Source organism: Triticum urartu, chromosome 7A, assembly GCF_056163025.1.
Source record: "Triticum urartu cultivar PI428250 chromosome 7A, HENAU_Tu73, whole genome shotgun sequence".
Lineage (NCBI taxonomy): Eukaryota > Viridiplantae > Streptophyta > Magnoliopsida > Poales > Poaceae > Triticum > Triticum urartu.
In genome coordinates this window covers 326,420,324-326,492,412 of record NC_141879.1, presented here as the reverse complement: position 1 = coordinate 326,492,412, position 72,089 = coordinate 326,420,324, and positions in this window count along the sequence as shown.

Here is a 72,089-nt window from a genome sequence, read left to right as displayed (position 1 = left end):
ACCTCCGAAACCAGGGACGGCAATGGCAAGCCACGACGCGACAAGCATAAGCGTCCAAACAATAATGAAGGAACGCAAGACACGGCAGTTAACGCCGGATTCAGCGGCTCCAAACCCGGTCAACGGAAAAAATCATTCAAGGAAAACAGAGATGGTGCATCCAGTCTAGACAGAATACTCGATCGGCCTTGCCAGATCCATGGTACCCCCGATAAACCCGCCAATCATACCAACAGAAATTGTTTGGTCTTCAAACAAGTCGGCAAGCTTAACACGGAACATAAGGGAAAAGCGACGACGATGACCAAGAGCCCGTCAACCGAACACAGGGGAACAGAAGCAATTTCCCCTGAGGTAAAAACAATGAATATGATATATGTCACACATATCCCTAGGAGTGAGCGCAAACGCGCACTACGGGACGTCTATGCCATTGAGCCGGTTGCCCCCAAATTTAACCCATGCTCGGCTTGTCCGATCACCTTCGATTGAAAGGACCACCCAACCAGTATCCGTCACAGAGGTTCGACAACTTTGGTCCTCGATCCAATCATCGGCGGACTCCATCTTACGCGAGTCCTCATGGATGGCGGCTGTAGTCTCAATTTACTTTATCAAGACACTGCCGCAAAATGGGCATTGATCCGTCAAGAATAAGGCCCACTAGAACTACCTTCAAAGGAGTAATACCTGGTAAAGAGGCCCGTTGTACGGTCTCAATCACACTGGAAGTAGTCTTCGGCTCGTCGGGCAACTTCCGAAGTGATGACTTGATCTTCAAGATCGTTCCCTTCCGCAGCGGCTATCACACACTGCTCGGACGAACCGCTTTTGCCCGCTTCAATGCGGTCCCGCATTACGCCTATTTGAAGCTCAAGATGCCCGGTCCACATGGCGTTATTACAATCAATGGAAACATGGAGCGCTCCCTCCATAATGAGGAGCACATAGTGGCCATTGTGGCCGAAATACAAAGTGGCCCTATCAAGCCGCATAGCCCCTTGGCTATTAGGCCATCGGACTTCTCCACACAGGACCGGTCAGTTCTACATACCGGCAGTCTGGCAACTTCAGGGCTGGATTAGCAGCCTAGCCTCCGTCGACCGCCACGTACATCAGCGGAACTCGTACCGCGCATGCACAATTATGCACTCAAAATACCTTGGGCATCGGCGGAGGCAATATATGGACAGGCCTATACAAAGGTTCGACCTTATACGGCCTTGCCCTTTCTTTAATCATCCTTTCCTTTTTACCACAGGTGAATCAAAACCTACTCATTCTTCGAACCCACGAGGACTCTTTCCGAGCCCGGTTCCGTATACATGGCCGAAGACCATTCCTTTAAAGAAATCTATCTTATTTGGACGAAAAGTGGCGCAGATGTGCGACAGGAAGACCACAACTTCGCTCAGGAACCTGTATAGAGCTTTTCCCTTAGCCCTAGACCCTCGGCATGTAAAATGGCCTTGGTGATTATGGTACCTTCTATAAGATTATGTTTTGACGTATCAATTAGATTTCAGTAAACTAAAATTCTTATTCGCTATCGTTTTTTATTCCACCTGTTAAGGGGTCCCACGTACACACCTCGGCACAAAAAATTGCCAGGGGCTCTATAAGGCAACATATGTGTTGCCAAACAAAAGTCTGAACAGCTTTACAGCACAATTCGGCGTCCCGAGTTTGGCATTATATGCATCGGCTCCGAATCATGTCTTTGGTCAATAGTTGGGTTGCCCGGCTCTTGTGCTTGCTACCTTACGTTCCATCTGATCGGCTAGGGTAGTAAAGGGAGAACTAATGCGATTGTGTTTCTGGTTCATCCGGTTAAGCACCTCAGTAGAGAGAGCCGAAAACTGACTGTCATGATGCGGCGAGAGCTGGTCATCCACTCGGCGATTTTTCCGTATTACACGAAGGACCATTTCCCGGTCACATATGTTACGCATCTGCATCAGGGTAGCCGCGTACATACTAGGGGCTACCTAATAGACCCATTGTCAAACTCCTATAGCTAAGTGTGAATAATAAAACCGAATAGTCTGATTGCCTGGTTCACCGCATTGACACCTCCTTCAAGGACCAAGACTATGGGTTAAGTGTAGTTATGTGCAATTCTGAACACCCTAGTAGCAACTACATGGGGGCTGAAGCCGACGACTGGGAACTCTCATATACAATAAACAGTCGCATAAGAGGATAAAACCTTTCATTAAGGAATGAATATTTACAAAACACATATTTTATAACATCCACGGACTGTTCAGACTCTTTTACTGGAACACTACGTCCTTAGAGCACTAGCCCTCTATAAGGCGGGCACCTTTTAGCACGTCCTCAAAATAGCGCTCTGGTGTGCGGTGGGCCTTGCTTTCGGGAGGTCCCTCGACCGCCACCTTTTCGGCATTCATTTTCACCCAGTGCATCTTGACACGGGCGAAAGCCATACGTGCTCCTTCCATGTAGGACCACCTCTTGACAATGTCAATCCTGGGCAGCGCATCGATCAGACGCCGCACGAGGCCGAAGTAGCTGCCCGAAACAGCTTCAGCAGGCCACAACTGGACTATGACGTCCTTCATGGCCGCGCTGGACATCTTATGCAGCTCCGCCCATTGTGCCATCTAGTCATTTAGCAGTAGGGGACACTCCTGCTCCACAAACTGCGACCAGAAGAGCTTCTCCAACTCATACCCCTCCTAGGCCTGGAAGAATTGGACGGCATCCATAGCACTCGTTGGCAGATCCGCATATGCGTCTGGAGAACTCCATATTCGATTAAGCAAGGCATACTTCCGGGCCCCAAATTTAGCCTATAAAAGAAAAGGCTTACCAGCCGCTATCTGACCGGTTTGACGGATTTCCTGGTGCGCTGCGCGGGATTCGGATCGTGCCTCCGAAGCATCTTGAAGGGCCTTGGCGAGTTCGGTCACCTTCGCTTTGTTTTCTGTTTCTAGGGACTCGCACTTGGCGGCAGTCTCCTTGAGCTTTTGCTCCATCTCTGTCACCCGTTCCTCCAAACGGCGCCGAGTGGCTTGTTCGGCCGTTAAGTCCACAGTCACCTTGTCAGCAGCCGCCTGGCTTACCCTTGCCTGCTCCTTGGCTTGAGCAAGCTCACCTCTAAGGGTCTCCACCGCAGCGGCACCATCTGTACAACCATGCGTAGTAAAGCTCTTCAACTTCCACAAAAGCATGGAAATAAATAGGCATACAACAAGATGTATCTTATACCTTGCGCTTGGTCGAGCCGCGTGTTAACAAGGACTAGATCCTCATCGGCTCGCTCCAGTTTCCGTTTGAGTTCAAAAATCTCCGCTGATTGGGCAGTCGCCGCTAACAGACAGGCCTATTTTGAAATTCAAATAAAATAGCATGTTACCACCTGACAACTGATTATTGATCCTCTGCTCGTTTTTCTTTTAGAAAACCGAACAGAGTCTCAGGGGCTACTATCTATATATGGGCATATTTCTCATAAAAAAGATCAAAAACATTACATTGCGTACCTCAAATACTGCTAGCAGGCTGGAGAAGGTTACGTTCAGTCTGCTCTTTGCGAACTGAATCTTCTCAGACACCACACCCATCAGGATGCGGTGCTCGTCCAGGACAGATGCACTTTCAAGAGCGTTCGTCGTGGTATTCGGCACCTCCGGATTAGCAGAGGTCGCCGCTCCCTTTTCTCCCGCAGGGGGTCGTTCACTAGACTTCAGGGTCGTATTGGTCTCCGGAGCAGTCTACGGCTGGGGATGGATTGACCGGGGCCCTCGTCACTGGTCTCCATGAGGACCGTCCTCCCCGGCCCTCCGGCAGCCGAGGTATCACCCTCTGGCGCCATTAGACCCCCCCCCCCCCCCGCGTCTCTTCAAGGCTTGGGAAGGGCCTATGAGACGACACCTCGGCATCATCCGCCTTAGCGGTGGGGAGGCTAATGGAGGCGACCCGCTCTCCATCATCTCCGGTGGCAGATCCCCCGAGGACGAAGATAGTGGAGGGAGATTGGGGGCCGGACTAAAAGATAGAACTTAGAGTTATTATCACAATGTATTGATTGAATAAGTGCGAAAAATCCTGGACCACTTACGAGTCGGCTTGGGGCTTAGTCCGGTGCTAGTGCTTTGGGACAACCTCGGCGTTTGACTCCGAGTCATCGGGGAGGGTAATTTTGTCCCTCTTGGACACTTCGGCTTCCAGGTCTTCGAAGGTCGCCCTCTTTTTACCCTTGCGGGGAGGATCTTCTTCTTCCTCCTCCTCCTCGTCGTCGTCACCTTGAGAGGACTGGGCATCAGCGTCTCCGGACATTGCGTCTGAAGTGCTCTCCTCCCTTTTCTTCTTCTTGTCCTTCTTTGCTAGCGCCTGGTATGGCGCCGGGACCAGCATCCTCATTAGAAGAGGATTGGATGGGTCTTCGGGGAGCAGAGCCGGACACCAGATCTGCTCCGCCTTCTTGATCCATACCTGTTTGGGGATGGATTACTTAACACCTCTCCCTCGAGTCGTTGAAGCCTATTGGTGTTCGGAGTGTTTAGAATTTACCTCGGAGGACGGATGGTTGCAGTCGAGGCCGGTGTCGTTTGAGGACCTTGGCCATGATTTCTGCTTCTTAAAAAGCAGCTTCCAGATCCCCTTATGCGTTGTGTCGTAGATCCATTGTAGGGTCCGCAGATCTTCCAGATTGAACTCCCACATCTTGAGGGGCCGCCTCTGGCAGGGAAGTGCTCGGCGGATCAATATCACTTGGTTTACGTCGGCAAGGGTAACGTCCTTCGCTATCATGCTCTTGATGCGTTTCTGTAGCCGCAGCACCTCAGAGACCGACCCCCAGTCCGGGCCCTTGTCAGTCTAGGATGTAAGCCTCAGCGAGGGTCCGGATCTAAAGGCTGGAACAGTTGCCCACTTGGAGCCGCGGGGTTCTGTGATATAGAACCATTCCTGTTGCCATATTTTGGCGGTGTCCTTAAAGACTCCCTTTGGCCAATTGACTATGGGGAGCTTGCTCACCATGGCGCCAACACAGTCCGCGTGTTTCCCATTGACGACCTTCGGTTTCACATTAAAGATCTTGAGCCATAAGTCGAAGTGTGGAGGGACACGGAGGAAGGCTTCACACACGACGATGAACGCGGAGATGTGAAGGAATGAATTTGGGGCCAGATCGTGAAAATCCAGCCCGTAGTAGAACATGAGACCCCTTACAAAGGGGTGAAGGGCGAATCTGAGTCCATGGAGGAAGTGGGGGATAAACACCACCCTCTCACCAGGCCCCGGAGTGGGGATGACATGCGCTGGATCATGAAGCCTATGCTTGATTTCCGCGGTCAAATACCGCGCTTCCCGCAGCTCCTTGATGTTCTCCTCCGTGACGGAGGAGGGCACCCACTTGCCTTGAGAGCCGGCCATGGTCAGAGGAACTGTCAGGGAGAGAAAAGCTTGGAGTTTGGGTGCTGGAGCTCGGGGACGGAGAGGCAGAGAGAATGACGTGGAACAGATAGGTTCTATCCACTTATATGGACTGCGAATATCAAGCGTCCCCTCGCTCGAGCCTTAAAACTTGCCTGTTCCCAAGGGGTCACGCGAACCGCACAATTAAGTTACCAAAACTCATATTTATGAAAATCCCGTAATAAGGGGGCACGATCTCTGCTTTGACAAGACATGTCGCTGGAGGTTGCGTCTCGAAGCGTGAAACGGGAGGCCGAAAAACAGTTCGAAATAATAAAACGGCTAGATGTAAAGTCTCATCTGTGAAATCATCAGAAGACATAATTTATTTGTATTTTACCTTTATGTTTGAGGATTGTGACTATTTTACGGAGCCGGATATAGTGCTGGTGGTCAATTACTTTGAAGAATTCAAAGGAGGACCGCCTTGCAATGTCGAAGACAATCTGCGCGTCGGACACATCGTCATTGAAGACTGGTTCAAGGGCTACTGATGGAGTCTAGGATTACAGGGTCCTTGGGCGTCCGGGCTATGCAACATGGGCCAGACTAATGGGCTGTGAAGATACAAGATAGGAGACTTTCCCCCATGTCTGGATGGACTCTCCTTTGCGTGGAAGGCAAGCTTGGCGTGCGGATATGAATATTCCTTTCTTTGTAAACCGACTCCATAGAACCCTAGCCCCCTCCGGTGTCTATATAAACCGGAGGGTTTAGTCGGTAGAGACAATCATAATCATATAGGCTAGACAGTTAGGTTTAGCCATTATGATATTGTGGTAGATCAGCTCTTGTAACCCCTATATTCATCAAAGTCAATCAAGCAAGATGTAGGGTATTACCTCCATCAAGAGGGCCCGAACCTGGTTAAACATCGTGTCCCCTGTCTCCAATTACCATCGATCCTTAGACGCACAGTTCGGGACTGCCTACCCGAGATCTGCCGGTTTTGACACCGACATTGAGACATCGAAATGACCATTGCCTCTAGAGTATCGGCGTAAATGATATTAAGCCCGTTGCCACCGTCCATGAGGACCTTACGCAGTCGGACCCCTCCAACAGCCGGATAAACCACCAAAGCCTACTGCCCAGGGATCGGTATGTGGGCCGAGTGATTTGACTGGTTGAACGTTACGGGCGTTTTAGCCCAGTCGAGGTATTTGGTGACAGTCGAAACTACCATGTTGACCTCTCGGTTTATGACCTTGAGGCGGCTCTTGCTTTCGACGTCGACGAAAATCATCAATACTATTTCGATGTTGGGGTACCTAGAAGTACCCTTGCCTCCATCGTCGTCATCATCCTCGTCCTTGTCCCTCGAGGGATCTTGCCGCATCTCTTGCTTAAGGAGCCGGCACCCCCGAGTGGTATGCTTGGGCAAAATCAAATTTCCCTCCCCATCTTTCTTCATGTGGATTTGGCAGGGCTGATCGAGGATGTCACTCTTCTGTGCGACTTGCTTCTTTACTTTCCAATCAGTCTTATGCTTCTGCGAGCCTTTGCCTTTGCCTTGGCCGGCTGATACGTCTCCAACGTATCTATAATTTTTTATTGTTCCATGCTATTATATTATCTTTCTTTGATGTTTTATATGCATTAATATGATATTTTATATGATTTTTGGGACTAAACTATTAACCTAGAGCCAAGTGCCAGTTTCTGTTTTTTCCTTGTTTTTGAGTTTCACAGAAAAGGAATACCAAACGGAATAAAACTTTCGCGATGATTTTTCTTGGACCAGAAGACACCCGGGAGACTTGGAGTGCAAGTCAGAAGAGCCACGAGGCGGCCACAAGGGTGGAGGGCGCGCCCCCCAACCTTGTGGGCCCCTTGGTGACCTCCTGGCCTAGATCTTCCTCCTATATATACTCATATACCCTGAAAACTTCCAAGGGAGCCACGAAACCACTTTTCCACCGCCGCAACCTTCTGTACCCATGAGATCCCATCTTGGGGCCTTTTCCGGCATCCTGCCGAAGGGGGATTCGATCACGGAGGGCTTCAACATCAATACCATTGCCTCTCCGATGAAGTGTGAGTAGTTTACTTTAGACCTACGGGTCCATAGCTAGTAGCTAGATGGCTTATTCTCTCTCTTTGATTCTCAATACCATGTTCTCCTCGATGTTCTTGGAGATCTATTCGATGTAATACTCTTTTGCGGTGTGTTTGCTGAGATCCGATGAATTGTGGATTTATGATCAGCTTATCTATGAATATTATTTGAATCTCCTCTGAATTCTTATATGCATGATTTGATATCTTTGCAAGTCTCTTCGAACTATCGATTTGGTTTGGCCAACTAGATTGGTTTTCTTGCAATGGGAGAAGTGCTTAGCTTTGGGTTCAATCTTGCGGTGCTCGATCCTAGTGATAGAAGGGGAACCGACACGTATTGTATTGTTTCCATCGAGGATAACAAGATGGGGTTTTCGTCATATTGCTTGAGTTAATCCCGCTATATCATATCATCTTACTTAATGCATTACTCTGTTCTTATGAACTTAATACTCTAGATGCAGGCAGGAGCCGGTCAATTTGTGGAGTAATAGTAGTAGATGCAAAATTGTTTCGGTCTACTTGACACGGACGTGATGCCTATATTCATGATCATTGCCTTAGATATCGTCATAACTTTGCGCTTTTCTATCAATTGCTCGGCAGTAATTTGTTCACCCACCGTATTAATTTCAATCTTGAGAGAAGCCTCTAGTGAAACCTATGGCCCCGGGTCTATTTTCCATATTATAAGTTTCCGATCTACAATTTTAGTTTCCGTTTTACTTTCTTTGCAATCTTTTATTTTCCGTTCTATAAACCAAAAATATTACTTTACCGTTTATCCATCTCTATCAGATCTCACTTTGCAAATAACCGTGAAGGGATTGACAGCCCCTTATTGCGTTGGGTGCAAGTTGGTGTTTGTTTGTGCAGGTATTCAGTGGCTTGTCGAGTTGTCTCCTAGTGGATTGATACCTTGGTTCTCAAAACTGAGGGGAAATACTTGCTCTACTTTGCTACATCACCCTTTCCTCTTCAAGGGAAAAACCAATGCAAGCTCAAGAGGTAGCAGGAAGGATTTCTGATACGTCTCCAACGTATCTATAATTTTTTATTGCTCCATGCTATATTATCTTCTATTTTGGACATTATTGGGATTTATTATTCACTTTTATATTATTTTTGGGACTAACCTATTAACTGGAGGCCCAGCCCAGAATTGTTGTTTTTTTTTCCTATTTCAGAGTTTCGCAGAAAAAGAATATCAAACGAAGTCCAAACGGAATGAAACCTTCGGGAACGTGATTTTTGGAACGAACAAGATCTAGGAGACTTGGACCCTACGTCAAGCAACCAACAGGGAAGCCACAAGGTAGGGGGCGCGCATACCCCCCCTAGGCGCGCCCTCCACCCTCGTGGGCCCCATGTTGCTCCACCGACGTACTCCTTCCTCCTATATATACCTACGTTCCCCCAAACGATCAGATACGGAGCCAAAACCCTAATTCCACCGCCGTAACTTTCTGTATCCTCGATATCCCATCTTGGGGCCTGTTCCGGAGCTCCGCCGGAGGAGGCATCAATCACGGAGGGCTTCTACATCAACACCATAGCCCTTCTGATGAAGTGTGAGTAGTTTACTTCAGACCTTCGGGTCCATAGTTATTAGCTAGATGGCTTCTTCTCTCTTTTTGGATCTCAATACAATGCTCTCCCCCTCTCTTGTGGAGATCTATTCGATGTAATCTTATTTTGCAGTGTGTTTGTTGAGACCGATGAATTGTGGGTTTATGATCAAGTTTATCTATGAACAATATTTGAATCTTCTCTGAATTCTTTTATGTATGATTGGTTATCTTTGCAAGTCTCTTCGAATTATCAGTTTGGTTTGGCCTACTAGATTGATCTTTCTTGCAATGAGAGAAGTGCTTAGCTTTGGGTTCAATCTTGCAGTGTCCTTTCCCAGTGACAGTAGGGGCAGCAAGGCACGTATTGTATTGTTGCCATCGAGGATAACAAGATGGGTTTTTTTATCATATTGCATGAATTTATCCCTCTACATCATGTCGCTTAAGGCGTTACTCTGTTCTTATGAACTTAATACTCTAGATGCATGCTGGATAGCGGTTGATGTGCGGAGTAATAGTAGTAGATGCAGGCAGGAGTCGGTCTACTTGTCTCGGACGTGATGCCTATATACATGATCATACCTAGATATTCTCAAAACTATGCTCAATTCTGTCAATTGCTCAACAGTAATTTGTTCACCCACCATAAAATACTTATGCTCTTGAGAGAAGCCACTAGTGAAACCTATGGCTCCCGGGTCTATCTCCATCATATTAATCTCCAAAACACTTAGTTATTTCCTTTGCTTTTTACTTTGCTTTTATTTTACTTTGCATCTTTATCATAAAAATATGAAAAATATTATATTATCATAACTATCAGATCTCACTCTCGTAAGTGACCGTGTAGGGATTGACAACCCCTTATCACGTTGGTTGCAAGGATTTATTTGTTTTTTGTAGGTGCGAGGGACTGGCGCGTAGCCTCCTACTGGATTGCTACATTGGTTCTCGAAAACTGAGGGAAATACTTACGCTACTTTGCTACATCACCCTTTCCTCTTCAAGGGAAAACCAATGCAGTGCTCAAGAGGTAGCAATTTCTAGCGCCGTTGCTGGGGAGATCTACGCCAAGCCGAGACATACCAAGTAGCCATCATAAACTCTCATCCCTCGCATTACATTATTCGCCATTCACCTCTCGTTTTCCTCTCCCCCACTTCTAAAACGTTTTTCGAAAAGATTCATTTTTCTTCGCCCTTCTTCCATTCGCCTTCTTCGCTTGCTTTTTGTGTGCTCGTGTGTTTGATTTCTTGCTTTGCCACGATGGCTCAAGATAATACAAAATTCTGTGACTTTTCCAATACCAACAACGATGATTTTATTAGTACTCCGATTGCTCCTGGTGCTAATGCGGAATCTTGCGAAATTAAAACCGGTTTCCTGTATCTTGTCATGAAAGATCAATTTCCCGGCGTTCCCAATGAAGATGTTGCATCTCATCTTAATAATTTCATTGATTTCTGTGATATGCAAAAGAAAAAAGATGTGGATAATGATATTGTTAAATTGAAGCTATTTCCGTTCTCGCTTAGGGATCATGCTAAAACTTGGTTTTCATCTTTTTCTAAAAATAGTATTGATTCATGGAACAAGTGTAAAGATGCTTTTAATTACAAGTATTTTCCTCCCACTAAGATCATCTCCCTTAGGAACGATATTATGAATTTTAAGAAACTTGATCATGAACATGTTGCACAATCTTGGGAGAGGATGAAATTGATGATTAGAAATTTCCCTACTCATGGTTTGAATTTGTGGATGATTATACAAAAAATTTATGCCGGATTGAATTTTGCTTCTAGAAATCTTTTAGATTCGGCCGCGGGAGGCACTTTTATGGAAATTACTTTAGGAGAAGCTACTAAACTCCTAGATGATATTATGGTTAATTATTCTCAATGGCATACCGAAAGATCTTCCACTAGTAAAAAAAAGTGCATGCTATTGAAGAAATAAATGTTTTGAGTGGAAAGATGGATGAGCTTATGAAATTATTTTGCTATTAAGAGTGCTCCTATTGATCCTAATTATATGCCTTTGTCTACTTTGATTGAAAACAATAATGAATTTATGGATGTGAATTTTGTTGGTAGGAACAATTTTGGTAATAACACGTATAGAGGTAATTTTAATCCTAGCCCGTTTCCTAGTAATTCCTCTAATAATTATGGTAATTCCTACAACAATTCTTATGGAAATTAGAATAAGGTGCCCTTTGATTTTGAGAATAGCATTAAAGAATTTATTATTTCAAAAAAGAATTTCATTGCTTTGATTGAAGAAAAATTGCTTAAGATTGATGATTTGGCTAGGAACGTGGATAGAATTTATCTTGATGTTGATTCTTTCAAACTTAGATCTATTCCACCTAAGCATGATATCAATGAGTCTCTCAAATCCATGAGAATTTCCATTGATGAGTGCAAAGAAAGAACCACTAAGATGCGTGCTAAGAAAGATTGGTTTATAAAAGCGTGTTCTTCTAGTTTCCGTGAAAATAATGATGAAGATCTTAAAGTGATTGATGTGACTCCTATTCAATTTTTGTTTTCCAATGTAAATGTTGATAAATATGGGATTGGAGATGATTCAACTTTAGTTACAGACGTCCCAATGATTCGGAGTTTTTAGATCTTGATGCAAAAATTGATAAAAGTGGGATTGGAGAGGTCAAAACTTTAAGTAGCAATGAACCCAATCTTTTGGATTTCAAGGAATTTAATTATGATAATTGTTCTTTAATAGATTGTATTTCCTTGTTGCAATCCATGTTGAATTCTCCTCATGCTTATGATCAAAACAAAGCTTTTACTAAACATATCGTTGATGATATGATGCAATCTTTTGAAGAAAAGCTTGAATTGGAAAGTTTATATCCATAGAAAACTTTATGATGAGTGGGAACCTACTATTAAGATTAATATTAAAGATCATGAATGCTATTCTTTGTGTGATTTGGGTGCTAGTGTTTCCACGATTCCGAAAACTCTATGTGATATGTTAGGTTTCCGTGAATTTGATGATTGTTCCTTAAATTTGCATCTTGCGGATTCCACTATTAAGAAACCTATGGGAAGAATTAATTATATTCTTATTGTTGCAAATAGGAATTATGTGCCTGTAGAATTCATTGTTCTTGATATAGATTGGAATCCTACATGTCCTATTATTCTTGGTAGGCCTTTCCTTAGAACGATTGGTGCAATAATTGATATGAAAGAAGGAAACATTAGATTTCAATTTCCGTTAAGGGAAGGCATGAAACACTTACCAAGAGAGAAAATTAAATTGCCTTATGAGTCTATTATGAGAGCCACTTATGGATTGCATGCCAAAGATGATAACACTTAGATCTATTCGTGTTTTTATGCCTAGCTAGGGGCGTTAAACAATAACGCTTGTTGGGAGGCAACCCAATTTTATTTTTGTTTTTTATTTTTAGGTTCTGTTTTGCACTAAATATTTCATATAGCCTCTGGTTAGATGTGGTTCTATGTTTTAATTAGTGTTTGTGCCAAGTAAGACCTTTGGGATAGCTTACGGTGAAAGTTGATTTGAACCTGCTGAAAAACAGAAACTTTCTACGCCCAGGAGATTAGTTCTCATTTTTAACAGAAGCACTATAAAATATTGATTCTTTTTGCAGAGGATTTATAAAAAAATTTAATAGGACTTCCTAATTTCTCAGGATTTGTGCAGTTACAGAAGTCTTCGAAATCTCCATATTGCTACAGACTGTTCTGTTTTTGACAGATTCTGTTTTTCGTGTGTTGTTTGCTTATTTTGATGAATCTATGGCTCCTATCGGGGGGTATGAACCATGGAAAAGTTGGAATACAGTATATATTACACGAATATAAATAAAGAATGAATTCCCAACAGTACCAAAAGTGGTGATTTATTTTCTTATACTAATGGAGCTTACGAGATTTTCTGTTGAAGTTTTGCGTTGTGAAGTTTGCAAGTTTTGGGTAAGGATTTGTTGGACTATGTAATAAGGAGTGGCAAGAGCCTAAGCTTGGGGATGACCAAGGAACCCCAAGGTAATATTCAAGGAGGCCAAAAAGCCTAAGCTTGGGGATGCCCCGGGAAGGCATCCCCTCTTTCGTCTTTGTTTATCGGTAACTTTACTTGAGCTATATTTTTATTCACCACATGATATGTGTTTTGTTTGGAGCGCCTTGTATGATTTGAGTCTTTGCTTTTTAGTTTGCCACAATCATCCTTTTTGTACTCACATTTTGTGAGAGACACACATGAATCATGATTTATTAAAATGCTCTATGTACTTCACTTATATCTTTTGAGCTAGGCAAAATTGCTCTAGTGCTTCACTTATATCTTTTTAGAGCACGGTGGTGGTTTTATTTTATATAAATTGATGAACTCTCGTACTTCACTTATATTATTTTTAGAGTCTTTAGAATAGCATGGTAATTTTCTTTGGTTATATAAAATTAGTCCTAATATGATAGGCATCCAAGAGGGATATAATAAAAACTTCCATATAAAGTGCATTGAATACTATGAGAAGTTTGATTCCTTATGATTGTTTTGAGATAGGAAGATGGTGATATTAGAGTCATGCTAGTGAGTAATTGTGAATTTGAGAAATACTTGAGTTAAAGTCTGTGAGTCCTGTACCATGCACGTATGGTGAACCGTTATGTGATGAAGTCGGAGCATGATTTATGTATTGATTGTATTCCTTATGAGTAGTGGTCGGGGACGAGCGATGGTCTTTTCCTACCAATCTATCCCCCTAGGAGCATGCACGTTGTACTTTGTTTCGATGACTAATAGATTTTTGCAATAAGTATGTGAGTTCTTTATGACTAATGTTGAGTCCATGGATTATACGCACTCTCACCTTTCCGCCATTGCTAGCCTCTCTAGTATCGTGCAACTTTCGCCGGTACCATAAACCCGCCACATATCCTTCCTCAAAACAGTCACCATACCTACCTTTTATGGCATTTCCATAGCCATTCCGAGATATATTGCCATGCAACTTATCACTGTTCCGTTTATTATGACATGCTCCATCATTGTCATATTGCTTTGCATGATCATGTAGTTGACATCGTATTTGTGGCAAAGCCACTGTTCATCATTTTTTATACATGTCGCTCTTGATTCATTGCACATCCCGGTAAACCGCCGGAGGCATTCACATGGAGTCATATTTTGTTCTAAGTATCGAGTTGTAATTTTTGAGTTGTAAGTAAATAAAAGTGTGATGAGCTTCATTATTAGAGCATTGTCCCATGTGAGGAAAGGATGATGGAGACTATGATTCCCCCACAAGTCGGGATGAGACTCCGAACGAAAAATAAAAATAAAATAAAATAAAAGAGGCCAAAAAATGAGAGAAGGACCAACAAAAAAAGAGAGAAAAGAGATAGGGGACAGTGTTACTATCCTATTACCACACTTGTGCTTCAAAGTAGCACCATGATCTTCATGATAGAGAGTCTCCTATGAGCCCTAGGTCTTCGTGAGCAAGCGAGTTGGATGCACACCCACTTAGTTTCTTTTTGAGCTTTCATAAACTTATAGCTCTAGTGCACCCGTTGCATGGAAATCCCTACTCACTCACATTGATATCTATTAATGGGCATCTCCATAGCCCGTTGATACGCCTAGTTGATGTGAGACTATCTCCTTCTTTTTGTCTTCTCCACAACCACCATCTATTCCACCCATAGTGCTATATCCATGGCTCACGCTCATGTATTGCGTGAAAGTTAAAAAAGTTTGAGAACATCAAAAGAATGAAACAATTGCTTGGCTTGTCATCGGGGTTGTGCATGATTTGAATATTTTGTCTGATGAAGATGGAGCATAGCCAGACTATATGATTTTGTAGGGATAAGCTTGCTTTGGCCATGTTATTTTGAGAAGACATAATTATTTATTAGTATGCTTGAAGTATTATTGTTTTTATGTCAATATTAAACTTTTGTTTTGAATTTTACGGGTCTAAACATTCATGCCACAATAAAGAAATTACATGGATAAATATGTTAGGTAGCATTCCACATCAAAAATTCTGTTTTTATCACTTACCTACTCGAGGACGAGCAAGAATTAAGCTTGGGGATGCTTGATACGTCTCCAACGTATCTATAATTTTTGATTGTTCCATGCTATTATATTATCTGCTTTGGATGTTTTATATGCATCAATATGTTATTTTATATGATTTTTGGGACTAACCTATTAACCTAGAGCCTAGTGCCAGTTTCTGTTTTTCCTTGTTTTAGAGTTTCACAAAAAAGGAATACCAAATGGAGTCCAAACAGAATAAAACTTTCGCGATGATTTTTCTTGGACCAGAAGACACCCGGGAGACTTGGAGTTCAAGTCAGTAGAGCCGCGAGCCGGCCACAAGGGTCGAGGGCGCGCCCAGGGGGTAGGGCACGCCCCCAACCTCGTGGGCCCCTCGGTGACCTCCTGACCTAGATCTTCCTCCTATGTATACTCATATACCCTGAAAACTTCCAGGGGAGCCACGAAACCACTTTTCCACCGCCGCAACCTTCTATACCCGTGAGATCCCATATTGGGGCTTTTTCCGGCATCCCGCCGGAGGGGGATTCGATCACGGAGGGCTTCTACATCAACACCATTGCCTCTCTGATGAAGGGTGAGTAGTTTACCTCAAACCTGCGGGCCCATAGCTAGTAGCTAGATGGATTCTTCTCTCTCTTTGATTCTCAACACCATGTTCTCCTCGATGTTCTTGGAGATCTATTCGATGTAATATTCTTTTGCGGTGTGTTTGCCGAGATCCAATGAATTGTGGATTTATGATCAGCTTATCTATGAATATTATTTGAATCTCCTCTAAATTCTTATATGCATGATTTCATATCTTTGCAAGTCTCTTCGAACTATCGATTTGGTATGGCCAACTAGATTGGTTTTTCTTGCAATGGAGAAGTGCTTAGCTTTGGGTTCAATCTTGCGGTACTTGATCCTAGTGACAGAAGGGGAACCGACACGTATTGTACTGTTGCCATGGAGGATAACAAGATGGGGTTTTCTTCATATTGCTTGAGTTAATCCCGCTACATCATGTCATCTTACTTAATGCATTACTCTGTTCTTATGAACTTAATACTCTAGATGCAGGCATGAGTTGGTCGATGTGTGGAGTAATAGTAGTAGTTGCAGAATCATTTCGGTCTACTTGACATGAACGTGATGCCTATATTCATGATCATTGCCTTAGATACCATCATAACTTTGCGATTTTCTATCAATTGCTCGGCAGTAATTTGTTCACCCATCGTATTAATTTCTGTCTTGAGAGAAGCCTCTAGTGAAACCTATGGCCCCCGGGTCTATTTCCCATCTTATAAGTTTTTGATCTACAATTTTAGTTTTCGATTACTTTCTTTGCAATCTTTTACTTTCCGTTCTATAAACCAAAAATATTACTTTACCATTTATCCATCTCTATCAGATCTCACTTTGTAAATAACCGTGAAGGTATTGACAACCCCTTATCGCGTTGGGTGGAAGTTGGTATTTTGTGCAGGTATTCGGTGGCTTGTCGCGTTGTCTCCTACTGGATTGATACCTTGGTTCTCAAAACTGAAGGAAATACTTACTCTACTTTGCTGATCACCCTTTCCTCTTCAAGGGAAAAACCAATGCAAGCTCAAGAGGTAGCACCGGCCAGAACCGCGGCCTTAGCATTTCCCGCCGCTTTAGCTTTCCGCTTGTGCTTCTTGTCCTTATTGTTATCCGACTGATCAGCGTCGCCCGCTCGGTTCTTGTCGCTTCCCAGTCGCCCTTCTTCCTTGTCGTTGGCGTACTAACTGGCTATATCCATAGCCCGACTGAGAGTCGGGATCTCAGTTCGGCTGAACTTCAGGTTCAACTCTCAGTATCTGGCTCCGGCTTTGAAAGCGCAAATTGCCTGGTGCTCGGTGACGTTATCCACCGTATTGTGTAGAGTGGTCCACCGCTGAATGCACTCTCAGAGAGTCTCGTTTTGCCCCTGCACGTAATGCTGCAACTCGACCAAAGCACCTGGTCGCTTATACGTGCTCTCAAAGGTCTTGACAAACACTTGCGCTAGATCGTCCCAATAGAATATGCTACCTGGCGGGAGCTGACTGAGCCATGCCCGAGCAGAGCCTTCAAGCATCAGCGATGGATGCTTCATGGCCATGTTGTCATTGTCGCCGCCAATCTAAATGGCCACTCAGTAATCTTCCAACCAGATTTCCGGCTTAGACCCATCGGTGAACTTGCTGATCCCCATGGTTAATCTGAAGTTGTTGGGAATCTCTATAGCCTGAATGTACTGACTGAAACACTTGGGTCCTGAGGGTGCGGAACCATTCGGCCCGTCGGCATCCAAACCTTCTCTCAATGCCCGACCCGTATCGACCAGGTTCTGAGCAAGAACGGATCTCGCTTTTGAACTACGGGTCTTGGGTGTCCCTTGTATGACGAGGAGGACTCGGCCTTCGATCGCCACCAAGCGTCTGCCTGTCGCCATAGGGCTGGCGATCGTATGCGTTGTCTCATGGTGGAAGTATCAGAGCGCGATCGTAATCGTCATGTCACCGAGGTGACACTACCTGATCACGCCTTAGATCTTTGTAATGATCTCTCAAGGAGGATGAGGCTCGGCATCTTTCGGAGCCAAGTGGAGTGTGAGCCGACTGAACGGACTCCGCCCGCACTGACGCGTTGTGGATGCGATCCCTGGACTGGAACACCATAGCATTTTGCGATAGCGCCATCTTCAGGAGCACTTGGATATGCTGAATCCCTTCTCCAGCGATGGAGCCGGAGGGCTGTATGGAATCAGCGATCTGAGTAGCAGCCACCAGATTTTGCAACGGAGTGCTGAGGACCTAATACTTCCGAGGTTGGTCACTCGGGAAAAGTCGATGCTTGTGCCGACTAGAGCTGGGCTGGTAGTGCGCGCGGTCATCCAGCTCTTTCTGAAGCCGCTCGAGACGACCGCACTCGGCCAGGGTGGCCAGGCGCGTCGACTCCATGGCCAGGGCCTTAGGAGTCGTCCAAGTGATGGGGGTGTTCAGGAACTTCTCGTTCCAATGGCGGAGCTCCTCGCGCTGCTCCTGAGTGAGAGCTTGCGGGACGTACGGCTCGTGAGCGGGGGAGTGATTATCCTCGCCTCTTCCATTGGCGTTCCTATGTGAAGTTCCTGCATGACCATCCCAGGGCTCCGTGTACCTCGGGGGTGCGTGATACTCGGAGTTGTCCGCCATGAGAACTTCGGCGGTCGAATCGACGCTCTCGCACTCGGACTCCTCGGAGGAATCATCGAGTAACCCATCGGAGAGGTCGAGGGTGGGTTCATCAAACTCGAGAGCCACCACATGCTCTGACGCGGCCTGAAGGGCCACAACATGCTTGATCCAGAGCTGCATCCGCAAGCGTCTGGAGCGCTTGCGGCGGCGTGCGGTGGGTAGGTGAGCGGCCACTCGGTACGGAGCCGAGGGCAGTCTGAGAAGGACTTCGTAAGAGGACACGCAAAAATACGTCCCGCCGCGGATGGGCAGCGCCTCCACGTCCAGCGGGGCCTCACGAAGCCATGCTGAGTCGTCGGTGATGAAGCGGAGCGTCCCGAAACAGATCTCGCCGCCGACCAACATGATGATGAAAATCCACCTACACCGTGGAACTTTTCTAGACACCTAGCCCCATGGTGGACGCCAACTGTCGGGGTTACGATCCTGACAATGAGTACTAGGGGTACGAAAGAGAGGCATAGCCTAGCTACAACGCAGGTGTAACACTCGGTGTTTAACGAGTTCAGGCCCCTCTCGGTGGATGTAACAGCCCTACGTCTCGTGCCCTAAGGCTTGGTTTTTGTTGATGGGTATGGTTATAGAGATTGTTTAACCCCAGCTAAGGAAGAGTGCGGCTTATATTGAGTGTGTCGCGGCTCCAACGTCTCCACATCGTCGGGGCACTTAATGCTCACTACTACGGCAGTTACAGGTATAAAGCGCCACAACTATGGTAGTTACAGGTAAAAGTAGGTATGATTCTACTTAAAGGATGACTTGGGATTCCTCAACCATTGGAGCTCCCACGTCGTCCCTCCACCTCCGTGGTCCAAGTGGTGGTCGTCGTGCCGACTAAAGTGTGGTCGCCGAGTAACATCGAGGTGTTCGAGTGGACCTCCTGGTATATTCATCCGAATGAGAATGTGGTCTTGAGACCCACTAGTGATGGTGTGGGGCCTTGAGACCCACTAGTAGGTGACCTCATCATCACCTGTTCTCATCCATTATATCGTAAACATGTGGCCTAGATTAGATTAGATTAGTTAGGTTGTTTTTAGACTAAACCGGTATGTGGTTAACCATGGTTTTATCTTTACAAACGGTCATTTTTTTATTCAGCCGCCACGTAGCGCTTTGTTTAATTGTGGTCGTCCGCCGCATAGTCTCTGCAGCTGACACTTTTTCAGCCAGTCACCGGCCGCCACGTGGCCTGGGACTTAGTTGCAGTAGTTACAGGTTAGCCCCTAAACTTTGAATAGCCACATTTTTTTAACCGTAGATCCAAATCTGATGAAACCGGAGGCAAAACGTTCACCTCAATATGCTTTATATAGAGAACCCATCTTTGAAAACTTTTGATAATTTCAAATTTGAATTGTTTTAAATTCAAATTCAAACTCTATTTGGTCATATCTCCTAAACCGTAGCTCTGTTTGAATTAAAAAAAATTGCACTTTGTTACCGTAGCCAAATCCTATGACTTGAACCATTGTCACGGTATTTTCACACAATTAGGATCTGTCCATTGTAGATTTATTGCTATGCCTTGTATGCACTTTAATTCACATCACATTTCGAACCATATGTCACATGTGTTTTTGCACTTAGAAATTTTTTGTGATAGTTAAGTGTGTTGGATTTTCATTTGAATCTTTCGAGTCTTTTCATGTTGCATGTTATTTTGGTTCTTTGAAATGATTGCTTATGTATGTTTATTTAATTTGTGATAGGTTGTCCAGAGTGCTAAGACGAGTACTATCATTCTCTAGAGTTGAACCAGCAGTACCAAGGCAAATTTACATCTTGATCATGTTTTATTTACCTATCTTTTTATATGCACTTCGTCCTTTGTGGTAGGATTGCATGGTAGGAATTTATGCCGGATGGCTATTCTTTACACCCAGTAGTTCATTAAGGTAGGTCTAAACCTTACAACATTATCACCATCGTTTTATATCATACTGCTTCACTAGTAGACGTGGACTGGGGAGTGATTCATCATAAAATATGAGTGACAATGTAGTAAACAGGACCTAAGATAATTAATGAACTACCTGGGTGGAATTGGTTTAATAACGGTGAAGTACAGTGGGAGCATTCATGGGGAATCTATGGGAGTGCACACTAGTGGTCCGTCCACTTAGGATCAAAGGGATCAAATGTGTTTTCATGTCTAGAAGCTTACGTGTGCGGCCACAAGCCATTATGGCTCTGGCTTAGTTGAGTAGATAGTGTGACCTCTTCCGGGATAGGCTAGCAGATGTAGAATATGTAGGTGTATCGGCCTATCCGTGGGTTAAGGGGGAATACTTTCGAAAGACTATGTCTCGATCTTTCCATCATGGAGGTGGTCGAGTCTTGTGGGGAAAAATGTGCAACCACTGCAGAGCGTTAAACCTAATCGGTTAGCTGTGTCCTCGGTTATGGACAATTTGAGCATCTAGTAGTGGAAATGTCGGGAGATCTCATCACCCTTACTTTAATCAATTGGGTTTTAAATAAACTTTGGCAATAGATTGTGATGGGTATACCATATTAATCATACGATATATTGTAGTGTAGAATAAGTTCTATACCTACTAATTAAACAAGGTGTGTTTCGTCAATTTTTTCATGCGTTCACCGTCGAAAAGAATTTTTTCTATCCGAGGTGGTACTAAATTCTTATGTGTTCATGTGCTAGAAAAAATGCTTTTCCAGAATTTTGTACATGGGTTGCGCGTTGTGGCCTAGCGAAGTCAGCCCACTTACTTTTCTACCCACGCAGCTGTAAAAATTCTATTTTCCGCACAAGGTGACAGATAGTCGGAGCTTCGCACAAGACAACCAATAATGGGTTGGGCCATTTTTCTTTGCTTTTGTGTTTTATTTATATTTTTATTCTCCTTCCCCTATCTCTTTTTTCGCGTTCGCGTTTGTTTTCCTTATATTTCATAATAAGGAAAATCAGCTTTATGCAAAATTAAACTTAGAGCTTTCCACTAGCCAAATTGCATGTACAAATAGGTTCATTATACTCTTATGATATGGCTTGCCAGTACATTCAATGATTAACTTATATGGCTGCAACTTATCACGTTGCAGATATATCCAACGAGGATTAAGATGCGATAGGTCGATATTCTACACTCAGTTTTTTGCTAGTGGTGTTGATGGACTCATTTATTTCTATGCTTTCGCAGTATTTGTTTTATTCGGCCTTATGCCATATCTTGTAATAAATTGTATTGCTCCTGGACTATCGATGTAATACAGAGATGTGTGTTATTTTTGTTATTTCATCGAGTATTGTTTGTACTAGCAAGTCGATCCAGGGACTAGCACGATAAGCACAGAGACTTTGATCCTTACCGAGTCTGGGTCGCTGCACTAGCTCTGATCATCAAGTTTGGGACCCCTCACCCGAGATCTGCCATTTTAGCACCGGCACCGGGTAGTCCAAGCCACGCTCGATCGCCCACGCGTGAACCTATCCGCTCCAAGCCGTGGAGGCAATCACCTCGCACCATCGCATGACGTTGTCATCTTCGAGCAAGATGAACTCATCCACTAGTAGAGGGGCGGTGAAATGAATATGCTCGGTCAAAACAGGCTCATCAGCAAAATCACACAGTTGTCGGACTAATGGAGCGCGAGATGTTTTCAAAAACGGTACAGTTGTCTCCATAAAAAAAGCCTGGCCCCTGCTGGATTATATGGCGGCACCAGAGCGAGCGACCGTCGAAGGGGCTGTAGATTGGATCGTTGATGCTATGTATTTTCATGTATAAAGAGGGGTATGTGGTGGCACCAGAGCGATTGCCCGTCGAGGGGGCCTTGGACCGTCGATGCCACATATTTTCAGTATTGGAGTGTTTCTCGAGTTACAGTACCAAAGTATTACACGCTAAAGACTTACAGGATGAAAAGTGTAATTCTATACATGAAGATTCGCTATCAAACGGCAGAAGCAGCGTTCGCTCCGAACACATAAAAGTATGATGTCAGATTTTAGCATTTGGGGTTATTTTGCACCATAGGTTCTCTTAGGTTGTTTCATTAAGAATTTACCTACGTTTAGTATAGAAATAGTACATTCAATTCACCATGAAAAATTTGATATAAGAAAACAAAAATATAAGTCATAAGTCCCCAAAAATTACATTCTTTTCATGTATATTTTATACTATATTTTTTATGTCTGTAATTTTATTTAACATAATAATGTTTTTTACTACCCATACAAATTTTCTTTTTTGACTTCCGACGTAGTAATAAAAAAATACTGGACATAAAAATATGGTGCAATGATCTAAAAATGGAGGGGGTGAGGAATAGCAATACTTCATCTTGGGTGATGAATAGCCTGACCCTTGCCTTGTCCTAACTCAAAACTTACCTGAATATCAAAACAATACTAGTATGTTTTTATAGGCTTGGTCAAACTCCAAGAAATTTGACATAAGACAAAGCTAGAATTTCTATTAATTTGGAATGGTGGAAGTAGCACACAATAGTGTTCAACTTCACTATCCCATTGTTACATTCTAGCCTCATATGGAGCCTTCTTAGGGCATGTGCTATTTGGACTATTGGATTGGGCTTCCAAAAAAATCCAGACCATTGGATCTTTAGATGACTCGATCTAGGCCGTTGGATCGTTCTGATGTGACAACCAATGAATAGTGCTTGTTTTTTCTGCACCCCCGCTACCATGCTAGCTCTCCATGACATGTAGGGCCCAGGCGAGGTGGAGCATTTCTGAAGAAACCGAGTGCAAAACTCACAACAAGTCGATCAAATTCCTGAAAGTTAAGTGGTGTCACCATTCCGACCGAGAAGCCACCCGGTAGCGCGAGGATCACCTTCGTTCCGAATATCCGGAGTTCTTTTAGTCCTAGATCTCGGCTCGATATCCTCTTGTAGTGGTGGAGAGTTGTAACGCCCAGATGTAACATTCCATAATTGTAACTCCAACTCTTGCCATTTCCGGATAAGTTATATGTTATATCCTCCGTGGTTGGGTTTTGTCTTCTGGTTTGCATTTTGTTCATGTCATGCATTTCATCTCATGTCATTATGTGCATCTCTTTTGCATTCGTGTTTGTCTCATGCATCCGGTCTTTTTCCCTGTTGTCCGTTTCAGAATCCGACACTCACACATGCACCCATTGCACCCCACAGATCGCATTTTGTGACCGGGATAAAACCTTCTCGGAATGGGCCGAGATTTGTCGAGTGACCTTGGTACATCACCGGTAAGCTGCCTATCAAATTTCGTTCCATATGGAGGTCGTTTGATGCCCCAACGGTTAACCGTGTAAATGCCAAAACCCCTCTCTTTGCAGCCCAACACCACTCCACAACAGCCCATTAGCCCATCTAAACCCCGCCCATTCTCTCCATCGTTGGATCACGATCGTGTGGGTGAAAATCGCACCTCATTTGGACTCTCCTAGCTCCCTCTACCTATAAATAGGCCCTCTCCCCCGAAATTCGCGGTCTAGCCCTAGCTCCACCATCTTCCTCCGCGCCGGACACGTCCGGACGGCGCCGGACGCGTCCGCCGCCGCGCCCGGACCAACCAGGAGCTGCCACGCGTCCCCGCGCCGCCCCCGCCGCCGCGGCCTGTCGCGGGCCCTCCCGGCCCAGCTCGCCCGCGCCGCCGCCCGACCGCGCCCACGCCACGTCCCCGCCGCTCGCCGCCGTGCGCCGCCTTGCCGCCTAGCGCTGCCGCCGCCATGAGCCGCCTCTCCGCCTAGCACCGCCGCCGCCATGCGCCGCCTCGCCGCCTAGCGCCTCCGCCGTCCACACCCAGCTCGTCATCGTCGCCCCTCCAGCCAAATCCGGCGCTCCGGCATCTTCCCCGACCAGTTCCGGCCAACGCCACCACGTCTCCAGCAAGATCCACTGCCGCCTCGATTTCCACGCTAGGTCAACCCTAGATCCGGAGGTGATTTTCTTCTAAGTCCCCGAATTCTTTCATCTCATGTGCACATGTTTGACCGGCCATATCTTCATGCCCGTAGCTCCAATTTGCACATATGATATATCAAAATGTTCATCTCGTGATGCTCTTCATGTTAGTGTCATTTGCATGCATGTTAATGTCCATATTGATGCCCTAATCTTCGTTGCAAAAGTGCTAAATGATGTTGTCTGTTGGAATCGATCATAACTTGCTGATTTGTCTTTTTCATAGCATTTTGTGTGTGCATGTTTTGAGCATCATGTCTACATGTTTTAGGAGCATATTCATGCCATCTTTAGAGTGGTGCAAGCCTTGTATTTTTATGTGTCCTTTGGTGACTAGCACAAGCATGCAAAGTACGCCACATAATGTTGTTGATTTTAGCTACTTAGGTTTTCTGCTAAGTCTTTTCCTGATACAGTAGGTTGCCATGTTAACTTGTTGCCACAAGTAGATCCATGCATATTTTTATGAATTTAAGTAAGAGTGTTTTGAAAATATGGTTATGCTCTGTCAATACATACCTCTGGTTGTAATTATAGGGTATTGTAGCTTGTTATTACCATGCTCTCATTTTGCTAAATATTATTGATGTCAGTATGTTTTGCTAGTGATCCATGCACCCTATGACTATTCTATTGCCATGTTTAGCTTCATAAATGTGACTTCTTAATTTTGGTTACCTTGTGATGCCATGAAATGCTTTGTGATGGGTGGCATGAGCTTGCAAAGTTGCTATCATGAATCTATTTCTGGCATGTCATGTTCTTTCTACCAAGTCTGAAACTAATCATATCACTTGCCATGTTTGCATTGATGCTACCATCTTTTCTGTGCATCTTTGCTCAAGTTCAGTAAAGGAGTTTTGTTCTTTGCCTTTAGTACTAGCATGACATGCTCAAGTTTGCCATGATAAGTTCTTGTAGCATGCTTTTTACTAGCTCTAAACATTGCTACATGATACTATTTATGCCTTGTTCAGTATTTTCACTAAGTCTGTGTAACTATCTGTCATTTGCATTTTTCCCATGCTATTTTAGACTTGTTGTAGTGAGTTCTAGCAGGATCTCCATGTTCATGATTTGTAGAGCTTCACCTGTACTACACATCCATGTGCTTTGTTGCTATGTTGGAGTGCTGTAGCATAGTTTCATGATGCATTTTAAGTGTGATGATGTTGTTAAGTGTAGTTTTGCATCGTTCTTGTTTTGCTCGTCATTTGCAAACCGTGCATTCGTTTCCGGTGATCCTTATATTGATTTCGACCAAAATCTCCTAACCTTTCCATTGGCATGCTTGGTTTTCCAAGTTGATGCCTTGATCATTTTTTCCCTTCCGGAGTACCCATATGCATTGCACATCATACCTTGCATACCATGCCATGTCTTGCATCATGTTGCTTGTGCATTGCACCGTGATTGATTGTTGTTCCGTTGCTTGTGCTCCTGCTTTGGGTAGAGCCAGGAGACGAGTTCATGAACGAGGATCGTGTCGAGTACGTTTACGAGGAGCAAGCTTTTGACAACTCTGAGAACTTTGCAGGCAATATGATCATTACCCCCGATATCACTTCTATGTTTGCTTGCTAGTTGTTCGCTCTATCGCTATGTTGCGCTACCTACCACTTATTTATCATGCCAACTAGAAAACCGTTGTTTGGCTATGTTACCGCTTTTTCTCAGCCCCTCTTATAGTGTTCCTAGTTGCAGGTGCCTTGCAGGTAGTTCCATATTGGAACATGTATATGTTGGGATATCACAATATATCTTATTTTAATTAATGCATCTATATATTTGGAAAAGGGTGGAAGGCTTGGCCTTCTTCTCGGTGTTTTGTTCCACTCTTGCCACCCTAGTTTCCGTCATACCGGTGTTATGTTCCTTGATTTTACGTTCCTTACGCGGTTGGGGTTATGGGACCCCCTTGACAGTTCGCTTTGAATAAAACTCCTCCAGCAAGGCCCAACCTTGGTTTTAACATTTTCCTTATAACAAATAAAATTGGCCTCGGGAGTAATTTACCCGAGGATTCTTAATCAACAACCCGGGCCAGTGTTCCTCTGAGTGTTGGTCCATCTTGGGCGATGTCCGGCGCCCCCGGGCAACCAGGGTCTCAGCCAACCCGATGTCTTGCCCATCTGGTGTGCCCTGAGAACGAGATACATGCGACTCCTATCGGGATTTGTCGGCACATCCAGCGATCTTGCTGGTCTTGTTTTACCATTGTCAAAATGTCTTGTAACCGGGATTCCAAGTTTGATCAGGTTGTTCCGGGAGAAGGAATATCCTTCGTTGATCGTGAGATCTTGTGATGGGCTAAGTTGGGACACCCCTGCAGGGTATAAACTTCCAAGAGTCGTGCCCGCGGTTATGTGGTAGATGGGAATATGTTAATATCTGGTTGTAGAGAAATTGACACTTGACTTAATTAAAATGCATCAACTACATGTGTAATCGTGATGGTCTCTTTTCAGCGGAGTTCGGGAAGTGAACATGGTTGGGTTATGTATGAACGTAAGTAGTTCAGTATCACTTCTTGATCATTTCTAGCTTACGACCGTTGCGTAATTTCTCATCTTACTCTTGTACTCGCATGTTAGCCACCATATTTGCTTAGCGGTTGTTGAAACTCCACCTTATACCCACATCCTACCTATAAGCTTAAATAGTCTTGATCTCGCAGGTTTTGAGATTGTTGAGTCCTCGTGACTCACAGATACTACCCAAAAAGTTGTAGGTGACGATGATACCAGTGCAGGTGATGCCGCCGAGCTCAAGTGGGAGTTCGACGAAGATCTTGTCCGTTACTATGTTTCCTTTCCCGATGATCAGTAGTGGTGCCCAGTTGGGACGATTGGCATTTAGCATTTGGGGTTGTCTTCTTTTCATTTGGATTCGTCAGTAGTCGGACTTTGTGTGTACTCTGAATGATGTATGAATTATTTGATCATTGTGTGACGTGGCGATTGTAAGACAACTATTTTACTTCCTTCTTCATTACATGGGATTGTGTGAAGATGACCCTTCTTGTGATAATACCAAAATGCGGTTATGCCTCTAAGTTGTGCCTCGACACGTGGGAGATATAGCCGCATCTTGGGTGTTACATTGCTCCTCCACAACTATAACTAGGTGGGTGACAGGTGGGGACCTGATTTCCCTCTGATTGGGTTTAAGCCCAATCAGATCATAGTCTGTTGCGACCCCCAGGGCGGCGATGCGATCTTGTAGTTCGTTCAAGGACGAGATATCTGCCAGATCCATCCTATCGACATTTTCGGTGTCGATGCAGAGATGATTTTTGGCGATCTGAGAGACCGCCTCGGGCTTAATGGCCGGGCAGAAGCCCATAGTGAAATTGTCGAGCAGGAGGATCTTCCCAGGAGCTAGGGCCCTTCAAGAGGTGATTTTGTCATTGACGACAAGGCGAGCCATCGATCCTTCTATCGACAACACAGAGGAACTCACAAAGAAAGCACCAATGTTGGTGTCAAAACCGGCCGATCTCGGGTAGGGGGTCCCGAACTGTGCTTTTGAGGATCGAAGGTACCAGGAGGCAGCGGACACGATGTTTACCTAGGTTTGGGCCCTCTTAATGGAGGTAATACCCTACTTCCTGCTTGATTGACTTTGATGAATACAAGGATTACAAGAGTTGATCTACCTCGAGACCGTAATGGCTAAACCCTAGATGTCTAACCTGTGTGATTATGATTGCCTCTACGAACTAAACCCTCCGGTTTATATAGACATGGAGGGGCCTAGGGTTGTGATACGTCTCCAATGTATCTATATTTTTTGATTGCTCCATGCTATATTATCTACTGTTTTGGACAATACTGGGCTTTATTATCCACTTTTATATTCTTTTTGGGACTAACCTATTAACCGGAGGCCCAGCCCAGAATTGTTGTTTTTTTGCCCATTTCAGTGTTTCGAAGAAAAGGAATATTAAACGGAGTTGAAATGGAATGAAACCAACTGGAGAAGTTATTTTTGGAAGGAAAGCTACCGGAAAAACTTGGAGTGCACGTCAGGGAAGGAACAAGGGAGCCACGAGACAGTGGGGCGCGCCCAACCCCCTAGGGCGCACCCTCCACCCTCGCGGGCCCCTCGTGGCTCCCCTGACCAATATATACCCACGTACCCTAAAACTATTGAGGGGCAGAATAGATTGGGAGTTCCGCCACCAAAAGCCTCCGTAGCCACCGAAAGCCAATCTAGACCCGTTCCGGCAGCCTGCCGGAGGGGGAATCCTTTTTCGGTGGCCATCTTCATCATCCCGGTGCTCTCCATGACGAGGAGGGAGTAGTTCTCCCTCGGGGATGAGGGTATGTACCAGTAGCTATGTGTTTGATCTCTCTCTCTCTCTCGTGTTCTTGAGGTGGTACGATCTTGATGTATCGCGAGCTTTGCTATTATAGTCAGATCTTATGATGTGTTCTCCCCCCTCTACTCTCTTGTAATGGATTGAGTTTCCCCTTTGAAGTTATCTTATCGGATTGAGTCTTTAAAGATTTGAGAACACTTGATGTATGTCTTGCCGTGCGTATCGGTGGTGACAATGGGATACCACGTGAATCACTTGATGTATGTTTTGGTGATGAACTTGCGGGTTCTGCCCATGAACCTATGCATAGGGGTTGGCACACGTTTTCGTCCTGATTCTCCGGTAGAAACTTTGGGGCACTCTTTGAGGTTCTATGTATTGGTTGAATAGATGAATCTGAGATTGTGTGATGCATATCGTATAATCATACCCACGGATACTTGAGGTGACATTGGAGTATCTAGGTGACATTAGGGTTTTGGTTGATTTGTGTCTTAAGGTGTTATTCTGGTATGAACTCTAGGGCTGTTTGTGACACTTATAGGAATAGCTCAACGGATTGATTGGAAAGAATAACTTTGAGGTGGTTTCGTACCCTACCATAATCTCTTCGTTTGTTCTCCGCTATTAGTGACTTTGGAGTGACTCTTTGTTGCATGTTGAGGGATAGTTATATGATCCAATTATGTTATTGTTGTTGAGGGAGCTTGCACTAGTGAAAGTATGAACCCTAGGCCTTGTTTCAACGCATTGCAATACCGTTTACGCTCACTTTTATCATTAGTTACCTTGCTGTTTTTATATTTTCAGATTACAAATACCTTTATCTACCATCCATATACCACTTGTATCACCATCTCTTCGCCGAACTAGTGCACCTATACAATTTACCATTGTATTGGGTGTGTTGGGGACACAAGAGACTCTTTGTCATTTGGTTGCAGGGTTGCTTGAGAGAGACCATCTTCATCCTACACCTCCTACGGATTGATAAACCTTAGGTCATCCACTTGAGGGAAATTTGCTACTGTCCTACAAACCTCTGCACTTGGAGGCCCAACAACGTCTACAAGAAGAAGGTTGTGTAGTAGACATCAAGCTCTTTTCTGGCATCGTTGCCGGGGAGGTGAGTGCTTGAAGGTATATCTTTAGATCTTGCAATCGAATCTTTTCTTTCTTGTTTTAGCACTAGTTTAGTTTATAAAAGAAAACTATATAGAAATGGAATGAAGTTTTCCTCATACGCTTCATCTTTTTAATATCTTTCGTGAGTATGATGGAAAGGAAAATTGTGCCAAAGTGTTAGAAGAAGAATGCATTAAAAATTTTGGCACTAAATCTTTGAATGATGAGCATGATTGCAATGTTGTTAGTATGAACTCCTTCAATATCCATAGTACTAATGAAGATTGCACTAGTTATGATGAAAATGTCTCCTATAAACATGTCAATTTTTGTGGAGTGCATTGGGTTTGCAAGTACATACCAAATAGGGAAGATAGATATTGCAAGAGGCATAAGTACTTAGAAACTAAATTGTTGCAAGAAAGTCTTGATGATTGTGCTAAAAAATTCAATATTTTTCGCGCCCCTTGTGAACTTTGCAATGAACATGGTCATTTAAATCTCCAATGCAAATTGTTTCATGATCGAATCGTATCCAAAAATTGTGGTAATTTGATTACCCTTGAGCATCATAAAGCGCTTAGTCTTCTTTTGGGGTATGAGGAAATGAAACATATAACTGAGGGTATTCCAAAGTTTAATCTTGATAGATTTCTTGATTTTGATCTAGAGAAGATTTATATGTATTGTGCGGTGAATTGCATTGAAAATCCTTATATTGCCAATTACATAAAGAAAAGAAAACAAATAGAAGATGAAGAGAACAGTAATGAAAGGGAAGAGACTTCCCAATACCCTCCTATTATTTCTTATGATGAATCAGGTAACGAGGAGGAGCCTCCTATTCAACCAATCTCATTAATAAGGAGCTCCAAAAAGAGGATTGAACCCACACATGATGTGGTGAAGAAGAAGAAAAGAAAAAGGATGAGAGGTAAAAAGATATCTCTCCCAAATAATGCTTCTCCTATTACTATTGTGCCTCATGAAAATATAATTATGGAATATAATGATACTTCTTATGATCTTGAAAATCTTTTTGGCACTTGCTTGGAAGAATATGATAATTGCTATACTATTGGTGATATCCATACTATTAATGATGAGAGTGATTATGCTTATGATATGAAAAGTCCTAAGCTTGGGGATGCTATGTTTGATGAAGATGATGTTTTTGAGAATATATTTTCTGCAATTAATGTTTGTCCCAAGCTTGGGGATGCTACGTTTAATGAAGATGATATTTTTAGTCTCCCAAGTTTTGATATGCAAATTTATAATGATGATAGCATGCCTCCTACCTATGATGATTATTGTGATGATACTTATGCTATAAAAAGTAGTGATTATATTTATAAAACATGTCATGATTATGATTACTCCTTCTCTGAACATTACTCTTTTAATGTGGAAACAATTTATTGTATTCAAGTCTCTTATGATACTCCCACTATTCCGAATGAGAAGAATTTTGCTTATGTGGAGAGTAGTAAATTTTCTATGCTTGTAGATCATGAAAAGAATGCTTTAGGTGCTGGTTATATTGTTGAATTCATTCATGATGCCACTGAAAATTATTATGAGGGAGGAACATATGCTTGTAGGAATTGCAATAATATCAAGTTTCCTCTTTATGTGCTTAAAGTTTTGAAGTTATGCTTGTTTTGCTTTCCTATGCAAGTTGATTCTTGTTCCCACAAGTTGTTTGCTCAAAAAATCCCTATGCATAGGAAGTGGGTTAGACTTGAATGTGCTAGTCATATTCTTAATGATCCTCTCTTTATGTTTCAATTCTTACCCTTTATGTGAGCATCATTGAAATCATCATGCCTAGCTAGGGGCGTTAAACGATAGCACTTGTTGGGAGGCAACCCAATTTTATTTTTGTTCCTTGCTTTTTGCTCCTGTTTAGTAATAAATAATTTATCTAGACTCTGTTATTATTGAGTTTTTATGTTTTAATTAGTGTTTGTGCCAAGTAGAACCTTTGGGAAGACTTGAGGAAAGTCTTTGCGATCCTGCTGTAAAAAACAGAAACTTTAGCGGTCACGAGAATTGCTGCCATTTGTATTTGGAGAGTGATATTTAGTTAATTATTTTTGCAGATGATTAATAGATAAATTCAACAGGTCCAGAAATTTATTTGAGAATTTTAGGAGTTCCATAAGTATACATTTGATCCAGATTACTACTGACTGTTCTGTTTTTGACAGATTCTGTTTTCGATGTGTTGTTTGCTTATTTTGATGAGTCTATGAGTAGTATCGGAGGGTATGAACCATAGATAAGTTGGAATACAGTATATATTACACTAATATGAATTTATAATGAGTTCACAACAGTACCTAAGTGGTGATTTATTTTCTTATACTAACGGAGCTTACGAGTTTTCTGTTAAGTTTTGTGTTGCGAAGTTTTCAAGTTTTGGGTAAAGATTCGATGGACTATGGAATAAGGAGTGGCAAGAGCCTAAGATTGGGGATTCCCAAGGAACCCCAAGGTAATATTCAAGGACAACCAAAATCCTAAGCTTGGGGATGCCCCAGAAGGCATCCCCTCTTTCGTCTTCGTTCATCGGTAACTTTACATGGAGCTATATTTTTATTCGCCACATGATATGTGTTTTGCTTGGAGCATCATTTTATTTTATTTAGTTTTGCTTGCTGTTTGAATAAAATACCAAGATCTGAAATTCTTAAATGTTAGAGAGTCTTCACATAGTTGCATAATTATTCGACTACTCATTGATCTTCACTTATATCTTTCGGAGTAGTTTGTCATTTGCTGTAGTGCTTCACTTATATCCTTTTAGAGCACGGTGGTGGTTTTATTTTATAGAAATAGATGAACTCTCATGCTTCACTTATATTATTTTGAGAGTCTTTAATATCATGGTAATTTGCTTAAATAATCGTAATAAGCTAGGTATTCAAGATTAGTAAAAAAAATTCTTATGAGTGTTTTGAATACTAAGAGAAGTTTGATGCTTGATGATTGTTTTGAGATATGGAGGTAATAATATCAAAGTCGTGCTAGTTGAGTAGTTGTGAATTTGAGAAATGCTTGTGTTGAAATTTGCAAGTCCCGTAGCATGCACGTATGGTAAACGTTGTGTAACAAATTTGAAACATGAGGTGTTATTTGATTGTCTTCCTTATGAGTGGCGGTCAGGGACGAGCGATGGTCCTTTCCTACCAATCTATCCCCCTAGGAGCATGCGCGTAGTGCCGAGGTTTTTGATGACTTGTATATTTTTGCAATAACTATGTGAGTTCTTTATGACTAATGTTGAGTCCATGGATTATACGCACTCTCACCCTTCCATCCTTGCTAGCCTCTTCGGTACCGTGCATTGCCCTTTCTCACATTGAGAGTTGGTGCAAACCTCGCTGGTGCATCCAAACCCCGTGATATGATACGCTCTTTCACACATAAACCTCCTTATACCTTCCTCAAAACAGCCACCATACCTACCTATTATGGCATTTCCATAGCCATTCCGAGATATATTGCCATGCAACTTTCCACCATTCCGTTTATTATGACACGCATCATATTATCATATTGCTTTACATGATCATGTAGTTGACATCGTATTTTTGGCAAAGCCACTGTTCATAATTTTTCATACATGTCACTCTTGATTCATCGCAATCCCGATACACCGCCAGAGGCATTCATATAGAGTCACACTTTGTTCTAGTATCGAGTTGTAATCTTTGAGTTGTAAATAAATAGAAGTGTGATGATCATCATTAATAGAGTATTGTCCCAAAAAAAGGCCAAATAAAAAAAGGGGGAAAGGCCAAATAAAAAAAGAAGAAGGAAGGCAAAAAAGGGAAAGGCCAAATAAAAAAAGGGACAATGCTACTATCCTTTTTCCACACTTCTGCTTCAAAGTAGCACCATGATCTTTATGATAGAGAGTCTCTTGTTTTTTCACTTTCATATACTAGTGGGAATTTTCATTATAGAACTTGGCTTGTATATTCCAACAATGGGCATCCTCAAGTGCCCTAGGTCTTCGTGAGCAAGCAAGTTGGATGCACACCCACTTAGTTTCTTTTGTTGAGCTTTCATACATCTATAGCTCTAGTGCATCCGTTGCATGGCAATCCCTACTCCTTGCATTAACATCAATCGATGGGCATCTCCATAGCCCATTGATTAGCCTCGTTGTTGTGAGACTTTCTCCTTTTTTGTCTTCTCCACATAACCCCCATCATCATATTCTATTCCACCCATAGTGCTATGTCCATGGCTCGTGCTCATATATTGCGTGAAAGTTTATAGGTTTGAGATTACTAAAGTATGAAACAATTGCTTGGCTTGTCATCGGGGTTGTGCATGATGAGAGCATTCTTGTGTGACGAAAATGGAGCATGACTAAACTATATGATTTTGTAGGGATGAACTTTCTTTGGCCATGTTATTTTGAGAGGACATAATTGCTTGGTTAGTATGCTTGAAGTATTATTATTTTTATGTCAATATGAACTTTTGTCTTGAATCTTTCAGATCTGAACATTCATACCACAATTAAGAAGAATTACATTGAAATTATGCCAAGTAGCACTCCGCATCACAAATTCTTTTTTATCATTTACCTACTCGAGGACGAGAAGGAATTAAGCTTAGGGATGCTTGATACGTCTCCAACGTATCTATAATTTTTGATTGCTCCATGCTATATTATCTACTGTTTTGGAAAATATTGGGCCTTATTATCCACTTTTATATTCTTTTTGGGACTAACCTATTAACCGGAGGCCCAGCCCAGAATTGCTGTTTTTTTGCCTATTTCAGTGTTTCGAAGAAAAGGAATATCAAACGGAGTCGAAACGGAATGAAACCAACTGGAGAAGTTATTTTTGGAAGGAAAGCTACCGGAAAAACTTGGAGTGCACGTCAGGAAAGGAACGAGGCAGCCACGAGACAGGGGGCGCGCCCACCCCCCTAGGGCGCGCCCTCCACCCTCGTCGGCCCCTCGTGGCTCCCCTGACGTACTTCTTTCACCCACATATACCCACGTACCCTAAAACTATCGAGGGGCAGAATAGATCGGGAGTTCCGCCGCCAGAAGCCTCCGTAGCCACCGAAAGCCAATCTAGACCCGTTCTGGCTCCCTGCCGGAGGGGGAATCCTTCTTCGGTGGCCATCTTCATCATCCTGGTGCTCTCGATGACGAGGAGGGAGTAGTTCTCCCTCTGGGCTGAGGGTATGTACCAGTAGCTATGTGTTTGATCTCTCTCTCTCGTGTTCTTGAGGTGGTACGATCTTGATGTATCGCGAGCTTTGCTATTATAGTCAGATCTTATGATGTTTTCTCCCCCCTCTACTCTCTTGTAATGGATTGAGTTTCCCCTTTGAAGTTATCTTATCGGATTGAGTCTTTAAAGATTTGAGAACACTTGATGTATGTCTTGCCGTGCGTATCTGTGGTGACAATGGGATACCACGTGAATCACTTTATGTATGTTTTGGTGATCAACTTGCGGGTTCCACCCATGAACCTATGCATAGGGGTTGGCACACGTTTTCGTCGTGATTCTCTGGTAGAAACTTTGGGGCACTCTTTGAGGTTCTATGTGTTGGTTGAATAGATGAATCTGAGATTGTGTGATGCATATCGTATAATCATACCCACGGATACTTGAGGTGACATTGGAGTATCTAGGTGACATTAGGGTTTTGGTTGATTTGTGTCTTGTGTTATTCTAGTACGAACTCTAGGGCTGTTTGTGACACTTATAGGAATAGCCCAACGGATTGATTGGAAAGAATAACTTTGAGGTGGTTTCGTACCCTACCATAATCTCTTCGTTTGTTCTCCGCTATTAGTGACTTTGGAGTGACTCTTTGTTGCATGTTGAGGTATAGTTATATGATCCAATTATGTTATTATTGTTGAGGGAACTTGCACTAGTGAAAGTATGAACCCTAGGCCTTGTTTCAACGCATTGCAATACCGTTTACGCTCACTTTTATCATTAGTTACCTTGCTGTTTTTATATTTTCAGATTACAAATACCTTTATGTACCATCCATATACCACTTGTATCACCATCTCTTCGTCGAACTAGTGCACCTATACAATTTACCATTGTATTGGGTGTGTTGGGGACACAAGAGACTCTTTGTTATTTGGTTGCAGGGTTGCTTGAGAGAGACCATCTTCATCCTATGCCTCCTACGGATTGATAAACCTTAGGTTATCCACTTGAGGGAAATTTGCTACTGTCCTACAAACCTCTGCACTTGGAGGCCCAACAACGTCTAGAAGAAGAAGGTTGTGTAGTAGACATCAGGTTGTATAGAGTCGGTTTACACAGAAAGGAATCTTCACATCCGAACGCCAAGCTTGCCAACCACGCAAAGGAGAGTCACATCCGGACACGGGGGAAGGCCTTCTATCTTGTATCTTTACGGCTCACCAGTCCGGCCCATGTCGCATAGCCCAACCACCCGAGGACCCCTTAATCCAGGACTCCCTTAGTAGCCCCCGAACTTGCCTTCAATGACGATGTAGTATCTTGCTTTATGTCTTCGGCTTTGTAAGGCGGGTTCTCCATTATACTTCGGATTGACAATAGTTCAGCTCCATATTAAATATCATGTTTTTTGCCGCCGTCGCCCCGGCTTCCACGTGTCAGACGAATGCGAATGGTTTAGGTATCTTTTACAAATAACCCCTCGACCATGCAGGGATGGAGTCTATTTAAGGGGATTGGATCTCAGATGCCATTCCACACCATGTGGAAATCCTTAGAGCTCGCCACAGGAAATCGTCCAAACATGGCCGACACTCCTAGCTCCTCCTCACACCCCTACGGCCCTCAAAAAGGCGACTGGGAAAGCTGCTTGGTGTCACACGCCCATCTGAATGAACTTCAGAGGCAGGGATATCTTCCTCCCACGGATCTAGTCTCCGTTCGGGCTGGATTAACTTCCCTCAATGGCGAAGCCCTGGCGGAAAATTTCCCCAATCCTTCTAAAGAGGAGCGGGTGTGCTTCGTTTCTTTCCTTCTGAGAGGCGTAGGATTCCCTATCCACGCTTCCCTCAGAGGTCTCCTGGAGTATTATGGTCTCCAACTGCAAAATCTGACGTCAGGCTCCATCTTGCATTGGCTTTGTTGCTCTCTGCGAGATGTTCCTAGGCTATGAGGCCCATTTCGAATTATGGCAGAAATTCTTCTGCCTCGTTCCCCACTCCCAAAAGGGATCTATATTTGAGGTGGGCGGCGCCGAAGTATGGCACATATCCAGGACAAGATACCTGTCCGGCACTCCGAAGAAGGCATCCGAAGAGTGGCCCTCGGAATGGTTTTCTATTGAAGACGTCGTTCTTCCGGACCCAATCCGGCGCGGCCTTCCCAAATTCTCCAGTGCTCCTTTAAAGAAGCGCGCCAGCTGGCATCCCCGGAGCCTCGAGGAAAGAGATAGTGCGGAGGTCGAGAGGCTGGCAAGCAAAATCAGAGTACTTGCCAACTCCGGGCTATCAATAATTGAGGTAATGGCAATTTCAATAACGCGATGCATTCAGCCGCTCCAATCTAGGGGTTTTCCCATGTGGCATTACAACAGGGAGGACGATGCATACCGTTGTCTACACAAGGGTCTGGACAACTTTGCCGCCCTGGCCACTATCTTAGCTGATCTTTTCAAAGGGGAGAAGGACGATTTCACTCGCTTGAAGTGTCGGGAAGGTTTTTCCATGTACAACCCCATCGGCTGGGTAAGTTTTTGACGATCGGCTTTACTCAATCCTTTTCTAGAGTTACGCTAGTCGAATCTAATTCGGTCACTTCTAATAGGAATGGAGAAAGATTGTCGAGGGGATCTACAGCCCCGCTCCGCAGTCAGAGGATCATAATCGGGATCTAGATCCCGGATATGAAGAAGATTCGGACATATTTATAGAGCTTAAGGAGGGAATCTTTTATCAGGTGAGCTACGATGGCAAGGAAGTGGTTATTATAGCTGATTACCCTGGCCTTCTCCCCTCCTCCCTTGTAAGTACCCAGGAGACGTCTCCTCCAAAAGAGTTTTTCCAACGCACTTCACCCACCGCACTGTCTCATGCTCCGAAGGGGCGAGCTCGTCTCGCCGAGCTGTATCGAAGGTGTCTTCTAGGAAGACGACACCTGCACAGGGTGAGTCCTTCAAAATAAAGGACAAGGATGATACTATCGCGCCCCCGCCTTCACCAAAGAGGTATAGTTTTTAATATGCACCCGGTGGACAGACCGAATTGTGAATTTTTCCATTGGGCCATCTTGCAGGAAGAGCATATGTCGGACTACATCCAGGGACCACGTCAGCCATCCATCGACCAATCCAGCCCCGGACCCTGCCGTAAGGATTAGGGTTGATATGGGTAAAATGCCAGATTGTCATCTCCAAGAGGACTCGGATGATGCATCCGTCACCAATTCTGAGGTGGAGACCACGATGAATCATCGGCGGAGGAAAGAGGCCATGCACGATCCCAGTTTTACCATAGAGGCGTTCCATGCCCTCAACTCTGTAGATGCATATATCCGAGCTGCTCGGGATGGGCTTGTCGGAGCCACACACTAGCTTTCAAAGGATATGCGGGTAAGAGATTTTTGTAGGTGCAAGACTCATGTGCCAATAGCCCCCGAGACTTGAAATAGTTTGGCCCAAACTGATTTAAGGATCGTTGTATTATCAGGTACTCACAGAGAAAAACGACATGCTATCCAAGGAATTTGAAGAATGTCAGACCAAGCTTATTGCTTTCACCGCCGAACTGGAGAAGTCCAAGAAGGCACCGAATGGTAAGGTCAATCACTGTCCAGAAAAATACGATTATGCGCCAACAACGTTTTTTTAAGATATACACTGTTTTCTTTATGGCTACAGGATCGTCGGATCAGCTGGAGGACAGACTAAAGGCTGCGCAGGCGGATAAACAGCATGCCGAAAGTCAAGAAGCCGCTGGTCAACGTATACTGACATGGACCAGGGATGAGAAGAACAAACTACAGGATGCCAACATCAAGCAAGCCGAGGAGCTGAAGGGCGTAAGAGCCCAACTGTCGGATGCCTTGAAGGAGAACCGAAAGCTGAAAGGCGGCATATTTAGTATGTCCCTGAACCTAACTTTCATAAGATCCCCTGATGGAAAAAAATTTATGAGATTTGTGCATGTAGGTTTGTTAACTGGGCAGGCCAAAGGAGAAGTGTCCGGATTCCAAGGCGACTTGCTGCAAGAGCTATCTAAAGTGCACGAGCGAGCTTGGAAAGCCATGAGGAATATGGCGAAGGCTTTATGGCCATCCGATTTTCCTCCAAGAAAGATGGGGGAGCTCGTAGAGTTATTCAAGGGAGCTCGTCTTTGTTTTGAGCTGTGGAAGGCATCGGCATGTCGGGAAGGTGCACGAGAGGCCTAGGCCATGGTGAAAACGCGGTATACCAGACTTGATCCAAACCATATGACCCGGGTCGGACCTCGGGGACCAGACGGACAAGAAATTCTGGTTAGCTTGGTGTACGACCAAGTAAAGATAGCCCCCAAATTTTCACAGCAGGACTGTAAACTAGACATCCTGATAGATGGCATAGATAAAGAGTAGGCGTGATATTTTATGTGACGATACACTTTATCGGCAAAGCTTATCTCTGGCCGAATTGTAAAAGATTGTCGTGGTAGACTTTCTGTAACACCCATGATGCGGCTATATCTCCCACATGTCGGAGCACGACTTAGAGGCATAACCGCATTGTAGGCATGTCGCAAGAGGGGTAATCTTTACACGTCCCATGTACTGAATAAGAAAGGGATAAAGAGTTGGCTTACAATCGCCACTTCACACAATACAAGAATATAGCATTACATCATCCAGAATACAATCAAGGTCCGACTACCGAACCAAATAAAGAAAGACAACCCTAATGCAAAAGATCCCCGATCGCCCCGACTGGGCTCCACTACTGATCAACTGGAAACAAAACAACACAACGAACACGATCTTCATCAAGCTCCTCCTTGAGCTCGGTTGCGTCACCTGCACAGTTATCATCGGCACCTGCAACTGTTTGAAGTAATCTGTGAGTCATGGGGACTCAGCAATCTCACACCCTCGCGATCAAGACTATTTAAGCTTATGGGTAGGAAAAAGGTAGTGAGGTGGAGCTGCAGCAAGCACTAGCATATATGGTGGCTAACTTACGCAAATGAGAGCGAGAAGAGAAGCAAAGCACGGTCGTGAACTAGAAGTGATCAAAAAGTGATCCTGAAACTACTTATGTTCAAGCATAACACAAGAACCGTGTTCACTTCCCGGACTCCGCTGGAAAGAGACCATCACGGCTACACACGCGGTTGATGCAATTTAATTAAGTTAAGTGTCAAGTTATCTACATCCGGACATTAACAAATTCCCATCTGCCCATAACCACGGGCACGGCTTTCGAAAGTTCAAAACCTTGCAGGGGTGTCCCAACTTAGCCCATCACAAGCTCTCAGGATCAACGAAGGATATTCTTTCTCCCAGGAAGACCCGATCAGAATCGGAATCCCGGTCACAAGACATTTCAACAATGGTAAAACAAGACCAGCAAAGCCGCCCGATGCGCCGACTTCCTGATAGGAGCTGCACATATCTCGTTCTCAGGGCAACACTGGATGAGCAATCCGTACAACTAAAACCAGCCCTCAAGTTTCCCCGAGGTGGCGCTGCAAGGGGCTCTAGTTCGGACCAACACTTAGACAAGCACTGGCCCGGGGGGTTAAAATAAAGATGACCCTTGAGTCAGCAGAACCCAAGGGAAGGTGATAGGTTGTTAGTGCAAATGTAAAACCAAGGTTGGGCCTTGCTGGAGGAGTTTTATTCAAGGCGAACTGTCAAGGGGTTCCCATTATAACCCAACCGCATAAGGAACGCAAAATCAAGGAACATAACACCGGTATGACAGAAACTAGGGCGGCAAGAGTGGAACAAAACACCAGGCATAAGGTCGAGCCTTCCACCCTTTACCAAGTATATAGGTGCATTAATTAAATAAGAGATATTGTGATATCCCAACAATAAACATGTTCCAACATGGAACAAACTTCATCTTCACCTTCAACTAACAACGCTATAAGAGGGGCTGAGCAAAGCGGTAACATAGCCAAACAACGGTTTGCTAGGAAAGGTGGATTAGAGGCTTGACATGGCAATATGGGAGGCATGATATAGCAGGTGGTAGGTATCGCGGCATAGCAATAGAGCGAGCAACTAGCAAGCAAAGATAGAAGTGATTTCGAGGGTATGGTCATCTTGCCTGGGATCCCACAAGGAAGAAGAACGAGTCCATGAAGAAGACAAACGGACGTAGTCGAACGGATCCTCACAAACGCGACGTTATCGGAACTAACCCGAAGAAGCAACACCGGAAAGAAGCAAACAACATAGGTAAACAACCATCACATAAACATGGCATGATGCACAAAGCATGATGCATGTCTGGTTTAAAGAGGCATGGCATGGCAAAGTGCACAAGCAAAACTACAAGTTAAGTGGAGCTCAATATGCAACGAGTTGCATATTGACGGAACACCACATGACTTATTTAGTTCTCTCCCATTTATGTACTCAACAATATTAAATGTTGTTAAACATGGCAAGAGAGTGAAGCATAAGAAAACTACACAATCTAAGCAATTTAAATGGGGCCGGAAACATCAAACAACAATTCCTGTACATCCCCATATGCATTTAGCAATTTAATGCAAACAACAATTTTAAACATTTTAAATGTTATTATCATGATGCGAATGACATGTGCAAGTTTATGCAAATTTTATGAAAAAGTTGACATGAGCATGATATGAAGCATTTTTTCATCGTGGCGGAAACGAAAGGGGTGCCACGGCAATGACAACGGAAATGGTGCCACGGAAACATTCCGGTTTCGGTAGCTCATGGAGATACCGGTGCAAAGGAAGTGTGACGGGTGCGTGCAAAAGATGGTGGGGTGATCCCGGTAACCGGGTCCCCACAGGTTAGCGGCAAACGAGGAGGACCGAGCAAGTGACAACTTGGACACGGTGCAAACATAGGGTGCAACTCATACATCACACAACATGCATTCGTTCCGTGGGTCATCGTCTCGGCGGTTATACCTTCGAAGCGTGCATTCGGGGGGCGGAATGCGTTCGTCGAAGGAAGTAGTGGTACACGGGTCGTAGTGGAAGTAGTGGTTCACGTTTCGTAGATGTTCGGGGTCACTGCGAGGAACTTGACATCCACGGGTTCTTCGAGGGTCGACGGTAGTTGTTCTATGCATCGGGCATCAAGGTATTTGTCGTTCTTAGCAATTCCGAAGACGGCGGTAGTGGTACACACGTTGTCGGGGAACTTGTCAGTCCGGTTTTGGCGACGGTAGTTGTGCACGGATCATAGACGTTCTCGAGTCATGGGTAGAGGTACTTGGCGCATCGTCATGGTACTTGGCAAAATTCTTCGAGAAGATACTTGACGGTCCGGGTATGGTTCTTCACGTATCGTTCTTGCCGATCCAAAACCAAGCCAGACAAAAGGGCCCTGGGTGGGCAGCAGCAAGGTAGGGCGGTGCGCGAGCAGCGGCAGAAGATGCCGGAAAAACCGACACAGGTCTGGGCATGGCCCGAAGCAGAAGAGGCTGCGATGGTTATGCTCGGAGTAGGGGCATCTCGACGCTGGTAGCTCGATGCAGAGCAGGCGAAGCAGGGTCGCTGCTGCCGAGAAGCTGCTGACAGCCAAGCAGCGGCATGGAGGCGAGGAAGCCGGAGCAAGGCAGTGAGGGTGACGGGGCAAGGCGAGATGGTGCAGCGAAAGAGGAGTCCGGCAGGGGAACTGACGGAGGAGCTCGCTGAGGCGCGGCCTCCAGGGAAGCAGCGGGCGAAGCCGACGCTTGGGCAGGCGCGAACACAGAGAAGAGGAGGCGGGACGCGGACGAGGAGACACGGGAGGCGGGGCCCTCGGACTAAAGCGGCGGCGGAGGTTGGAGCGCTGGCGCGATGAGGTTCGGCGGTGAGCGAGAAGAGCAGCAGCAGAGCAGCTCGGGGCTTCGCGAGGAGGACGAGAGGGAGCGGGCACGGGAGTGGGGCCTCGCTGGAAGAAGGAGTGCAGGGGCTCGGCGTGAGCGAGAGAGGCCAGGGAGGCTGAGGCAGCGCTAGAGGGAGAGAGCGATCGAGGAGATAGGGGTTTCGGGCGTGGGTTCTCCTGGCGGCGCAAGGAGGTCGACGAGGGAAAGGATCGAGGGAGCGAGAGGGGTTTTGGCATGCTAGGGTTAGGATGGGCTGTAGGAGGCCCAAGTGGGCTACGGGGATGGATGGGCCTAGCTGGATGGTGCGGCTGGGCTAGGTAGGCCGCGGGGAAGCAAGACTGAGGGTGGCCTAGGGCGCGGCCCAGGTAAGCTGCTGCTGCTGTTTCTTTACTTTTTCATTTTCCTCGAGCAGGAAACGAAGTGGAAAAGCACAGGGTAGAGAAAAAGGAGTTTGAGAATAAGAAAAATATCCTCAAGTTCCTGGAGTTTTGGAGGATTTGAACAAATTGCTCTGGGCATTTTTAGAGGTAGAATAATATATCAAGTTTGAATTAAATTCACACTTGGGCTATTTTTGAACCTAACCAAAACAACTTCAAAAGAGGTGGAAAAAAGTGGCAGAGGAATAGGGCATGGTGATTGAATGTTGAGACAAAGATGAACATTAAAAGAGAAGGGAACGTGGCACTTGTCAAAAGAAGGAAGTAGAGGGAAGGTGTAACACCCCAAAATTTTAACCATGATTTATTAATTAAAATTTTGCCATGGTAAATTAAATTTTTATTTTTTGGATTTATCTTTTGATTTTAGAACTACTCTTTTCTTTGATATTGTGGAGTTTTCACCCCAAGTGAAAACCTTTCAGAATATTGTTGGACTTGTATATCTTTCCAAGACCATTTCTTTTATCAGTGGAATTATTTTTATAATTATTTTTCCTGAGCTTTATTTCTTTAAAAATGGGTTTTCATAAGTTTTAGGGTTCCATTTGCACTACAACTCTTTCAAATACTCCTTTAAAATCCCCACCAAAAATTGGGGATGTCATGTGATGTTCCCACATCACTTTTATGCAAAAACCTCTTTTAGTCATTTGGAAATTTTGAGCCCTACCTCAAGTTTTCAAATCTGGATCACTTTGTGGTTTGCACTGCAACCTATTTGAATATTCCTTTAAAAATTCCACCAAAGTTGGGAGATGTTAGTAGGAGTATATAATTCAAATTTATGCAAAAACCCTTTTGTGTTCTTTGAAAAATTTGAGCAAAACATCCTCATCTTCATTCTGGTCCAGTTTAGTGTTTTGCACTACATTCACATTTTATCTTGCCCTATTGCCCTTGATCTTTCTCCTGCTTGTAAACCACCCTACCAAACCCCTAAGTCCAAGAGATTGGACCCATTGGAGTATTTTTGGTCCATGCAATAATGCCTTTCATTTTATGTCCAGATTTGGTTTTCTCAAAAACTTGCACTAACAAGTTTCTGGTCTTGCCAAACTAACATTGCCACCATCACCTACATCTAAAGAGACTATGATCTGGAGTTTTTGGCCACCAGTAGAGATGCCTAGATGCCCATGGCATTCTGTCGAGCAGGTTAGGAGCATGGCCGGTTTTGGCATGCTTTTAGACTAGCATTAGGAAGTTGCTCTAATGGCCTTACCAGCATGTCTATTAGCTCTCATATAGTCATTAGCCTAGTTCTGTTTAGTTGCAGAGGCATCAGAGAGGCCTAGAACACGTTGGCATTTTGTCGAACGCCTGGCGTGCGTGCTCTGGGCGCGCCCAGAGCGCATGTTTTGCACGCGCGCGCAACCGAGCTGCCGCGTCTTGCCCCTGGCCTCCGCTCTCCCGCAGGGCCGCGCCTCGTCCTCATCCACTCGCCAGAACCCTCCAAACCACCCCTGGCGCCCTACAGCGCCACCGTTAAAGCCCCTTGGCGGCACGCTGGCGTCCACAGCACGCCCCTGCCATGGACGGCGCCGCCCGAGCCACAGCCGCGCGCCAGCTCGCCCCTGAGCAGCACGAGCTTATCCACGCACACGTCCGCTAGCGCCCGTCGTTGCCCGCACCCCCTGGCTACAGAATGGTGGTTCGCCGTTCCTATCCACGGCCGCCGTCGGAACCAACCTCAACCGCTATAAATAGGGACCCCCGAGCTCGTCTAGACCCTCAGGCGACCTCAGGCCGTCCCTCTAGAGCCCCCACGGCCAGCAATCGACGGAGGGAGGGTTTCTTCCTCGTCTCCGATCAGTTCGGCCGCCGCCACGCTCCGGTGCCGAACGTCGCGAGTAGGGCCTCCCCTATCCTTCCAGCACCACCATCCTCTCCCCCTCGACCTTGCGGAGCCACCCCACCTCTCAAATACGATCGGGAGCCACCGTAGCTCGAGACCCCAATCCTCCCGAAGCCACCGTCCGCCGTGGAGCTCACTGCCGGCGACTCCCTTCGTCCCCGTCAGCCCTTCGACCACTCGGAGGACCGCCCTGGTCTGGCGGATCCATCCCTGCCGTCGGGACCCCGTGGGGAGCCGCCGTTCGTCGACGGCGATCGCCGGAGCCCCGCCTCTGCTCGGCCAGAGGAGGAAGGAGGCGCGGGCGACTGGTCAAACCTGACCAGTGGGCCCAAGGGACCCACTGTCAGCGACACAGCGATGGCCCGCGCTGCTTAAGTGGAAGCGTACTCCACCGATTATGTCTTCGCTAAAAGAAAAGCGTAAGCTCCCCGAAATGTTTTCTTTTTCTGATTTTTATTAAAAACATATTTTTGACTAAAATTTGACTGGCTATAACTTTTTAAATATAAGTCCAATTGACTTGATTCTTTTTCTGTTGTTTCTCAAATTTTGTCTAGTTTATTTTCATATTTATTTGAAAATTTTCCAAGCAACTTTTTTGTACTGTTTTGAAACTATGTGTTAATTTAGATTTTCTTAAAATAGGATTTTTGAAGAAGGAAGCAACTTTCAAAAGTGCACTCCCACTTGCATACTCTTGAAGGCAAGCATTCTGAACCTCGGCATAATATTTGTTGTGTGTCATTTGATGCAAATACGACACCACCTTGACGCGAAGTATTCGGTATTTTATGTGGTGTCATGATCATACTCATGAGTGCATATCGATGATTCCATGCTGTTGGAATTTGATATGTTTGTGATAGTAATCACCCTCGGATGCCTTTTATGCCTACCGGAGGGAATCCGGGAAAGCCTCTGTCTTGGGTAGACACGAGCTTGTCTCTAGTTCTTCGTCGAGATGGTTGTGTCCGGTAAGGCATGGAAAGGTATGATGAGTGGTGATTCTGTCTGATTGGTGTGAAATATATTTCTTATACTTATCATGCAGGAAATGCTATAACCTCCTGAGTCGACCATAGATCGAGTCTTGTTCCAGTAACCCCCATACTTGTTTCGTACTACCACTTGTCCCTGCCATAGGTAGGGTACGGTTCAGTAAGTTGTCAACCCCTTCCTAGCACACACCGTATAGAGAGGCCATGGTGGAAGATACTGGCTGCATCCGGTAGGCATGCCACCTGGTCCGGGGGCATGGGTGTTTTCGGTTGGAGCCGAAGGGGGTAGCTCCCCTAGTTTGCGCGTGCTATAAATTTTGTGATCCCATGCTATTCGAGGTTGTAGCCTCCCCACTTAGAGTTTCGTTTAACGGGTGTCGTGGGTGATTCCAGACACCGGTAAGTTAGGCTGGTGTGTGCGGTCAGGTGTGTTTTCAATTAAAAGACCGTAGACGGAATTAGTCCCGATGGACTAAAGGAATCCGTTACTCGTGGGTAAAGAGTACACCCTCTACAGAGATTATATCTATTCGAATAGCCGTGTCCATGGTTAAGGACTACAGTCTGGGATGGGTCAAGTGTCGGTCTTAGTGTCGGTCTTCGGAGGAAAGATTGCTAAACCATAACATGGATCATGACTTGTGACTCATGATGATTACAATTTTTGTTATTATGGACTAACCCTTTACATTATTTGAATATCCCTAGGACGGTTCTACCTCCTGAATATTCACTGCGATTGTTCTCATATAAGCCCTTTATGTGGTGTCGCAGAGATGCCCGACTGTGGCATGCTTGTTATTCATTTACTTATAAGCCCTTTATGTGGTGTCGCGGAGACGCCCGACTGTGGCATGCTTATTATTCATTTACTTATAAGCCCTTTATGTGGTGTCGCTCAGACGTCCGACTGAGGCATGCTTTATATTATTATCCTTTCGAGGCGTCGCTTCAGACACCCGATCGGTGCATTCTAATTCTACTCTCTGACTACATATTCATATTTGACATGAATAACCTGCTTGCGTGCATCATGGATTTTTGTTTTGTGACGAACGCTGTGATCATGGAATATCTCAGAGCATGATTACCATTTGTTATATTATACCTGTGTTCATAATGTTTGCGAGTGCATTCAAAGTACTCACTGGCTTGTCCCTAGCTATTGTCTTGGCCATATTTCTTGCGTGGAGAGGAGCATTGCGATGATAGCCCCGGAACCTACGCAATGGTGATAGCAGCCTCGCGAAGATAGGAGTTATCCAGGTCAGCTGTTCCTGTGGGAAATGGAGTCCCATAGACGCTGATTAACCATCCGCCATCAACCACTAGAAAGCATTTGTTGTACTCATAGGCCAAGTCTTGTACTACACATTTTGTATTTTGCTTGGAGTTTCCGTATCAAGTTGGTGTCTCATCAGCTAACAGTAATCGTGGGGCTGGTGAGCACAAGGGCCATTTTCTGGGAAATTAATATCCCGAAAACCCGGTCCTGACAACCTTGGTATCAGAGCCAGGCTGACCATTGGCTAATCCTATCTTGGCCAGGTCAATAAACCTAGGTAAATCAACCCACCAGACCTTAACCTAACCCCAACCAAGCTTCTCGTGTAAGATAGCTACATAGTGACCCCGACACCTGTTGGCAGTCGGTGCCCAACCTATCAGCCTAGCCTGTCGATCACGCGCCAGTGACCGACACCTAGATTGTCTCTTTCGCAAGCGTGTGAAGGAAGACTCCGTCCCTTTTTTCTATAAAAAGGGCACGCTAGCCTCAACCCAGCACATCACAGCCTCTACTCCAAACCGAGCTACAGGACCCATTGTTCACAATGAGACCACAGCAACCAACCTTGAAGGTTTTGTGACCGTGCTAGCAAACCTCACCTGCCGTGCCTTTGCATTAGAAGAGCCCCCAGAATATGTTGTGTACCAAGGACCCATGAGCGGTGAGAGCCGTCAATTTTGGGCCACTGTGCACGTCTATGGTAGGGGTCTATCGCCATAACGCCCCTACCGGTTCACCGGAAGGACAACTTCCTTTGAGCCACAAGCCATCCAACTAGCTGCTCGAGAGGCTATAGTTCAACTTCGGCACTTGTCGCCCAGGGTTAACTGTCGCTCGTTCTACTACTACCCCAGCCGTGACGGGTATGGTAGGCCACCCCAGGTTGCCAACGGAGATCACGAGACAGATCCTGCATTGTTGCATCTGGTGCGCTATGTAAGTGCACTAGAGGAACTATTCGATCAAATCACCCTTAATATGATCGCAACTCGTGGGGAACTGGTTCGCCGAGCCCCGGCAAGAGGAGGGGATGAGCCCGACGCCGATAACCCAGTCATGCTGTTTGGACGACCAATCGAATCCTTGAGGTCTGCCCCAGCCATCGACCAAAACACTTTGGTGTCCCCAGAAGTGCTTCGTCGCCTTTTGGGAACACGCTCCAATAGGATCGTGGCCAACAACCCCCGCGATGGTCATCATCGCTACCCCGACCCTGTAGCTCCTCAACCCCCTCCAGCTAACCCCGACGGTGAAACCCGTGGAGAAGCCTCGACGTCCACAAGGCACGCCCGCTTAGATATAAACGAGGTAGACTAAGTCACTCGAGTAGTACCGAGTCTTAGTATGTCCACGCCATGTAATTGTGTGATCTTGTATCACCATAATTAAATGATGTCTGCTTGTGCGCCCCTATTTTAAATAATAGTCATGCATAAGTATGTTGGTGTACGATTGCATTTTTAATTCCGGGCGTAGCTTCCAAAAACCACCCCCGACGACACCCACAATAATACGTCACTTTTGTGAGATATGTGTATCTGTGGCATTAACCCCGGCCCCATAGAGCAGAACCGACAAACTAGTTGCCCCTCACCGTGATAAATGACCCAGCCCAAATGCTATATAAAAGGCCACCTCGTGACCTTACCAAGTATCCCTTTCCTCATGCACAACCCTCACAGCCATTTATTTGCCATGCCGAGCCCTAGTATTTATCTGAGAACTCCAGATGCAACCCCAGGTAGCTTTGTTAAAATATTGTGGGATTTTACCTGCAGTACAATGAGTTCTACCCATCCACCCCAGTACGAGTTGCTCAAATCGAGGATCACCCCATCCACCTCGAAGTATTGGGCAGTAGTGCACATCCCTCCCGCAAACCCAAATCAAGACCCAACAGAAGTCTCCTTCATGGGAAAATCTATGCCGACTCTGCAAATGGCCATAGAAGCTGCTGCGTACGAAGCGCTTGCTCGCCTTTGATTCGCGGTACCCTATGCCAGCGAACGATGGTATTATTACTTCCCGAGTCGTGCAGCACCTGGAGAAGTAGCATCGTTTCCCGATGGACGAATTGAGAGAGACCCAGTACTGGCCAACCTTGCCCAGTATGTTATCGCTCAAGAGCGTTTGACCCAGTGAGTAATGGGTTATCCCCAGAGCCTCGCTGATTTAAATCCTCAGATCGCCATCGGCAGACCTCACTAAGGCCCGACCAGGAGAGATGCATTCATCGACTAGTCAATCTGCTTCCCCCGATAGAAGAAGAGTGTGCCCCAGTACCAAAGACGTTTTCTTAGGACCCTATCTATTTTCCTTTTTCATTGTAGGCGTCACTGCTATGTTTATTGTCCCAGCCTTTATTTATGTGTTGCAACTTATGCGTGGTATCCTAAATTTGTGCGATGAATTAAATAATTGGGTTCAATTAATGTGAAGTAGTTTTTACTGCTGTTAATTTTGATTAACTGTCGTCGCTCTCGGTAAATTCAGAAGTGAGATTTTTCCCTGAGTTGTTGCGGCATATATCTCTTCACGACATAGATTTTTATTCACGCAGCACCACGACAGCAGTCACAACCACAACCACTCGACCACGTGTACTAATTGCAAATCCACGTGCACATTTTGAACCTAACTGATCCCACCCTAGCACACCACAGTCTCTGAAGGAGACATTAGTGGGTAATCATTCGGGTGCAAGTTGTCTCCAGCACTGACAACAGTTAGCACCCGACACCGCACTTAATCCTCATGATCACCGCCACCACGAAGAGCTAACACTCGAGCGGCAGCATCACGACGATCATCGAGGATCATCACGCACAGGAGCATGGAGAACCCCAGCAATATCGCCAACCCTCCGCACACCAGGATCATGTACCAGTCCGGCATCACCTCCGCCATTAGAGCCTCGTCTCGAGCTCCTGCAAACAGAAATGGAGGAGGAGGAAGGAGAAGGAGAGGCGAGGCCAGGTGTGAGGAAGAAGAAAGGAGCACCTCGGTCATTTTATAGCTCGAGATCGGTGTACGGTGGGTAAAGTCCACCAGCGCCGCTCGTCGCTCGATCACCGGTGTTCGGAGGCAAATCCACGAGCAGTGCCGACAGCGCACTGGCCTGCGAGGTGAGTGCACGCTGCACCGGCAGCTAGCACGCCACGCAGTACCACAGTACGACCTAGATGCCCTAGGCGCTAGACGTCGCCGGTGGAGAAAGCGCAGGAAAGCGCGTGAGAGAGAGGAAGAAGAGAGAGCCAGAGGTAGAAGAAGAGACTGACAGTGGGCCCTGGGTCCACCCGTCAGCCAGAGAGCGCACTGTGCTCTCGGGTGCGACTGGCGTATTTTAGAAATTTAGAATTTAATTCTAAATTTTTTGTAACCAAAAGTAGAAATATCTCGTTTCCCCCCAACCATGGATTTTTCCACGCAGCGCCAGTATCCCACACTGTAGTTTTACACCACTTATTTGCCCATTCACTGTAGCCACATTTTATTAAATGGGTAGGATGGTTATTTTTTTGTGATATTACTTTGAGATAGTAGGAGTAATTTTTTTTCAAATCAGCCCTTAGCAAATCTCGAGGACGAGATTTTTCTTAAGGGGGGTAGTGTTGTAACACCCCAAAATTTTAACCATGATTTATTAATTAAAATTTTGTCATGGTAAATTAAATTTTTATTTTCTGGATTTATCTTTTGATTTCAGAACTACTCTTTTCTTTGATATTGTGGAGTTTTCACCCCAAGTGAAAACCTTTCAGAATATTGTTGGACTTGTATATCTTTCCAAGACCATTTCTTTTATCAGTGGAATTATTTCTATAATTATTTTTCCTGAGATTTATTTCTTTAAAAATGGGTTTTCATAAGTTTTAGGGTTCCATTTGCACTACAACCCTTTCAAATACTCCTTTAAAATCCCCACCAAAAATTGGGGATGTCATGTGATGTTCCCACATCACTTTTATGCAAAAACCTCTTTTAGTCATTTGGAAATTTTGAGCCCTACCTCAAGTTTTCAAATCTGGATCAGTTTGTGGTTTGCACTGCAACCTATTTAAATATTCCTTTAAAAATTCCACCAAATTTAGGAGATGTTAGTAGGAGTATATAATTCAACTTTATGCAAAAACCCTTTTGTGTTCTTTGAAAAATTTGAGCAAAACATCCTCATCTTCATTCTGGTCCAGTTTAGTGTTTTGCACTGCATTCACATTTTATCTTGCCCTATTGCCCTTGATCTTTCTCCTGCTTGTAAACCACCCTACCAAACCCCTAAGTCCAGGAGATTGGACCCATTGGAGTCTTTTTGGTCCATGCAATAATGCCTTTCATTTTCTGTCCAGATTTGTTTTCTCAAAAACTTGCACTAACAAGTTTCTGGTCTTGCCAAACTAACCTTGCCACCATCACCTACATCTAAAGAGACTATGATCTGGAGTTTTTGGCCACCAGTAGAGATGCCTAGATGCCCATGGCATTCTGTCGAGCAGGTTAGGAGCATGGCCAGTTTTGGCATGCTTTTAGACTTGCATTAGGAAGTTGCTCTAATGGCCTTACCAGCATGTCTATTATCTCTCATATAGTCATTAGCATAGTTATGTTTAGTTGCAGAGGCATCAGACAGGCCTAGAACGCCTTGGCATTTTGTCGAACGCCTGGCATGCGTGCTCTGGGCGCGCCCAGAGCGCACGTTTTTCACGCGCGCGCAACCGAGCCGCCGCGTCTTACCCCTGGCCTCCGCTCGCCCGCAGGGCCGCGCCTCGTCCTCATCCACTCGCCAGAACCCTCCAAACCACCCCTGGCGCCCTACAGCGCCGCCGTCAGAGCCCCTTGGCGGCACGTCGGCGTCCACAGCACGCCCCTGCCATGGACAGCGCCGCCCAAGCCACAGCCGTGCGCCAGCTCGCCCCTGAGCAGCACGAGCTTATCCACGCACACGTCCGCTAGCGCCCGTCGTCGCCACGCACCCCCTGGCTACAGAACGGCGGTTCGCCGTTCCTATCCACGGCCGTTGTCGGAACCAACCTCAACCGCTATAAATAGGGACCCCTGAGCTCGTCCAGACCCTCAGGCGACCTCAGGCCGTCCCTCTAGAGCCCCCACGGCCAGCAATCGACAGAGGGAGGCTTTCTTCCTCGTCTCCGATCAGTTCGGCCACCACCATGCTCCGGTGCCGAACGTCGCGAGCAGGGCCTCCCTTGTCCTTCCATCACCACCATCCTCTCCCCCTCGACCTTGCGGAGCCACCCCACCTCTCAAACCTGATCGGGAGCCACTGTAGCTCGAGACCCAATCCTCTCGAAGCCACTGTCCGCCGCGGAGCTCGCCGCCGGCGACTCCCTTCGTCCCCGCCAGCCCTTCGACCACTGGGAGGACCACCCTGGACTGGCGGATCCATCCCTGCCCTCGGAACCCCGTGGGGAGCCGCCATTCGTCGACGGCGATCGCCGGAGCCCCGCCTCTGCTCGGCTAGAGGAGGAAGGAGGCGCGGGCGACTGGTCAAACCTGACCAGTGGGCCCAAGGGACCCACTTTCAGCGACACAACGATGGCCCGCGCTGCTTAAGTGGAAGCGTACTCCACCGATTATGTCTTTGCTAAAAGAAAAGCGTAAGCTCCCCGAAACATTTTCTTTTTCTGATTTTTATTAAAAACAGATTTTGACTAAACTTTGACTGGCTATAACTTTTTAAATATAAGTCCAATTGACTTGATTCTTTTTTTGTTGTTTCTCAAATTTTGTCTAGTTTATTCTCATATTTATTTGAAAATTTTCCAAGCAACTTTTTTGTACTGTTTTGAAACTATGTGTTAATTTAGATTTTCTTAAAATAGGATTTTTGAAGAAGGAAGCAACTTTCAAAAGTGCACTCCCACTTGCATACTCTTGAAGGCAAGCATTCTGAACCCCGGCATAATAATTTTTGTGTGTCATTTGATGCAAATACGACACCACCTTGACGCAAAGTATTCGGTATTTTATGTGGTTTCATGATCATACTCATGAGTGCATATCGATGATTCTGTGTTGTTGGAATTTGATATGTTTGTGATAGTAATCACCCTCGTATGCCTTTTATGCCTACCGGAGGGAATCCGGGAAAGCCTCTATCTTGGGTAGACACAAGCTTGTCTCTAGTTCTTCGTCGAGATGGTTGTGTCCGGTAAGGCATGGAGAGGTATGATGAGTGGTGATTCTGTCTGATTGGTGTGAAATATATTTCTTATGCTTATCATGCAGGAAATGCTTTAACCTCCTGAGTCGACCATAGATCGAGTCTTGTTCCAGTAACCCCCATCCTTGTTTCGTACTACCACTCGTCCCTGCCATAGGTAGGGTAAGGTTCAGTAATTTGTCAACCCCTTCCTAGCACACACCGTACAGAGAGGCCATGGTGGAAGATACCGGCTACATCCGGTAGGCATGCCACCTGGTCCGGGGGCATGGGTGTTTTCGGTTGGAGCCGAAGGGGGTAGCTCCCATAGTTTGCGCGCGTTATAAATTTTGTGACCCCATGCTATTCGAGGTTGTAGCCTCCCCACTTAGAGTTTCGCTTAACGGGTGTCGTGGGTGATTCCAGACACCGGTAAGTTAGGCTGGTGTGTGCGGTCAGGTGTGTTTTCAATTAAAAGACCGTAGACGGAATTAGTCCTGATGGACTAAAGGAATCCGTTACTCGTGGGTAAAGAGTACACCCTCTACAGAGATTACATCTATTCGAATAGCCGTGTCCATGGTTAAGGACTACAGTGTGGGATGGGTCAAGTGTCGGTCTTAGTGTCGGTCTTCGGAGGAAAGATTGCTAAACCATGACATGGGGATCATGACTTGTGACTCATGATGATTGTGATTATTGTTATTATGGACTAACCATTTACATTATTTGATTATCCCTGGGACGGTTCTACCTCCTGGATATTCACTGTGATTGTTCTCGTATAAGCCCTTTATGTGGTGTCGCGGAGACGCCCGACTGTGGCATGCTTGTTATTCATTTACTTATAAGCCCTTTATGTGGTGTCGCGGAGACGCCTGACTGTGGCATGTTTGTTATTCATTTACTTATAAGCCCTTTATGTGGTGTCGTGGAGACGTCCGACTGTGGCATGCTTGTTATTCATTTACTTGTAAGCCCTTTATGTGGTGTCGCTCGGACGCCCGACTGAGGCATGCTTTATATTATTATCCTTTCGAGGCGTCGCTTCAGACACCCGATCGGTGCAATCTAATTCTACTCTCTAACTACATATTCATATTTGACATGAATAACCTGCTTGTGTGCATCATGAATTTTTATTTCATGACTAACGCTGTGATCATGGAATATCTCAGAGCACGATTACCATTTGTTATATTATACATGTGTTCATAATGTTTGCGAGTACATTCAAAGTACTCACTGGCTTGTCCCTGGCTATTGTCTTGGCCAGATTTCTTGCGTGGAGAGGAGCGTTGCGATGACAGCCTCGGAACCTACGCAATGGTGATAGCAGCCTCGCGAAGATAGGAGTTATCCAGGTCAGCTGTTCCTGTGGGAAATGGAGTCCCATAGACGCTGATGAACCACAAACCGCTTCCGCCATCAACCACTAGAAACCATTTGTTGTACTCATAGGCCAGGATGGTCTTGTACTACATATTTTGTATTTTGCTTGGAGTTTCTGTATCAAGTTGGTGTCTCATCAGCTAATAGTAATCTTGGGGCTGGTGAGCACAAGGGCCATTTTCTGGGAAATTAATATCCCGAAAACCCGGTCCTGACAGAAGGAGAAGGTGATGATGCAAGATTCATGCATGGAACATGCTACAACATAATATGTATGAGAAATCACACCATGCACATGATGAAATGCAACATAAATAGAGCAAGAAAATAAAACACACGATGAAACTCGGAAAAGCTGGAAGTCTTCTGGAGCTCCGGTCTTGGGGCGTCACATTTTCCGCTTTCAAACTCCAAAACCCAGGGTGGAGTGTTTCCGAATACTATACCTGTGGGAAACACCAAGTATGCTCGGAAACCAGGTGATCTGGTCATAATGCTTGAATAGACAAATTGTATTCGGGGAGTTTATGTTATATTAATGTTTAACGTAAGAAACATCTTCCAGAAAGAATAGTTCCGTTAAGGGTTCCTCTCCCTAGGTCGGTATGTTTTTATGCATGACTAAGCCATGATGCAAAAGAATCACAGGAGTCTTTGTATTTTGGTAGTTTATATTGCTACAAAGGCAGTTCATCTTTTGTCAGCCGACCAATTATTCCCTTAAGAACGCTAGATTTTGGCTTCATCCATCAGAGGTACATGCCCGGATGACCCGGTTGTAACAATCGCAGAGGTGCTCCCTTTATGCCCTGGCCGAACGAGCGGGAATGTAGGGCATACGCACAGGAGCCAGGCAATCCAGCTTGGCAAAAACTTAAGTCATGGAGGTGCATATAATGGCAAAGACAGGGCGTATATGAGCAAACAATACACGTGTATATGGTGAGCTTTATGCTCGAAATGGTAATAAGCTTCTATTAGAGGAAGCCCCTAGTTATGGTGGGGTGTGTACATTTAAGGATGTATACCCCTCAAGTGTGCGGCTTACCCGAACACCCGCTAGAAGTTGTAAGGGAAAGAGAAAAAGGAAAAAAAGTGAAAAAAGGAGAAAAAGGTAACGAACAATGTGTCGAGACTTAGGCATAGAATCTTCGGAGTCTGGCAGCGTTCCATGGGTTCGGCTCTAAGCGATTGTCCGATGTGTTGCGAAGGCGATAGGCTCCTCAAGTGAGAACTTCATCTATAATGAAGGGACCCTCCCATTTGGTCTTGAGCTTGTCCTTTTTCTTCTCTGGTAGGCATAGAACGAGTTCACCGGCATTATAAGTCTTAGCCCGCACTTCTCTGCTTTGGTCTCTTCGATCTTGTTGTTGGTAGAATGCGGAACGAGCCTTTTGCGACATTGCGCTCCTCCTCTAGGCGATCTAAGTTGTCTTGCCGATCGAGCTCGGCCCCTCTCTCCTCGTACATGCGTACTCGAGGTGAGTCATGAATAATATAGCAGGGCAGGATAGCCTCTGCGACGTACACCATGAAGAACGGTGTGTATCCGGTCGTGCAATTGGGTGTGGTCCACAGCCCCCAGAGTATAGAGTCGAGCTCCTCGACCCAGTGTTTATCTGACTCCTTTAAGGATCGCACTAGCCTGGGTTTTATTCCGGTCATTATCAGGCCATTGGCCCCTTCAACTTGACCGTTTGTTTGGGGGTGATACACGAAGGCATAATCGAGTTTAATACCTAGATTAGCACACCATTTTTTCACCTCGTCGGCTGTAAAGTTAGAGCCATTATCGGTAATAATGTTGTGTGGGACACCATAACGGTGTACGACACCGGATACAAAGTTTATCACCGGTCCGGCTTCTGCCATTTTAACTGGTTTGGCCTGTATCCACTTAGTGAATTTTTCTACCATAACCAGCAAATATTTTTTCTTATGTCTACCCCCTTTAAGGGGTCCGACCATGTCTAGCCCCCAGACCACGAAAGGCCAAGTAATGGGGATTGTTCATAGGGCAGTGGGCGAAATGTGGCTTTGATTAGCAAAAAGCTGGCATCCGACACAGTGTTGTACGAGGTCATCTGCGTCTGCTCGGGCCGTCGGCCAAAAGAAACCTATACGGAAGGCCTTACTTACAAGGGCCTGAGCTGCGGCGTGATGGCCGCCAAGACCAGCATGTATTTCAGCCAAGAGTTGCTGTCCCTCCTCTTCGGAGATACATCTTTGAAGGACTCCGGTAGTGCTTTTCTTGTAGAGCTCTCCTTCATGAACCTTGTAGGCTTTCGAACGTTGAACGATGAAACAAGCCTCGTTCTGGTCCTCAGGGAGCTCCTGCCTATTAAGGTAGGCCAGGAAGGGTTCGGTCCATGGGGCGATTAACGCCACGATTACATGGGCATAAGGCGTTGGTTCTGTGCCCGAGCCCCCAATGATGTCTGAATCACGTTTGGCATCCGGGGGTGTGGTCGGCGCTGGACTGGAGTTTCTGCTCTCGTCCTGCCATACAATGGATGGCTTAAAGAGCCTTTCCAAGACGGTGTTAGGCGGGACGGGGTCGCGTTTAGCGCCCATTCGAGCAAGGATGTCCGCTGCTTGGTTACTGTCTCGGGCCACGTGATGAAACTCGAGCCCCTCGAACTGAGCTGATATTTTGAGCACGGCATTGTGGTAAGCGGTCATCTTTGGATCTTTTGCATCGAATTCTCTATTTTTTTGGGATATTGTGAGGTTTGAATCCCCGCGCACCTCGAGGCATTGTATGCCCATAGAAACAGCCATCCGGAGACCATGCAATAGTGCCTCATATTTGACTGCGTTATTGGAGTCCGTGTACATGATTTGCAATACATAACGGACTGTGTCCCCTGTAGGGGATGTTAGGGTGACACCAGTCCCACTCCGTCTAACATTTTAGAGTCGTCAAAGTACATCACCCAGTTGGTGTGTGTACCATATTCTTTGGGGAGTTCGGCTTCTGTCCATTCGGCGACGAAGTTGGCCAACACCTAAGATTTAATAGCCCAGCATGGTTTGTATGTTATTTTGAATAGTAGGAGCTCGATGGCCCATTTTGCAATGCGGCCGGTGGCGTCTTGATTATTTATGATATCATTGAGTGGTACCTCGGAGGCCACTGTGATCGAGCATTCTTGAAAGTAGTGTCACAACTTCCGAGATGCCATGAGAACCGCATATGTTATCTTTTGATAGTGCGGGTACCGGGATTTACATGGTGTGAGAACCGTCGATACGTAGTATATGAGTTTTTGGAGTGGGAATTTATGTCCCTCTTCCTCTTGTTCAACGAGTACCGCGCTCACCACCTGGTGAGTTGCAGATATGTATAGTAGCATGGGTTCGCCGATGTTAGGCGCGGCAAGGACTGGGTTGTTTGCTAGTATAGCTTTTATTTCTTCCAACCCAGCTGTTGCCGCGTTCGTCCAATCAATGTGGTCGGTACGTCAAAGCAGGTGATATAGCAGCAGCGCCTTCTCTCCTAATATGGAGATAAAGCGGCTCAAGGCTGCCACGCACCAGCTAGTTTCTAGACCTGCTTTAGGTCTGTTTGAATTGCCAACTGTGACAAGGCTCGGATTTTGGCCGGGTTTGCTTAGATTCCTCTATTGGAAACGATGAACCCGAGCAGCTTTCCGACCGAAACGCCGAAAACGCATTTTTCCGGATTGAGCAGTATGTCATATGTTCGAAGGTTGTCGAATGTAAGACGTAAGTCGTCCACCAATGATTCAACATGTTTAGTTTTTATGACTACATCATCTACGTATGCCTCCACCGTCTTGCCAATTTGTTTTTCCAGGCATGTTTGAATCATGCGTTGGTAGGTGGCACCGGCGTTTATGAGTCCAAAAGGCATAGTGTTGAAGCAGAAAGGCACATACGGGGTAATGAATGTTGTTGCGGCTTGATCTGATTCCTTCATCTTAATTTGATGGTATCTAGAGTATGCATCGAGGAAACATAATGAATCTTGTCCTGCGATTTCATCGATGATCTGGTCAATGCGGGGCAGTGGGAAGGGGTCCTTAGGGCAGGCTTTATTAAGGTCTTTGAAATCAACACAACGGCGCCAGGATTTGTCCTTTGACCAGGTTTGCTAGCCAATCAGGGTGTTTTATCTCTCGAATAAACCCGGCTTCAAGTAGTTTGGCTAGTGATTCATCTCCAACATATCTATAATTTTTGATTGTTCCATGCTATTATATTATCTGTTTTGGATGTTTAATGGGCTTTAATATGCACTTTTATATTATTTTTGGGACTAACCTATTAACCGGAGGCCCAGTGTAAATTGTTGTTTTTTTGCCTATTTCAGTGTTTCGCAGAAAAGAAATATCAAACGGAATCCAAACAGAACAAAAACTTCGTGAGGATCTTTCTTGGAACAAACGTCATCTAGGAGACTTGGAGTGGAATTCAGAGACGCAACGAGGCGGCCACGAGGAAGGACGGCGCACCCAGGGGGTAGGCGCCCCCACCCCACCCTCGTGGGCCCCTCGTAGCTCCACCGACCTACTTCTTTCGCCTATATAGACTCTTATACCCTGAAAGCATACAGGAGAGCCACGAAACCACTTTTGCAATGCCGCAACCTTCTGTACCAGTGAGATCCCATCTTGGGGCCTTTTCCGGCGATCTGCCGGAGGGGGATTCGATCACGGAGGGCTTCTACATCAACACCATAGCCTCTCTGATGATGTGTGAGTAGTTTACCACAGACCTTCGGGTCCATAGTTATTAGCTAGATGGCTTCTTCTCTCTCTTTGGTTCTCAATACAAAGTTCTCCTCGATGTTCTTGGAGATCTATTCGATGTAATACTTCTTGCGGTGTGTTTGCCGAGATCCGATGAAGTATGGGTTTGATCAAGATTATCTATGAACAATATTTGGTTCTTCTCTGAATTCTTATATGCATGATTTGATATCTTTGCAAGTCTCTTCGAATTATAGGTTTAGTTTGGCCTACTAGATTGATCTTTCTTGCAATGGGAGAAGAGCTTAGCTTTGGGTTCAATCTTGCGGTGTCCTTTCCCAGTGACAGCAGGGGCAGCAAGGCACGTATTGTATTGTTGCCATCGAGGATAAAAAGATGGGATTTATATCATATTGCTTGAGTTTATCCCTCTACATCATGTCATCTTGCCTAATGCGCTACTCTGTTCTTATGAACTTAATACTCTAGATGCATGCTGGATGGCGGTCGATATGTGGAGTAATAGTAGTAGATGCAGAATCGTTTCGGTCTACTTGACACGGACGTGATGCCTATGTTCATGATCATGCCTAGATATTCTCATAACTATGCGCTTTTCTATCAATTGCTCGGCAGTAATTTGTTCACCCACTGTAATACTTGCTATCATGAGAGAAGCCACTAGTGAAACCTACGGCCCCCGAGTCTCTTCCTTATTATATTGCATCTCTTTTTATTATCGCATCTCGTTTACTATTTTGCAATCTATACAACAAAAATACCAAAAATATTTATCTTATTATCTTTATCAGATCTCACTTTGTAAGTGGTCGTGAAGGGTTTGACAACCCCTTTTATCGCGTTGGTTGTGAGGTTCTTGATTGTTTGTGCAGGTACAAGGTGACTTGCGTGTTATCTCCTACTGGATTGATACCTTGGTTCTCAAAAGCTGAGGGAAATACTTATGCTACTTTGCTGCATCACCCTTTCCTCTTCAAGGGAAAACCAACGCATGCTCAAGAGGTAGCAAGAAGGATTTCTGGCGCTGTTGCCGGGAAGATCTACGCTCAAGTCAAGACATACCAAGTACCCATCACAAACTCTTATCCCTCGCATTACATTATTTGCCATTTGCCTCTCAATTTCCTCTCCCCCACTTCACCTTTGTCGTTTTATTCGTCCTTTTTCGTTCGTCTCTTTTTGCTCGCTTCTTGTGTGCTTGTATGTTGGATTGATTGTTTGTCAAGATGGCTCAAGATAATACTAAATTATGTGACTTTCCAATACCAGCAACAATGATTTTATTAGCACTCTGATTGCTCCTATTACCGATGCTAAATCTTGTGAAATTAATGCTGCTTTGTTGAATCTTGTCATGAAAGATCAATTTTCTGGCCTTCCTAGTGAAGATGCTGCTACCCATCTAAACAACTTTGTTGATTTGTGCGATATGCAAAAGAAGAAAGATGTGGATAATGATATTGTTAAATTGAAGCTATTTCCGTTTTCGCTTAGAGATCGTGCTAAAACTTGGTTCTCTTCTTTGCCTAAAAATAGTATTGATTCATGGAATAAGTGCAAAGATGTTTTTATCTCTAAGTATTTTCCTCCCGCTAAGATCATCTCTCTTAGAAACGATATTATGAATTTTAAGCAACTTGATCATGAGCATGTTGCACAAGCTTGGGAGAGGATGAAATTAACGATACGTAATTTCCCTACACATTGTTTGAATTTATGGATGATTATACAGAATTTTTATGCTGGATTGAATTTTGCTTCTAGAAATCTTTTAGATTCGGCCGCGGGAGGCACTTTTATGGAAATCACTTTAGGAGAAGCTAGTGAACTCCTAGATAATATTATGGTTAATTATTCTCAATGGCATACCGAAAGATCCACTAGTAAAAAAATTCATGCTATTGAAGAGATTAATGTTTTGAGTGGAAAGATGGATGAACTTATGAAATTGTTTGCTAATAAGAGTGTTCCTTATGATCCTAATGATATGCCTTTGTCCACTTTGATTGACAATAATGAATCTGTAGATGTGAATTTTGTTGGTAGGAACAACTTTGGTAATAACGCGTATAGAGGAAACTTTAATTCTAGGCTGTTCCCTAGTAATTCCTCTAATAATTATGGTAATTCCTACAACAACTCTTATGGAAATTTTAATAAGATGCCCTCTGATTTTGAGACTAGTGTTAAAGAATTTATGAATTCGCAAAAGAATTTCAATGCTTTGCTTGAAGAAAAATTGCCTAAGATTGATGAGTTGTCTAGGAACGTGGATAGAATTGCTCTTGATGTTGATTCTTTGAAACTTAGATCTATTCCACCTAAGCATGACATCAATGAGTCTCTCAAAGCCATGAGAATTTCTATTGATGAGTGCAAAGAAAGAACCACTAGGATGCGTGCTAAAAAAGATTGCTTTGTGACAGCGTGTTCTTCTAGTTTTCATGATAATAATGATGAAGATATAAAAGTGATTGATGTGTCTCCTATTAAATCTTTGTTTTCCATTATGAATCTTGATAAAGATGGGACTTCAGATGAGTCAACTTTAATTAAAAGGCGTCCCAGTGATTCGGAGTTTTTAGATCTTGATGCTAGAATTAATAAAAGTGGGATTGAAGAGGTCAAAACTTTACATAGCAATGAACCCACTATTTTGGATTTCAAGGAATTTAATTATGATAATTCCTCTTTGATAGATTGTATTTCCTTGTTGCAATCTGTGTTAAATTCTCCTCCTGCTTATGATCAAAATAAGGCCTTTACTAAACATATCGTTGATCATTTAATGCAATCTTATGAAGAAAAGCTTGAATTAGAAGTTTCTATTCCTAGAAAACTTTATGATGAGTGGGAACCTACTATTAAAATTAAGATTAAATATCATGAATGTTATGCTTTATGTGATTTGGGTGCTAGTGTTTCTACGATTCCCAAAACTTTGTGTGATGTGCTAGGTTTCCGTGAATTTGATGATTGTTCTTTAAATTTGCATCTTGATGATTCCACCATTAAGAAACCTATGGGAAGGATTAATGATGGTCTTATTATTGCAAATAGGAATTATGTGCCCGCAGATTTCATTGTTCTTGATATAGACTGCAATCCTACATGTCCTATTATTCTTGCTAGACCTTTCCTTAGAACGATTGGTGCAATTATTGACATGAAAGAAGGAAATATTAGATTCCAATTTCCGTTAAGGAAAGGCATGGAACACTTTCCTAGAAACAAAATTAAATTACCTTATGAATCTATTATGAGCGCCACATATGGATTGCATACCAAACATGATAATACCTAGATCTATTCTTGTTTTTATGCCTAGCTAGGGGCGTTAAACGATAGCGCTTGTTGGGAGGCAACCCAATTTTATTTTTTTCTTTACTTTGTGTTCCTGTATAGTAATAAATAATTTATCTAGCCTCTGTTATGATTGTGTTTTTTTGTTTTAATTAGTGTTTGTGCCAAGTAAAGCCTTTAGGATCTTCTTGGGTGATTGTTGTTTGATCTTGCTGAAAAAAACAGAAAGTATGCGCTCATGAGAATAATTTTTGTTTTTTACCAGAGAGTGATAAAATACCAATTACAACCGCAGTAGATCAATATACAAATTATTTAGGACGTCCTAATTTTTCAGAATTTTTGGAGTTACATAAGTATTCGAAACCTCCAGATTGCTACAAACTGTTCTGTTTTGACAGATTCTGTTTTTCATGTGTTGTTTGCTTATTTTGATGAATCCATGGTTAGTATCGGGGGTATGAACCATAGATAAGTTGGAATACAGTAGGTTGAACACCAGTATAAATAAAGAATGAGTTAATTACAGTACATTAAAGTGGTGGTTTGTTTTCTTATACTAATGGAGCTCGTGAGATTTTCTGTTGAGTTCTGTGTTGTGAAGTTTTCAAGTTTTTGGTAAAGAGTTGATGGATTTTGGAACAAGGAGTGGCAAGAGCCTAAGCTTGGAGATGCCCCGGAAGGCATCCCCTCTTTCGTCTTCGTCTATCGGTAACTTTACTTGAGGCTATATTTTTATTCACCACATGATATGTGTTTTGCTTGGAGAGTCTTGTATGATTTGAGTCTTTCCTTTTTAGTTTACCACAATCATCCTTGCTGTACACACCTTTTGGAGACACACACATGAATCAGAATTTATTATAATACTCTATGTGCTTCACTTATATCTTTTGAGCTAGATAATTCTGCTCTAGTGCTTCACTTATATCTTTTAGAGCACTGTGGTGGTTTTATTTTATAGAAATTATTGATCTATCATGCTTCACTTATATTATTTTGAGAGTCTTTTAGAACAGCATGGTAATTTTCTTTGGCTATAAAATTAGTCCTGATATGATAGGCATCCAAGATGGGTATAATAAAAACTTTCATATAGAGTGCATTAAATACTATGAGAAGTTGGATACTTGATAATTGTTTTGAGATATAAAGATGGTAATATTAGAGTCCTGCTAGTTGAGTAATTGTGAAATACTTGTGTTGAGGTTTGCAAGTCCTGTAGCATGCATGTATGGTAACCGTTGTGTGACAAATTTGAAGCATGAGGTGTTCTTTGATTGCTTTCCTTATGAGTGGCGGTTGGGGACGAGCGATGGTCTTTTCCTACCAATCTATTCCCCTAGGAACATGCACGTAGTGCTTTGGGTTTGATGACTTGTAGATTTTTGCAATAAGTATGTAAGTTCTTTATGACTAATGTTGAGTCCATGGATTATATGCACTCTTACCCTTCCATCATTGCTAGCCTCTTCAGTATCGTGCATTGCCCTTTCTCACCTCGAGAGTTGGTGCAAACTTCACCGGTGCATCCAAACCCCGTGATATGATACGCTATATCACACATAAGCCTCCTTATATCTTCCTCAAAACAGCCACCATACCTACCTATTACGGCATTTCCATAGCCATTCCGAGATATATTGCCGTGCAACTTTCCACAGTTCTGTTTATTATGACACACTCCATCATTGTCATATTGCCTTGCATGATCATGTGGTTGACATCATATTTGTGGCAAGGCCACCATTCATTTTTCATACATGTCACTCTTGATTCATTGCATATCCCGGTACACCGCCGGAGGCATTCATATAGAGTCATATTTTTTTCTAAGTATTGAGTTGTAATCCTTGAGTGTAAGTAAATAAAAGTGTGATGATCTCCATTATTAGAGCATTGTCCCATGTGAGTAAAGGATGATGGAGACTATGATTCCCCCATAAGTCGGGATGAGACTCCGGACGGAAAAAAAAAGAGAGGCAAAAGAAGCCCAAATAAAAAAGAGAGGCCAAAGAAGCCCACCAAAAAATGAGAGAAAAAGAGACAAGGGACAATGTTACTATCCTTTTTCCACACTTGTGCTTCAAAGTAGCAGCATGATCTTCATAAATAGAGAGTCTCCTATTTTGTCACTTTCATATACTAGTGGGAATTTTTCATTAAAGAACTTGTCTTGTATATTCCAATGATGGGCTTCCTCAAAATGCCCTAGGTCTTCGTGAGCAAGCGAGTTGGATGCACACCCACTTAGTTTCTTTTGTTGAGCTTTCATACATTTATAGCTCTAGTGCATCCTTTGCATGGTAATCCCTACTCCTTGCATTGACATCAATTGATGGGCATCTCCATAGCCCGTTGATTAGCCACGTCAATGTGAGACTTTCTCCTTTTTTGTCTTCTCCACACAACCTCCATCATCATATTCTATTCCACCCATAATGCTATGTCCATGGCTCGCGCTCATATATTGCGTGAAAGTTGAAAAAGTTTGAGAATACTAAAGTATGAAACAATTGCTTGGATTGTCATCGGGGTTGTGCATGATGAGAGCATTTTTTGTGATGAAATGAAGCATGCCCAGGCTATATGATTTTGTAGGGACGAGCTTTCTTTGGCTATGTTATTTTGAGAAGACATAATTGCTTGGTTAGTATGCTTGAAGTATTATTATTTTTATGTCAATATTAAACATTGTCTTGAATCTTTCGGATCTGAACATTCATGCCACAATAAAGAATATTACATTTAAAATTATGTTAGGTAGCATTCCACATCAAAAATTCTGTTTTTTATCATTTACCTACTCGAGGACGAGCAGGAATTAAGCTTGGGGATGATGATACGTCTCCATTGTATCTATAATTTTTGATTGTTCACGGCTATTATATTATCTATTTTGGATGTTTAATGGGCTTTAATATGCACTTTTATATTATTTTTGGGACTAACCTATTAACCGAAGGCCCAGTGCAAATTGTTGTTTTTTCCTATTTCAGTGTTTTGCAGAAAAGGAATATCAAACGGAATCCAAACGGAACGAAACCTTCGCGAGGATCTTTCTTGGAACAAACGTCATCCAGGAGACTTGGAGTGGAAATCAGAGACACAACAAGGCGGCCATGAGGCAGGAGGGCGCGCCCAGGGGGTAGGCGCGCCCCCACCCTCGTGGGCCCCTCGTAGCTCCACCGACCTACTTCTTTTGCCTATATATACTCTTATACTCTGAAAACATCCAGGAGAGCCATGAAACCACTTTTCCACCACCGCAACCTTCTGTACCCGTGAGATCCCATCTTGGGGCCTTTTCCGGTGATCTGCCGGAGGGGGATTCGATCATGGAGGGCTTCTACATCAACACCATAGCCTCTCTGATGATGTGTGAGTAGTTTACCACAGACCTCCGGGTCCATAGTTATTAGCTAGATTTCTTCTTCCCTCTCTTTGGTTCTCAATACAAAGCTCTCGTCGATGTTCTTGGAGATCTATTCAATGTAATACATTTTGTGGTGTGTTTGCCGAGATCCGATGAATTGTGGGTTTATGATCAAGATTATCTATGAACAATATTTGGTTCTTCTCTGAATTCTTATATGCATGATTTGATATCTTTACAAGTCTCTTCAAATTATCGGTTTAGTTTGGCCTACTAGATTGATCTTTCTTGCAATGGGAGAAGTGCTTAGCTTTGGGTTCAATCTTGCGGTGTCCTTTCCCAGTGACAGCAGGGGCACCAAGGCACATATTGTATTGTTGCCATCGAGGATAAAAAGATGGGATTTATATCATATTTCTTGAGTTTATCCCTCTACATCATGTCATCTTGCTTACTCTGTTCTTATGAACTTAATACTCTAGATGCATGTTGGATAGCGGTCGATGTGTGGAGTAATAGTAGTAGATGCAGAATCGTTTCGGTCTACTTGACACGGACGTGATGCCTATGTTCATGATCATGCCTAGATATTCTCATAACTATGTGCTTTTCTATCAATTGCTTGGCAGTAATTTGTTCACCCACCGTAATACTTGCTATCATGAGAGAAGCCACTAGTGAAACCTATGGCCCCCGGGTCTCTTCCTTATTATATTGCATCTCTTTTTATTATTGCATCTCGTTTACTATTTTGCAATCTATACAACAAAAATACCAGAAATATTTATCTTATTATCTTTATCAGATCTCACTTTCGTGAGTGACCTTGAAGGGATTGACAACCCCTTTATCACATTGGTTGCGAGGTTCTTGGATTTTTGTGCAGGTACTAGGTGACTTGCATGTTATCTCCTACTGTATTGATACCTTGGTTCTCAAAAACTGAGGGAAATACTTACGCTACTGTGCTACATCACCCTTTCCTCTTCAAGGGAAAACCAACGCATGCTCAAGAGGTAGCACCTAGCTCCTCCCCCATAGCTTGTCGCTTGGGTTCGGAAAATCGCCGCAATGTCTACTTGCGTGGCTTGAATTACGTCGAGTGGACCTGGAACCCCTTTATTATGTTGAGGATGTGTTCGGCCAGTCTGCGTGGGTTTCCTGGCATATCCGAAGGGTGCCAGGCGAAGATGTCCCAATTCTCGTGCAGGAATGCTCTTGGAGTGGCATCGACCATCGGATCCAGCTGTGCTCCAATGGCTGCTGTTTTATTAGGATCCGTCGGGTGGACTTGGAATTTGACTACTTCTTCTACTGGCTTGAAAGAAGTGGATTTAGGCCTTTTATCGAGAATTACGTCGTCTCTATCCACTGTGGAGTGCAGAGCGGTGAGCTCCTCGGCCATGAGGGCTTCGGATAGTGCCTCAAGGGCCAGGGATGCGGTTTTGTTTTCACCGCGGAGCGCTATGATCGGATCACTAGAGATAGTGATGACTCCATTGGGCCCGGGCATTTTGAGCTTCATGTACCCGTAATGAGGTATAGCTTGAAAGCGTGTGAATGCATCTCGCCCCAACAGGGCGTGATATCCGCTGTTGAAAGGCGCCACCTAGAAGTTTAATTTTTCCTGAACATCGTGCTTCTCGACTAGGAATAATGCCTCAAAAGGTTGTACTGCTCTGCTCGATGCGGCTCTTGTCCATTTGCATTTTGTCGTGCGTGTCCTCTTAAATGAGGTTTAATCCGCTACCACCATCCATGAGCACTTTAGTCAGCCGAAAGTCGTCCACAATTGGGTTCAGAACTAGAGCGGCTGGTGCTCGGACTGATCGGGCCCATGGTTTGTCAGTAGCATTTAAGGTTATCGCCATGTCATTCCAAGGATTGGCTGCGGCTACTTGGTTAACTTCGGTGAGGTCGCGGAGCGCCCTTTTGTGCCGATTGTTTGAAGAAAAGGTCTCGAAGATCGTAAGCACATTGAGATCACTATTCTCTGGGGAGTACTTGTCTGGGGTAGTGTTGGTGAGGATGGCTTCACCACTCTTAGCCACCTGCCGGAGCATCCAACATGCTCGAAGGTTATGTGTTGGTTCAGATGTTGGCGTCGTGTGTATCTGACAAGGCTTGTCGAGCCATTCATCAAGGACAGTTCTGTGTCCCGTTAAGGGAATGATTTTCTTGTCCATGCAGTGATGATCAGGTGCCCTGTGAGGGTGCATCCTTTTTGCCCGACCGGTGGGTGGCTTAAAGGCCGATGGTTCCCACCGAGCTGTCTGGGCATTCCAGGCACTTACCATTGCGCGGTACTTCTGTACTATGTGTACCAAATCTGCAAAGTGTAGTACGTAGCGTCAGTTGAGGGCATTGAGGATCCCTTCGTCTGTACAGTTGCGGTAAAAGACTGATATCGCATCGTCGTCCCAGCAATCTTTAATCTTGTTTTTAACAAGTAGGAATCTAGCCCAAAAGTGATGGACTGTTTCCCGAGGTTGCTGTCATACATACATTAAGTCGCACATGTCCGGGGGGCCGGAATTTCTTGGAGAGCATTGCTTGTGGTGGGTAGGTGGGTTTAAATCCAAGCCCTGGCCCACTGTGGAATCCGGAATTTGAAAGATTTCTGAGGTTACCGGCCCAGGATCTGGAGTGTCATGGGAATTATTAGGCTCAACTTATGGTTCTATGTTCGGATCACGAAAGGTCTCTTCCCGAAGATGGGTATCCGGCTCGCCAGGATCGGGGATGCGAACATAGTTTGTTCTTAGCATAGGAGGAGATGTATCCTCAACTTGCTCCTCCACAAGTATCACCAGGTGGGTGACAGGTGGGAACTAATTTCCCTCTGGTCGGGTTTAAACCCAATCAGATCATAGTTTGTTGTGACCCCCAGGGCGGCGATGTGATCTAGTAGTTTGTTCAAGGACGAGATATCTGCCGAATCCATTCTATCTATGTTTTCGGGGTCAATGTGGGGAATGATTTTTAGCGATCTGAGAGACCGCCTTGGGCTTAATGGCCGGGCGGGCGCCCATAGTGAAACTGCCGAGCTGGAAGATCTGCCCAGGAGCTAGGGCCCTTCCAGAGGTGATTTTGTCGTTGACGACAAGGCGAGCCATCGATCCTTCTATGGACAACATAGAGGAACTCTCAATGAAAGCACCAATGTCGGTGTCAAAACCGGCCGATCTCGGGTAGGGGGTCCCGAACTGTGCGCCTGTGGATCAAAGGTAATAGGAGGCAGGGACACGATGTTTACCTAGGTTCGGGCCCTCTTAATGGAGGTAATACCCTACTTCCTGCTTCATTGATTTTGATGAATACAAGGATTACAAGAGTTGATCTACCTCGAGACCGTAATGGCTAAACCCTAGATGTCTAACCTGTGTGATTATGATTTCCTCTACAGACTAAACCCTTCGATTTATATAGTCACCGGAGGGGCCTAGGGTTGTACAAAGTCAGTTTATAGAGAAAGGAATCTTCACATCCGAACGCCAAGCTTGCCATCCACACAAAGGAGGGTCCCATCTGGACACACGGGAAGGTCTTTTATCTTGTATCTTTACAGCCCATCAGTCCGGCCCATGTCGCATAGCCCGACCACCCGAGGACCCCTTAATCCAGGACTCCCTCGGTCCTCCCTCCCCCGACCGCTCGGACGCCTGCCACCTTCGACGTTGGTGCCCCAGCCCCCATCCTCCGCAAGTCTCCATTCCGGCCGTTTATCGCGGCTTTTGGCTCGTCGGCTCTTCAATTCCGGTCTCCCCCCCACCCCAGGTGGCTCTGGCCGGCCCTGCGTAGCGCTCCTGCTCCGGCAATGATGGTGGCGGCGACGGCTCATTGAGGGGAAACCCTCCGAGCATGCACCTCCCCTCATTCGCAGGCCCATGCACTGGCAGGCCGAGGTATCCTGGGTCACGGCCCATCTCCCCCTTCCACCCCCCTCTACTGGGTCGGACCGGGTCGGCCGGGCCCCCTCATCGGGCATTTCTGCATACCCTAGGCCCACCGCGTAGGCACGGTGAATTTGGCCACCCCGTGGCTTCCCCGTGCCTTCATCTTCCCCCATAGCCGTCGCCTCATCCTCGTCGTCCCGCCCCCCTTCGTCGACTCCCCCTCTTGCCGCCGCCTCACCTCCCACTTTTGGCCTCCCCCCATCCTTCCTTCTCCGGCCATGACCCAGGAGTGGGAGGATGGTGAAGCCCGTCGCAAGCGCCGATACGAGGACCGTCGGGATCCCCCCCCCCCCGCCGCCCCTCCCCTGATGCGCTCCGTCACGAGGATCACCTCCAGTGGGAGCTATGCGACCGAGAGGCATGCCGGGACGACCGCCGCTCCCCTGGGCGCCCCAACCATCACGGGGCGTCCCGCTCCTCCCTCCCGCCGCCGGCGATTGGCAGACAGCCCGACGCCACTCGCCTTCCCCTGCGCGCCGCCGGGGCCGAAGCCCCTCTCCGCTCCGCTCCTCCCGCGCCTCCCCTCCCTGCCATGTGGCCCCTCCGGCTGCCGTGCCCCCACGCAAGTATGTTCCTCCCCATGCCTCGGCCCCCGCTCCACAAGTCGGCTCGGCTGCCGGGGCCGGTGCAAACTGAGGCCGCCAGGGGCAAGGACGCAAGAAGAAGCGCCGCCAGTCCCGGGCGCCGGCCTCCCAGGCCGTTGCGGCCGCGGGTTCCGCCGCGGCTTTGGGGCCCATCTCCGGCCTCCCCTCGCCTCCATGCTTCAACTGTAGGGAGGTCGGCCATGTGCAAGTCAACCGCTCCAACCCGCCATGCTGCTACATTTGCAAGGACCCGGGACACCCCGCTCTGCTTTGCCCCGACAAGCCCTTGACTGACGAGCTCCGGATGAACGGCCACGGGATCGAGGGGCTGGGCTTCTTCCATATTGAGCTTCCTGACCTCGCCCCTCCCACTCCCTCCCTCCAGGCGATCGTGACAGTGGTAGATGGTGTGTCCTTGCCTGAGATGATCGAGGCCGAGCTCAACCACCTTTACCGCCATCAGTGGGACTGGCAGGTCACCCCGACCTCCAAGATGGTGTTCTCCGTGATCTTCCCCGATGCTCTCAGCCACGGCTACGCTACCCGCAGTGATCAGATCACTCTCGCCCTCAACAAGATCGTCGTCGACATCTCCGAGCCGATTCTTGATCCTAAGGCGGTGGCGGTTCTGGACACGGCCTGGATCCTCATCGTTGGCCTCCCAGACATTGCGAGGTCCGAGTGCATCATTCGCCAGATGTCTCGGATCCTTGGCAAGGTGGTCGTGGTGGACGAGCTCTCCCTCCGCAAGGAGGAGGAGGTCCGGGTCAAGGTCAAGTGTATGGTCTCCTCCAAGCTGCGTGCTATCATCCGGGTCTTCTTCAACGACGAGGGCTTCGACCTGTGAATTGCTCCTGAGCCCCCCAACCACGTGGGCCGCCCATGCTTCTTCGACGACGGCCCCCCGGAGGTAACACCGGTGCTGGTGGGAATTACCATGGCCGCCACCGTCGCCGCTCCTCCCGCTCAGATGATGAGCAGGCCTCGGATGACAGCCGCTCCCGGTCCCCCTCTCCTGACCCTCAGGCGCCTTTCGCGGGGCACGGGGGCCGGCAGGTCGGGCTCAGCTCTTCGGCCCCTCTGATGGCCTCCCTTGCAGCATCTACGGACTCTCCGGCCAGACCCTCAGGCGAGAGCGACACCTCTAGTGTCGGCCTGTTGGTCATCCCCGCTTCCTCCCCGCGCTCCCCGGTCGGCC